At 37.6% G+C, this 60,948-nt stretch overlaps 3 protein-coding genes across 4 annotated transcripts; 2 read left to right on the top strand and 1 right to left on the bottom strand.

Annotated features, from left to right (window-relative positions):
- Nucleotides 1–6,381: 6,381 nt before the first annotated feature.
- LOC116128370 (zinc finger BED domain-containing protein RICESLEEPER 2-like) lies at nt 6,382–7,605 on the top strand. The gene has a single exon (XM_031414079.1). It carries the CDS (start codon nt 6,382–6,384, stop codon nt 7,603–7,605), a length of 1,224 nt encoding a protein of 407 aa, XP_031269939.1.
- A 2,119-nt stretch (nt 7,606–9,724) lies between these two features.
- On the bottom strand, nt 9,725–12,464 carry LOC116128348. The gene is made up of 2 exons (XM_031414062.1): nt 10,746–12,464; nt 9,725–10,636 (listed from the first exon to the last, which is right to left on the bottom strand). Exons 1-2 carry the CDS (start codon nt 11,224–11,226, stop codon nt 10,266–10,268), a joined length of 852 nt encoding a protein of 283 aa, XP_031269922.1. The 5' UTR covers nt 11,227–12,464; the 3' UTR covers nt 9,725–10,265.
- Nucleotides 12,465–16,879: 4,415 nt separating this feature from the next.
- Nucleotides 16,880–28,827, top strand: LOC116128404. 2 transcript variants are annotated; one of them, XM_031414118.1, is made up of 3 exons: nt 16,880–17,014; nt 17,624–17,674; nt 26,672–28,827. In XM_031414118.1, exon 3 carries the CDS (start codon nt 26,689–26,691, stop codon nt 28,738–28,740), a length of 2,052 nt encoding a protein of 683 aa, XP_031269978.1. In that variant the 5' UTR covers nt 16,880–17,014; nt 17,624–17,674; nt 26,672–26,688; the 3' UTR covers nt 28,741–28,827. The 2 variants fall into 2 exon arrangements, with proteins under 2 accessions (XP_031269978.1, XP_031269977.1); XM_031414117.1 differs by having other exon boundaries at nt 16,880–17,037; nt 17,627–17,674.
- Nucleotides 28,828–60,948: the final 32,121 nt, after the last annotated feature.

Genomic DNA, 60,948 nt, shown 5'->3' with positions numbered 1-60,948 from the left:
CATAACTAGCAATGAGGGATCCTACGGTAGTAATTTCAGCTACCCGTTGGTGAGAAGGGAGTTGACAGAGGAGTAGGGAGAAGCTTATTCGGCCGGCCATTGGGAAATCCCATCCGCGAGTTCGACTTCCCTTGTGGAGATTGTTGGTGGTGGAATGGTGGTGGAGTCGGAGAGGAGACAAACTAGTCAAGGTAAGCTACAAAAGCTACTAGTGGTGGCTGTATAGAATCAAAATGGGAGAGATCCAATCGGCCTTCATGAGATAAGAGCAACCCGTGGAGATCATCTCTGGTGAGTTGGGCAGTGCGGGTATGGACTAAGATCGCTGTCTCTAATTGAGAGAACTCGACACCGAGGCCGCGAAAAAGGTGAGTTTGATATTCATTTTCCGAAATTGGTTCACCAATTACGGACAATTGATCGGAGATGCTGGTGGCTTCTTGTAGGAACTTTGTAACTGATTGATTTTCCTTTTTCATAAACTATAATTGTAGTCGAAGTGAGGTAGCATAAGCTTTTGATTGGGCAGCATAGGCCATCGCAAGATATGTCCAAACTGATGCTGAAGTTGTGTGATTTGTGAGTTGGGTAACAATTTGGTTGGTTGATGTTGCTAGTATCCAGCCAAGGGCTATTTGGTCTCGGACAAGCCAAGAACTATATGCTGGGTTCAAAGTAAGGGGAGGGGCAGAAGAATTGGTGGTGTCATCGCTCGTTTGCTGCTGAAGGAGCTGCGGTGGTGAAGGTTCAAAGCCATCAACAATTGAGAGAAGGTGATTGGCTCGAAGAAAAGAAATAAGTCTGGTTTTCCACATGACATAGTTGGTGCCGTCAAGACGTTCTCCGATGGCTAGTAATGAAACAAAATTGGGGCTGGTGATGGTGGTGGTGGCCATCGGAGTTGGCATTGCTGAAGAAGGATTAGTAATGACAGGTGTTTCCATTGATTTTCAGGTGAGCTTTTGCTTATTGCTCTGATACCAAATTTGAACTAAGGATCGATTAAAGAAAATAAACAACTAAAAGGAAACACAAATTCAGAATGAAAGATGAAGGAAGGAAGAAGAGACAGAGGTTAGATTCAGAGAGAAATATGAATGTATTGATGATTTTCCCCTTTCATTTTACATGTTAATTATAAGTATGTTTATATACACTTTAGAATGTAATCTTGTATAATCAAAGTTTCAGATATTGTGGGATGCAGATTGCAGGTTTGAATTAATCTGCTGAACTGGTCTTCTGAAGATTCTGGGGAGAGAAATATGCACTTCCGTTTGAGGTAGTTTTGAGCTCAATCAACGAATGGATTATGGGAACATTACTTTTGGAGGACGAGGAAGTATGCATCTAAATGAGGCTCGAAACAAAGAATGTCGATTCGTGTATGGAGGCGTTTTGTTATAGAGGTGAGGAGGTCTTGGGGAAGACTGGTCCAATCGAGAGTGATTGTGTCCATGCTTGCAAATTACTAAAGAATAACAAGAGGAAGAAGAAGAGCAGCAAAATGAAAAGTCAATTGGGAGAATGGTGATTCACGTCGAAGCCACTAAATTGTCCTTTACTTTTGTCACATTAGATGAGATTTATTGGTCGATTATGCGTATTTTTATTTTTTAATTACAAAAAAAAAAAAAAATTCTTGTTAAGCAAGTCTCCAGAAAGACTAAAGATTCTTGGTGAAAAAAATTATTAAAGATAAAGATACAGAAAAGAAAAGTAGACGATTGTAATATAAACATAACAATAGTTTACTAAAACCCCATGCTGACAAAAGTATGTGTACTTTCAATGGAAAAAAAATAATAAAAAAGAAGCAAGTCCTAGAAAAGAACTCATATGTGAGTAGGGATGTATACGAGTTGAGCCAAGCCGAGTATCTCGATATTCAAGCTTGGTTCGTGATGAACAGTAACGAGCTTGAGTTCGAGCCAAGCTTGGTCGAGCTTCAATATCAGTGTTTGAGCTCGAGCTCGAGCTTGAAAACTGCTTGTGAACCAAAAAGAAGCTGTAGATCTGAAGGCAAAACTCGCCCATAATTCAACACAATCTTCAATTTCCAACACCAATGATCTTCTAAAACATAAAATGAAATGACAAGTTTAAAGTTGTTGGATGAAATATGCATTACAATTGTTTGATATATTTGTTGGATGTACATATGTAATATGCATTTCTTGCACAAACGCAAGTGTACAACTACGAAAGAGTAGACACTAGACACTTAGACAATACACTCCATGAAGCTCTGTACAAACACATGAAGCTATATACAAACCAAAAGTACACTCCATGAAGCTATGTGCCTATGTCCAAACACATGAAGCTATATACAAACACAAAAATACACTCCATGAAGCTATATACAAACACAAAAGTATACTGCATAAAGCTATATACAAAGACAAAGGAGCGAAAAACTAAAGCAAGAAATATAGACTTTGGGACAGCAAAATCCGAGAAGACCAGGAGAGAAAAACCCAAAGCCACCCAAAGCAGAAGAAAGGCACCAAAGCCACCCAAAGCCAGGCCTCCCACTTACAAAGTGTAAATACAAAGAAAGCAAATAGTTTGCAAGTCAAATTTCTGCAATTCACCATTCACCAAATAAAAATCAACACAACAATCACCATTCACCAAATAAAAATCAACACAACAATCACCGTTCACCAAATAAAAATCAACATAGCAATCACCATTCACCAAATCAAAATCAACACAACAACATCACAATATCCCCCTAATACAAACCCCAAGCTTCACTTGCAAAAGATCACTCACAAAAAACCACCCAGATCACTTTGAAATTCCAATAGTCAATAACCTAGAATTTCCAGTCACACCAGAACGAACTTGGGTCAAGTTCAGGAGCTTTAGCATATGGGGATGACGGTGACAGCGGAGAAGTTGTCAACTACGGTGGCATGAGTGACTGATTTACGAAAATGGTAGCGAATGGGATGTTTGTGTATTTTAGAGCTAAGGAAGTGATTGGAGAGTGGAGATGACTGTGACGGTGAATGGCAGTGGCTGAGTTGTCATCGGCGATGGCATGGGGGAGCAATGGGAATTAGAGTTAGGGTTCATTTCAGTTGAATGAAAAATCCCAAATTGATTTGGGTTTACCATTTATGTTTGAAGTGTGAATGGGTGTTGTTTGTCATTTTTACAACTTAAAAATAAAACAAAGTTTGAAATCTTGCAAATTGGCCCTCGGAGCTCGTTTAAACTTGGAAGCCTGACGAGCTGAGGTTAGCTCAGATCGAACTTAGTTCGATACTATTCACGAGCCACTCGAGTTCGAGTCGAATTCAAGCTTCCAATGAGCCGAGCTCGAGTAGCTCGCGTGTCTCACCGAGCTACTCGACTTGTGTCTCACCCCTACACATAATTAGGCAATATCATAACACTTTTTTATATGAGCATTTCTATGCGTTCTAAAGAAAGAGGATGAAAACAAAGAGTGTCGATTGGTGGGTGAAGGTGTTTTGCAATGGAGGCAAGTAGTTGTTCAAGAAGGTTGTGATGCAAGGCCCCATGGGTTGATGTCAAAATTGTCAGAATGCCATGAATGTTGATAGGGCACTTCGAAATGGCCAAACGAGCCAAACTCATGTTTTAGCCTTTTGGGGTCATTTTGACAGGTTTTTGGACAGTTTTATGATTTTTAGGGTTGTTTTTTCGAGTTCTTATATGTTTGGGTACTGTTTGGACAAGTGTTTAATTCTCTTTTCCTTTGTCTTTTCAGATTAGGATTTTTAGGGGAAACTGTTTAATGGTTGTTTCAGCCCTAAGAACGCAGTTTTGATAACTTTTAGTTTAATGAAATATTGAAAACCCTAGATGGTATTCCATATTATCTGGTATTAGAATCTTGATACAATTCGGTGGTGATTTATCATATCTTATTTCTTATGTTCAGTCATCTCTTTATTGTTTTGGCATCCGACTATTTAATTAGGATTCCTTAAGAATGATGAAGCAACTTTGGACTTCACAGAGGTGCATGCAAGGCAGCCAAGACTATCTGTAAAAACCACCAGGAGTAAACTGTAATACATGCCAGCCAGCTGAGCTCTCACAATATATTTTAGTTCAAACAGTAGCCCTGACCGAGAAAAACAGGGAAAATTCAAAATTAATAGGTTATTGAATTAGTTAAAGTCTGCCCTAGGGGTGCAGTCGAACCGAGCTACTCGTGAGCTGCTCAGATTCGACTCCTGATGAGCTCGAGCTCGACTCATCGGAAGACAAGTAGTTCACGAGTTCGAGCTTAACTACAAGCTCGTGAAAACTGTCGAGCTTCTCGGGCTCGATTCGAACTGTTTACGAACTGTACAAAGAACTCGCAACGTCATTCGAGTAGGCGAGCTCGTGAGATCGATCGACTAGGCAAAGCTCGCGTATTAAAATTTGCCCTAAAATCTGATATGAAGTCATTCATTCGACTGAAAACAGAGACATTCAGCTATTCACCTCCACCAAAACACACCGCAAGATCTGAGACACCACCATTGTCCAGCCTTCATCCAGCCTTCATTCAGCTACTACCGTCCACCATCGTCTTCCCTTCTTCACTTCCCTGCTGCCACAAGGTACATTTTCCTGCTTCTTGACACCCAAAGTTGTCTCTTGCCATGAGTCTCATTCTTTAAACTTGTTTACGTTGACTACAAATTTCTTTGTTTTCCTCTCATCGTTTGTTTATGTTGACTTTGCTGCGTATTTGGAAATTGGAAGCTGGCTGATATGAGTTGCGTTAATTTTTGGAAGTTTGTAGAGAAATTGTTATGTGTTTGACGAAATGCCTTTTAGAGAAGAATTTTGATGGTTATGTCGCTCAATTTCAGTGTCTTCTTCAGTAGTACATCAGATGTTAAAGATTGTATTAATGGGGACCTGAACATCACTATCTTCCCACCTGTATTTTCCCGGAAAAAAAAAGTATTAGTAAATCCAACACACCCTTCCAACGGAAATTTGGGTCTGAGTTCTATGCTAGGTTTTTCCCCTTGGTTTGCTTTTTATTTGTGCTTCCTCCATGTGGTCCATAACTCCTGCAAATAAAGCTTTTTAGCTTTCAGTATATAAGAGATTTCATTTTCAAGAGGCCCTTTTTTTTTAGTCTTAATTTATATACTAAGAGGAAGAGAGTAGAGAGTAAAGGTGATTCTAGTTGTAAAATATGCTTTGATTATATGTTGGTAAAGTGCTTTGCAACGGATGTGCAGGACCCAAATTGAAGAGAAATTTCTGTTAAATGAATGGACTATTAAGCACTGATGTATAGCTCCAGTTACGGTGTTCTTAAATAATTGACAACCCATTGTTGGTTTCTTTTCTGTAAAGTTGAAATGACGTATGGATAGATATGAATAATTTTCTCTCTTTGAGCTTCCACAAATATTTCTAACTTGTTTGGTTCTTTTTTAATTTATAATTTACTGAGAAATTAATGGCTATTGTAGTCCACTAATTCATTATAATTTATATTGGGTAGAACTGAAATTAATGTTGAAATTAATGTTTGCGTATGATAAATGATACATGACTTTAGTGAGTCTATTGATTGTCAATTCACATGGTTTTTATGGGCCATCTTGAGGCCAGTGTTAGGTGAAAATTGAACCAACACAGAAGGCTCTAGCCATGACTTATTGTGCTTTGTGCTTGCTCCATTTTCACTAAAGTAATCATTCCTGTTGTTAGATTTATTTAAGAACATCTTGAATCTTTGGTTATAAGAAGGAAATTTCTATGAAATTGACCTGCTTGTCAATTACTTGATAAAAGTAAAACATTTTATTTGTTCTTTCCTTGTTTGTTATTTATCTGATAGTTAATTGCTTTTTCATGACTATTTGTATTGTTAGGATGATTCTTGAGAACTTATGGCTAGCTTTTTTGGTTGCTTTTTTTATTTTTGTTATTTTTAGGCTTTCGTAGTTTATAGGGGCAGCAGTCATCTCGTATTAGTTGCATTCTGACTTTATATTCTTTTTGCAGAGGGATTTGTTTATTCCAATTGAGCATCCGTCATTCACCCCTAATCCAACACACCCTTCCACTTCACGAATGCAACTAGTAGATGATATCTTTGAAACCTGGTCTGATGACGATGCGACACCCACAGGCACACCCGGTGATGGTATTGATGCTTCTACCCCTCATACTGACAAGGAGGAAGTTAATCCTTTTCAGAAGAAAAAATGACCAAAGACATCAGTGGTTTGGAATGAATTTAAGAAGGTAGTTCTACCAGATGGTTCTACAAAGGGAGAGTGTATTCATTGTAAGGAAAAGCTTGCAATAACGGAGACCAAGAGCACAACTTAGTTTGCAAGACATTTGAAATCATGTTTGAAGCGAATAGGTAGTCAGATGCAAACACAGTTGTTTTTTCGGCCATCCAGTTCAACAGATGATATCTCAATGCGATCTACACTTGCATTTTCAGATGCCAAGTTTGATATGAATTTGATGCGGGAACTCGCTGCAAACTGGGTGCTCATGCACGAGCATCCATTTACAATTGTGGAGGAGGAAGGTTTTAACGTAATGCAAAAATGTGGTATGCCACAATGGGAGAAGATAACACGTACTGCTTTGAAACAACATTGTGTGACCGTTTATGAGGTAAAAAAGAAGAAGTTAGTTAATTTGTTTAAGAGTATTAACAAGATTAGTTTGACAACTGATCTATGGAATTCTTCTAATCAGAAGCTTGAGTACATGGTTGTCACCGAACATTTTATTGATAATGATTGGAAGTTGCAGAAGCGTGTGCTCAATTTCGTTCATATACCGGCTCCTCGACCTGGTGTTGAGATTGCTGCTACTATTCATAAGTGTTTAATGGAATGGGGAATTGAGAACAAAGTGTTCGGTATCTCGGTTGACAATGCTTCAAGTAATGACGTGGTAATCAAGATTTTGAGGGAGAATTTAGGAAGAAACAAGAAGCTAATGTGTGGTGGGAGGTTGTTTCATGTGCGGTACGCGGCACACATATTGAATCTCATGGTTCAGGATGGGCTTTCCCAAATTAAGCCCATCATTCAAGAAGTAAGTGACTGTATTTTGTATGTCAAGCAATCAGAGACCAGAGCAATTATGTTTATAGAGATTGTTCAGATGTTGCAATTGCCCAGAAGGAAACTCATACTTGATTGCAAAACGAGGTGGAATTCTACTTATCAACTGTTGACACTTGCAATTCAGTACAGAGATGTGTTTCCGATGTTAGCTCAATTGGATAATAACTTTACTTTTGCCCCAATAGATGAAGATTGGGAAAAACTTAAGAAAGTGTGGGAGATTTTGGAAGCCTTCAACTCGGCAACTAATGTCATATCAGGGAGTGAGTACCCCACTTCTAACTTATTTTTGAAAGAAATTGTTGACATAAAAGAGTTGCTAGATGAAAAATGTTCTGATGATGATGATTTTATTCGGGCAATGGTAGGAAAGATGAAAGAAAAGTTTGACAAGTATTGGGGAGAATGCAATTTCGTTATGGCAATTGTAGCTGTATTGGATCCAAGGATGAAAATGAGGATGCTGCAATTTGCCTACCCACAAATGTATCCTGCTGAAGAAGCATAAGACAAAATTGATGAAGTGCAAGCTGCCTTGTATGAGATTTATGAGCAATATGCAGCGGAAACTCAACCTGCCAACAGTGAACCACCTGTAGAAATCAGTCAAGTTCAGCTGGACAATATACAATGCCCTAAACGTACTAGTTCATGGTTCTGCCAGTTTGTTAGGACAACTGAAATGGTGCAACATGAGAAATCTGAGTTAGATCGTTATCTAGAGGAGAAATGTTTGTTATGGGACGAGGATGATACCTCATTTGATGCATTACTGTGGTGGAAGGTAAATCAAATGAACTATCACATTCTATCTAAGATGGCTCGAGAAATACTTGCCATTCCAATCACCACGGTCGCTTCAGAGGCAACTTTCAGTGCGGGGAGTCGAGTTATTGACACTTATCGATCATCGTTGTCTCTCGATACCGTGCAAATGCTACTATGTGGTGGTGATTGGTGTCGCAATCTCTATAGAGTCAAGAAAAGTTACAAAGTAAGTATGATCCATTTTATTAAAATTATGTATTAGTTTGGTCATTTATTAACATTATTTAAACTAAAACAATATGTTTTCCTTTTTGTTGTTTAGAAAGAGAAGATAAATGAGGAGTTTTGGCTTCCAATCCTATGAAGTCTTGGTGGAATCTTGACAGGTTAGTGATAGTAAAAGTAACACATATATACTCTACTTTTCCATTTAGTGTCTCTAAAGTTGAATGAAAGAACAAGAATTAATTTGATGTCTCTGAAGTTGAATGAATGGAATAAAAAAATTTATGGTGATGCTGGAGAGGAAGATGCTGAAATTTAATGGGAAAAGGTTCATGTCCTTGCTTGGCTTTGAATTTGCAGTGTAGGCAGATATTACAGTCATCTTTAGTAAGGAAAATTTGTAGTTTAGTTAAATGATTTTTGGGTTTGGTTTTGTTGTGATTGAAAGGTGTCTCATTTAGTGGATTGGTGCTCCATATTTTTGTAAACTTTTCACTGTCTTGTAGAAGAACTGGGGAAATTGGGTGGAGCAACTTCACCATTTCTTTGTTTAAATGCTCTATAACCAAGAGGCAATTAATATGTTGAGCAAGCTTTCCTGCGCTTGAAGCTTTCCTGTAACCTTTGAGTGGATTTTTTGCATTTAATATGGATTGCATCAGCTAAATTAGTCCTTTTTTGACAGCAAGATTTCCATATGTTGAGCAAGTTTTCCTGCGCTTGAAGATTTCTTGTAACCTTTCCTGTAACCTTTGAGTTGATGCAAGAGAAGAAAAGCTTCATGGGTCAGGTGGATGCAAAAGAAAAGAAGCTGCTGGTCTTCTTGTTGATATGATTTGGCAGAAGAAAATAGGATGCTTTTTGTTTCCCATGGACTGAATTCCATATGCTTAATGTTTGGTTTAGCTTATTTTTTACTTTTAATGGTGATTTTGTGATGAAGGTTTCATTTTTCCATGTTTGAATGTTAAAACAGTGTGGTTTATGTATCTGAAAGACAATTATTGAGCATAAAGAAAATATGAAAACATTGTATATATGTAGCATGCTTTCCAGCATATACAAACATTGTATATATATTAGCACTACAAAGCATCAAAGTATATAATCTACTGAGCTTTATTGAGATATGCATTAATTAATTATATATTGTTATGCTAGTTTAAGAATATTATGATGGGTTTGAAAGTGAGAATGAAAAAGAGTTGTGGAAGAAGGTGTAAATTGGAGTGGTAATTCACGTTGATGAGAAGAGGTAGATTTGGGCAAATGAAAGAAGAAGATTAAGAACATGAAGCTGTGCTGTGTTTTGCTGGGAAAAAGCTGCAAATGAGCTTGGCTCGAGCTCGAGCTCGGCTCGGAACTTGACGAATCGAGCTCGAGCCATGTAACTTAATTATCGAGCCGAGAGCTCACAAGCTGGAGCTCGACCTCGAGCTTTCACTTTTTCTCACTGAGCCGAGCTCGTAGCGGCTGGCTCGACTGCACCCCTAGACTACTCTGCCCCCTAATTTAAATGCAGAACTCAGCTTGCAAATTTCAACGGGAGTGGTTGTTTTCAAGGCTGCTATTTGGTAAAGAAGATGAGGAAGAAGAAGAGAAAAGAAGATGATTTTATATTTGGAAATGGAGGTAGCTTTTGATTTCACTGGCTGGCGCAAAGCCGACCAATTTGGCAAATTCCTGCAATATAATTCTTTTTTTTTCTTTAACAAACATACCAATTAATCACTGACAACCACTTTGGTCCGATACATATGCATCCGAACAGTCACGAAGTTATACGAATAAATGTATGATTAAGATTAATTCAACCAAAGTGGGGAGGCCAAAAAAATCAAGAATAGCCCGGAGAATCTGAGAGTTTCCTAACCTTATACCATCTTCGAACTCAAAGATCCAAGTATCATCTCCAGGGTGATGAAAGATATCGTTAAATTGGTCATCTATAAAGTAAATGCAATTCCTCAAACATCCTGAGAACTCTTTCGCGGAAACGGAATATGAACTCCCTTCAGGCTTCATCCACAAACAGCACTCTAACCTGAAACTCAAATCCATCCTCCACCATAACCCATTTGCATTTCTCTTCATCAAGCTTGGAAGCCTTGAAATCAAACTTGTGATTTTTGTCATCCTCGCACGCAGCAATCTAAAACAGAATGTCAAATGACTCTAATAAAAGTATAGCAGTGAACCATCCAGATCCTCTTGTGGCCTTTCTGCAATGTCAGTAATGGTTAAAGATTCAGAATCCACAGTTATTATATTTCCCGTGGTGATCAAAGCGTAGAACTTCTTGTTTGGATAAATAATATCTGTAAAAAACTCAGGATATGTAAGATCCATGTCTATATCAGTCCATTTCTTGCCGACATTTCTCCACAAACTTAGTTTTCTTCCTCTGTCATATCTTGTCATAGCAGCGTATCCTTCATTAGTCTCATCAAGATTCTTAGAGAAAATCAATTTTGCAGAAGGAGGAGGTTGCCATGTGTTTATGCCATAGCCATAAGGGTATTTTCCATCACCTTTAATGGTGGCAGCTGGTATAAGTATGTATGATTTAGTTATTTCCAGCAAGTTCAAGGACTGTTAAATTTGACAAGTATTTAAAGCGATATCCAGAGATGGGATCGTTGATCTGGACTTTACCTGATTCTGACTCTGATTCTTCAACTCTGATCAACCATGTCTGGCAGGTTTTCTTCTCGATGGGCTCCATGGCGTAAACAGTGGACTCGACGAGGAAAAACTGGTCATCATGGCTAAGATTTGGGCCTCGGAAGAAGTCAGAGGTGGTGAAAACAGAGGGTGGAAATATGAGTTCCGGAGGAGGAGGAATTGGAGATCGAAAAAAAACGGCAAACAGCACGAAAATGAAGAATGTCGAATCGGGTGCAATGGAGGCAAGTATGTGCTGAGGAAGACTTTTCCAATCGGGTGTGAACGTGACCGTGTCCATCGCCGGCTGGCAATAATTGGCAAAGAATAACAGGACAAACAAGAAAAAAGAGGAGAAAAAAAATATGTTGTCTATAAATAATGAAGCGGCTTTGGACATCACGGCGGTGCATGACGGCCAAAACTCTCTGTAACAACAGCCAAGATACACAAATTTGCTTGCTTGTTTCATTATTTGATTCAATTGAAATTTAAATGATCACAACAAAGAAATATTTACATTAATTGGGCTAAAACCGGCTGATGATGAGCTGGAACAGGGATCCTGCTTCAGCCACATTGGTGGAGGCCAGAAAAGGTTAGAATTTCATGGAAAATTTGAGAGTTTTCTAACGAGACTATCTTTCAATTCAAAAAATCCTGACGCCTTCTCCAGGGTAACTATATTTTGGGTTACGATAATCACCATTCTATCCTCCAACTCTAATTCATCCACCACCGAAGCCCACTGACATGTTTCTTGGTCAAGCTTGAAAACCTTAAAATGATCATGATTTTTCCCGGATTCTCTGTACTTCCCAATCAAAAGCAAATCCTTGAGTGACTCAACCAAGCATAGCAAGATTATCAACTGTGAATTCGAGTCCTCTGGCGAGCTTGGGACTTCATTAACAGTCAAGGATTTTGAATCCACACTTCTAGAGATCAAAACATAGAATTTGTGATTATGATAAATAATATCCAAAATATACTCCAATGACTCGAGGTACATTTCTATATGAGTCCATTTTTTGTCGAAGTTTCTCCACACGCTTCGGTTTCTTCGCCCGAATTTCGCCAGAACAGCGAACTCATCATCAGTCTCATCAAGATGAGAAGTGAAAAATCATTTTTGCAGACACAGAAAAATTCTTTGGATATACCTTGTATGGGTACTTGGCTACAAGGAAACCAGCAGATATAAGTCTATTTGATTTAGTTATTTCCTTAACTCGATAATCCAACAAGTTCAAAGACTTGGGTAACTTCTTGGACAAGTTATTAAAACGAATTCCGGAGAGCGGATCCTTGATCTGGACTCTACCTGGTTTTGACTCTTCGACTTTGATCAACCGTGTTTGAGAGGTTTCGTTGTTAAGGGCTCGATGGTGTAAATGGTGGACTCAGAGGGGAAAAAGAGGTCATTATCGTGAGGATTCGGGCCCCTGAGGAAGTCAGGGACGGTTAAAATTGAGAAGGGAAACAGGACTTTTGGAGGAGGAGGAAGTGTGCACCGAAACGAGCAACAAACGGCGCAAAAACGGAGGAGGTCGATTCGTGTGCGGAGGAGTTTTGCAATTGAGATGAGAAGGTGGTCAGGAAGACTGGTCCAGTCAGGACTGGTTGTTTCCATGGCTGCTATTTGGTAATTGTTTCCATGGCTGATTTTTGGTAAAGAAGAACACGAGGAAGAAGAAGATAAAAAGAAGATTATTTTATATCTGGATAGGGAGGTAGCTTTTGACTTTATAGGCTGCTTGGAGCCGACCATTTTGGCAGATTCCTGGAATTTTTTTTCCTTTTTTGACTTCAACAAACCGACCAGTTTGACTGAACACCTGGAATTGATTTTTCTAACACGGGTAATACATCGGAGTTCAGAGATATTTTCCATGAAAGTTCATTTGGACTGGTCTTAGCAAATTATTATTAGTCAAAAGCAACAACTTTTAAAGAATTTTGGCCATTGACACAAGCTTGCATTAGTATTACGTATTCAGGGCAGCGCGACATCGAAGTAAATGAGGGATTATAGATAGTAAAATCTATTATTAATTCCAAAGGGACATCGAAGTAAATGAGGGATTATAGATAGTAAAATCTATTATTAATTCCAAAGGGACTGATCTTATGAGAATACAACCACTAACAACCTGGTGGACCTGCACGGAGAAGAGAAGAGAATATGAAGGCTAGATAAGCATCGGTGTGGTTTCTACCATAGATCTGACGCTCAAGTTAATGAGGCTAGGGGTATTTAGTGAGGGCTGAGGACGGGAAGGATTACCGGAATAATGCAGAGGTTCTTGGGAGCAAAAACTTTGAAACCTAGGTGTTGCGGGTGATTTCTGCACGGATATTGAGAGGGTTTGCCCTGTTTATATAGTGAACCCAAGAGGTTGGAATCTCAGTAGAACTCTGAGTCCTACTTTGTAGAGGAGTTTCAATTAGAAAGGAAATATGATCTCTTGCCTTTATCAGATTAGGTTTAACACTTTGAATAATATTCGAGATCTTGACAGAAGTGGAAATAGAATAGGATTCTGATTCCAATTATAGATTGCTATGGGTTGATGGGCCATGACCCAATATAACTTAACTTGTAGGATAGCCCAACTCATAGAGTGGTCAGTTCACAAGGTAGATTTAAACAAGGCCTTAAGCCGTAACAATTTTATTTTGTTATTGGGTCAAGTCAAGCCCAATACAATTTTTGCACATAAAAAAAATACAAGTTAAAGGATATTTAACTTAGAGAGTAGATTCAATTAATCATAGGTGTAATATGCACGAGTCATTGTCGTTTCGAGAAGGGTTTGACTCGAACTACTTGTTATTGCCACAGAGGCATAAGCCGCTCAGCTTAGCTCATGTGGCCAAATAAAGATAAAGCCGAGCATAGTAGTGATGGAGCTTTGCAATAGCCTTGAATTGAGACACATATGCCAAGCTAGCAATAGCATAAAGAGATCACAAGGCAACTTTCATGGAGTAAACAATGGTGAGACCGATGGGTTCCATTCATTCGGATGACTTAGAGCCAGGTGCGTTAGTGTTGTATCCATATCCACTGGGAGAATATGGTAACATTGAGGTCAACTCTAGTCGTAGCCGAGTTGAGAGAATTGCAAAGCATGGTGTTCTCTTTAGGCATTTTGGTCGAGCAAGATGGAGTTCTAATACAATTGGAAACCTGCTCCGTTCCTCATAGTTGTTGAGGATTGACCCCATTTTAGGTTGTATGGTTATTGCTAAGTCGAATTGAAAAACCGTGAGGAGAATTCTTTAGGGCTTTGTAGGAGAGCCGTGCCAAGCACGAACCTAAATTGGGATGAGATCCTTCTGAGCGTGTCATGTGCCAAGGCTTTTGGCGAGCATGTAAGTGTTGTGCTTATGATCCTAAGTTGCATGGATGCTGCCACATGTATGGCCAGGATTTAGAGATGCCTTTTGGGCAGGAAAATGAAGAGTTTCATTTTCTAGAGACCCCCTAATTGCTAGCCATGTATTGGTCGAAATGTCGGACCTTTTTAAATGTAAATGGCTCTTCGATGTTTGCCATTTTACCTTCTCCAAAGATAGAAAAGAAACGAAGAAGCTTTGGCAATGGAAGATTTTACTTTGTTCGACTATTTTCAACGAGAATCACGATAACTCCTTCGTTTTTTCTTTAGCTTTTGTTTGTTTTTTGTGTTTCCTTCAAGTTTTCCTTGAATTTCGAGTAGTTTAGGCTTTGATTTGGCGATATTTTGAGAACAAAGGGAGATTTTTAAATTTTTTTTTTTTTTTTTTTTTTTTTGGGAAAAGCGGTATTTCAAGGGTCTTGGGTGGCTTACGGTTTTGATCTAGAGGGAGCGGGAGAAGGGCAATCTTTTCTTTGAGAGGTTTAGTCCGTGTTGTGTCAACTGATCTGAGCGGAAGACAAGAAGCTAAAGGTTTGAGTTTGTTAACACAGTGGTGCCAAACTTTGTGGGAAGTTGGTCATTTGCTGTAACTAGAGTGGGCTTGGAGGTAGAGCCGAGCAGTATCCTTTTTAATCGTATCTGGAGGTTGAGTTGAGTTATGATGTCTGGGGGTGACGAATACGAGAATGCACCTACCATCATAATGCACCCTGAAGGTGATGAGTCAACTCCAACTGAGGGAGTGAGTGTGGCTTTCCATGAAAGGCAAATGCTGACGGATCAAGGGGCAAAGCCGAGCAATGATGGCTTCAATAGTGGATATTTAGTTGATGATTTTTAGACTGAGAGTGGTCCTCAGGTAAAACGAGCCAGCAGGAGTAAGGTTCCATCTATTAGTGTTGCTATGGGGACAAGTAGAGCTGTCCTAGAGGTGGCATGCTTGTTGACAACCTGCCATCAAAATTTGTTCTGGAGGAGGTGCTGAAGCTCAAGTATCTCTACAAGATACCTGAGTCCATTGAGGTTAGAGTAGCCAGCATATATGAAAGGGTAGACTGTGTTAGAGTAGGTTCCCTAGAACTAATCCATTTTGTAAATGTTGACTCTTGAAGGGGTTTATTGACTCTTGAAGGGGTAAATGGCCAACACCTACTAGTTTAAGTTTTTTGGTAGAATGATAACACTATGATCAAAATTGTGGTGGTGACTTGGCTCTAAAGCCCACTTGCAATGGAATGACAACTTAACATCGATGATGGGAATTGCGGTGGTGACCCGACTCCAAATGTCCAACTTGCAAGGCCAATACTACAACAATAAGAATAAAATTACACATACAAAATGTTTACACAAATATATTCTTACAAGATGTTGTAGGTGAGATCACGATAATAGAGAGTTGTCTTCACTTTCCATCCATATAGAGATCCTTATTTTAGGGTTATTAGGACACAAAATTTATTCATGTCCATCTGGATAAACATTTGTCATAATAATTCTTACATTGTATGACACTCTTAACATTATAAATTTTAGAAAATTATAGATATCATCGTTCAGTTTGTATTCTCACAAATATGAATGAGACCTTAGACAATAATGATACGATTGATTCTCTAGTGGCTCCACATATTCTCCCTTTGCTACCTCCACAAGAAAAAGCAAAACGAAAATCACGTGATCGATCAGTACTCTTGCCTGACCTAATTAGTTTTGATTCTTATCTGATGTTCAAAATTTATTGGAAATGTTTTTCTGACATCTAGGAAAAAAATCTAGAATATGAAAGCATTTTAAATTTATACGGAAGCTTTTTTAATTTTAATTAAGTAAAGTTGTTTCATAAGATTTTTCTTGAAATTTGTCAAAAGTATTCTACATATATGTCTAGTATGAATGGACGGTTTGAGCTACGATTATAGACTATTAACAATGGAAATTTGTGATACTACCGTAAGTGTACGCTTGTGCTCATTTAGAACTTTTTGTCTAATACTTTGTGGATACATCTAAAGAACACCCTCAAAACCTTTTTAGAGTGAACTTAATATACCAAAGTGATACAAATGACAATAAAAACACTATAGCTAATAAGGAAACAACACCACAGTATAATACATAGACAATTTTATGTGATTTATCGAAAATGACTATGACTATAGAAGTCAATATTTCATTTCGCTAAATAAAGAGATAAACAAAATACAATAATCTTAGTCTCTCACCTTTTAGATCTTAATCATTCTATCTCAACTTATATATTAATTACAAGATTACAACAATACCTCTATACTAAAAACACGAATTATAAAATAGCCCCCATGAGAACCCTGTTTCTATAAGCCATACAACAATACGATCCACATTTTTCTTATACTAATTAAACCCTCATTTATGTTATTGAATAACCTAGAAATTAGATATTTTCCTATATTAGCTTCTTGATATATGATGAAATAACCTTTAAAAAACACTATTGTGTTGGACAATGGAAAATAGCTAGTGATGGGGTCATCTATTATTGGGAGGCAAGAAATCCAGGACTGTGATATACATTGGATACTTTTTATCTTTTATTTCTCTGTCCTACTCGTAAAGCTTACTCAATTATTTCGCTGGCCTCTTTCTGTCTCACTTTTCTTTGTCTGCTCTTTTTTCACGTGCATGCAAATACTAAAAGCCAAACCCTCAAGTCTCTTGTCATCAATTGTCAATCATTGAAGCCCATTCCAAAAATCTCTCAAATTTTCACTTGTAAAACACCAGAACTCTTACTCAACTTCTTCTAGCCAAATCTTCCTCCCCTGACGAACTGCTTAGCCTTTCTGTATCAAAATATATAAAGAAGAAAACCTAGTTTGTGTTTTCTGAACTTTTCTGTAAGTAATCTTTTATTTATAGTTAGGCTTTTTAACCTGCAGCTTTAATCTAATTATGATTCCATCTAAGAATTTTACATCTATTTGTTTAAGGTTTCAGTTTTTTATACTTCTTCTTAATGTCAACTATTAAAAAAAAAAAATCAATCGATTAAAGAATTTATCTAAGGCCTTAAATTATATATATATCTTAAATCAACTTCTCATATTATGATTCCAACCACTATATGCAGCTCCTAGATCTGTTTAAATTTCTCATGCTCGAGATATACTTTAAATTTTCTGAGTTATTGCTTCTCTGTTAATTGAAATTAAAGTAACAGATATCAAGAGAGTTTGAGAGAATGAAAGTTAATCAAGCCTTAATATTTATGTATTTTGAGACTTAAGCTTATATATACTTAACTCACTTAAATTAATCAACTCACTTAAATATTTTCTACTCTAATAAAAAACTGACTCAATAGCATACACTAACACAGACCCACTTAAATATTCTACAATGGTTTTATGTTTTTTTTATTTTTTATTGTTTTTATAATATATTATTGATTTTCACTATATTCTAATTAATCATACCGTAATGTAGCTCAAAGGTGGTTGCGTCAATCCGTCGAGTGCTTCTTAATTTTTCCAGGTAAGAAAATAATAAGAAATGATGTACAATCGCTACCTTAATTATGAAAATCTTTTTCTCTGTGACAATCTCCCTCCTCTCTTATAAAAACATCTCTCCTTTCATCTAAAAATTAGTTTGATCTTGAATCAACGTTTCTTTCACAACAGTTAATCTAGAATCAAACTTTGAATGATTCTAGATAAGGTTCTCAAGACAAAAAATTTCAATTCTAATTAAGATGTATTTATTGTTGTTGTGCCAAACTCAGGATCTAGTTTTGTGTAAAATTAATTAGAGAATAATTACTCTAATAAAGTAAAAATTCAGCATCAAACAATCATACAAAAAACATCAGAATTTACGTGGCAAATCCTTTAATACAAAGGGAAAAACCACGAGATCAAAATCCACTAAAAAATGTCCACTATCAACCAAGTAATATCTTATAATGATTCTTTTAGTTTACTAGACACATCTAACAAACACAAACATCAAGAACAACCAAATCTTAAAATATAATCACAATAAGAACATCATCATCATAGTGGAAACATGACCAACAAAAAGGGATGTTGGAAAGATCTCACCAAAATCCGAAGTTACTGTTTATGGATACAAAACACCAATTCCAGAAGTCAAAATCTGATCTTCAACATTCAAATTGTAGGTCCTTGCGTCGTGAGTCTTTCTTCCAAATTTGAGCTTGATCCAACCACAGATGAAGCGAAATCACAACTTTGATGGAAAACTATGCAGAGATGAAAAAAAAATTTCACTCTTTTTTATTATTTTTTTATCTTAACTACAAGCCCTATTGGGCTTTGAATGGGCCACCTCACATAGGAGGGACTCAGGCCCAACAAACTCCCCTTCCCGACTATGTGAAGGAGTTCACCATGCCTGCAACCTCACAACAAGGATCATGTTTTATCTTTGGCAAAGACTTAGTCATTATGTCTGAGCCATTCTCATCAATATGAATCTTTTCAAGTTCCAACAACTTGCTTTTTAAAGCATCACGAATCCAATGTTATTTCACATCAATGTGTTTGGAACGAGAATGAAATGTAGAGTTCTTGCTCAAGTGAATTGCACTTTGCCTATCAAAAAGCAATACATACCTCTCTTGTTTGACACCAAGTTCTTGTAAGAACCTCTTCATCCACAATACTTCTTTACAAGCCTTAGTATTTGCAATAAATTCAGCCTTAGTTGTGGACAAGGAAACACATTTTTGAAGCCTAGATTGCCATGATACAGCTCCCCCTGAGAATGTTACTAAATATCTTGATGTAGACTTTCTATTATCAACATCCCCAGCCATGTTTGCATCTGTGTAGCCAACAAGTACGGGTTTTTCATTTCCAAAACATATACACAACTTAGAGGTTCCACAAAGATACCTGAGATTCCATTTTACAATATTCCAGTGATCTTTACTTGGATTGGCTAGAAATCTGCTCACAACACCAACAACATGAGCTATATCAGGCTTGGTGCAAACCATAGAATACATCATGCTTCTCACTGCTAAAGCATATGGTATTCTCCTCATTTCTTCTTTCTCTTTTTCCATTGATGGACATTGCTTTGTGCTTAGCTTGAAGTGATTAGCGAGAGGCATACCAACTCGTTTAGCCGTTTTCATGTTGAATATTTGGAGCACTTTCTCAATGTATCTCTCTCGTGATGGCCATAACTTCTTAGCCTTTCTATCTCAATTAATTTCCATGCCAAGAATCTTCTTTGTTGTTCCCAAGTCTTTCATAGCAAAAGATTCACTTAGCTCATTTTTAAACTCGTCAATCTTAGCAAAATCATAGCCAATAATTAGCATATCATCAACATATAGAAGCAGTCTAAGGAAGTCACCATCAACAAAGAATTTGATGAAAACACAATGATCAAAGGTTGTCTTTTTGTAGCCATGCTCCCTCATAAAAGACTCAAACTTCTTGTACCACTGTCTAAGTGCTTGGTTGAGCTCATATAGGCTTTTCTTCAATTTACACACCAAGTTTTCCTTCCTTTCAACTTCAAACCCTTCTGGCTGCTCCATATAGATTTCTTCTTCAAGATCAACATGAAAAAGGCTGTTTTCACATTGATTTGCTCAATTTCCACATCCATACTAGCTGCCAAGGCAAGCACCACTCTGATAGATGACATCTTAACAATTGGAGAAAATATTTCTTCAAAATCAATCCCTTGCTTCTAATAGAAAACCAATACAACCAGTTTTGCTTTGTACCTCAGTTTTGAACCGCTTTCATCATTCTTCAACTTGTAAATCCACTTATTATGTAGAACTTTTCTACCTTCAGGCAATCTTACTAACTCATAAGTGTGATTCTCATGCAAGGATTTCATCTCTTCTTGCATAGCTTTCAACCATTCATCATTTTTCTCATCTTCGATGGCCTCCTAAAAGCATTCAGGTTCTCTCTCATCTGTCAATTATGCATACTTAGAAGGAGAATACTTCTTGGAAAGTACCTTTTGTCTTTCAGACCTTCTCACAGGATTTTGAACTGGATTTGGCAATGATTCTGCTACTTATGATGGTGGTTCTGATTCAAGTTTCTCATCAAGCCTTTCAACACCTCTGTACTCATTATCATTACCTATGTAGTCCTGATCATCTTTAATTCTGTCTTGATCAGAATCATCCTGATTGTAAGTTGGCTCTATGTCAAATTGGCCATCATCGCAAAGTTCATGCTTTTCAACAACTTTATCAATGTCTTCAATAATTTGATCCTCAGAGAAGACAACATCTCTACTTCTCACCAACTCCTATCTAGCCAGGTCATAAAGTCTATACCAAACTCATCATTCCCATAGCCCAACAAAATACATTCTCTAGTCTTCGAATCAAGCTTTGATCTTTCATCCTTGGGAATGTGCACAAATGCCCAACATCCAAACACTCTCAAGTGATTGTAGACAACATTTTTTCCACTCCAAGCTCTCTTTGGCACATCAAGCTGCAGAGGGATACAAGGTGAATAGTTGATAACATATATAGTTGTAGCTAATGCCTAACCCTCAAATTTCTTAGGCAGTTTCGCATGTGCTAACATACACTTTGCCCTCTCTACTAGTGTTCTGTTCATCTTTTCAGCCAAGCCATTTAGTTTTTCATTCCGGAAGTTACTACACTTCGCGCCTTCCTATAACTAGTCTGCTCTGCTCTCATCCAATAAGCTGTCTAAGACTAGTGGTGGCTAAAAGAAAATAATAAAGATTTTAGGTATCTATGTGAAGTGTGGACCCAAGTCCATCACTTCAGGATGCAGAGTGGTACATCAAAAGGATGATTGGCTGAATGGAATTACACGAGTCTTTGGAGGAGACCATTGATGCACCAAATTCCTCACACCTTGCAATAATTTTCAAAAGGCCCACGACATTCACCACCATTATCTGTTCGAATGCACTTCAACTTCTTCTCGGTTTCCTTCTCAACAATTGCCTAAAACTACTTAAAGAGTTCTAGCATCTGATCCTTGGACTTCATTATAAGTCCAACTTTTCTAGAATGCTCAACGATGAAAGTCACCAAATATACTGAATCTCCAAGTGTTCTAGTAGACGTAGGACCACAAACATCTAAGTGAATCAAGTCAAGAACCTTCAACCTTCTCATGGGGGGTTGGTCTGAAAACAACTCTATTTTGTTTCCCAACCAAGCAATGAACACAATGCTTCAAGTTTGCTGATTTCACTCCCTGTAGAAGTCCTTACTTGGCCAAGTGTTGTAGACCTTTTTTACCCATGTAACCTAATCTATTATGCCATAACTCTATAGAGGAATGTAACGGATAGCATGGTGGGCCCCCACTGCTACCCGACAGCTTCATGCCATGTGTCCTTCACGGCAGGTATTGTATTCCCCCCTCCCTTTAAGGGATTTCTAACGACTCCCACACCACTCAAACCCATGCTCTATCTTAGCCCAATGGTACACACCATGCTTCCTATTTGCCTATAGCCTATTGGGCATGAGTTCGAGTGATGTGGAAGGCGTTAGAAATCCCTTAAAAAAGGGGAGGACAATACCTACCGTGAAGGACGCGTGGCGTGAAGTGGTCTGGTAGAGTGGGACCCATCATGCTATCTGTTACAAGGAATCGTTGTCAACTGCATCAACAAGTTCTTTAGACACGTTAGCTTGCATCATACAAAGAGTAGATGTCTTCTTCCCTTGAGCCACAACCAAGGATCCTTTAGTGAGCCTTTATCGTCCTTCACTAAAGATGTTGCAATAACCCTCATCATCAAGCTTTCCAACTTAAATCAAATTTATCCTGATATCGGGAACATGTTTTACATCTTCAAAATCAGCTTACTACCATTGCTCATCTCTAAGCATACATCACCTCTACCAATAATCATAGACATATCATTATTTCCCATCTTCATTGTACCTAAAGATCCTGATGTGTATGATGAGAAGATATCCTTTCTGGAGGTAGCATGTATGGTGGCACCAATGCCAACAACCCAACTAGAGTCCTGGCAAGCAAGATTAATCATGTCACCCTTAAGAATAATGAGAAATTCTTTTGAGGATGCTGTCACTGTGTTGCTTTCATCTATTTTTTGCTCATTATCCCCTTGCTTCTTTCCCTGTTCCTTTATCCATTTCCAACATTGCCTTTTCATGTGACCTTTCTTTCCACAATAATAACATTCAATATCCTTCTTTGTTCTGGACTTGCTTCAGGATTTCCCATAATGATCGGAGCCTTTAAATTTTCTCCTCCCCCGATTTTCTGTTACAAAAGCCTCTAAATCACCTCATGAAGAGTTTGTATTCTTTCTCCTTGTTGCTTTAGTCATCAAATTGATTTTAATAAAGCAATGGATATTATTCCATTTGGACCAGAATTTATAATTGAGACTTTGTAAGTCTCCCAACTATTTGGCAAGGAACCTAGGAGCCATAAAGCTAGGACCCTATCTTCAAAAGAGATTTTCATAGTAGCCAATTGATCAAAAATACCCTCATATCATTCAAGTTGTCAGTAATAGGAGTACCATCTCTATACTTCAAGTTCCTAAACTTTTTCATCAAGTACAATTTGTTGCTACCCATTTTTCCAGCATATAACTCACCTAGCTTATTCCACAACACATAAGCATTTGTTTCATTCCTAATGAGATTGCGAACATTTTCATCCACCCATGTCTGTATATACCCACATACTTGCCTATTCAACAAAGTCCATTCATCATCCTTCATATTTTCAGGCCTAGCTAGTTGAATCACCTAAAATAGGAGTGTGATAGTTCTTATAATAAAGAAGATCTTCCATTTTACCTTTCCATGTGTGATAGTTTACCGCATCCAAATCGATCATTTTATTGGTGTTAACATCCATCCCTACACACACAAAAAAAAAACCACCAACTAGGCTCTGATACCACTGTTGTGCTGAACTAAGGATCCAGTTTTGTGTAAAATTAATTAGAGAATAATCACAATAACAAAGTAAAAACTCAGCATCATACAAAGAAACCGAAATTTACGTGAAAAACCCTTCAATACAAAGGGAAAAGCCATGGGATCGAAATCCACTCAAAAACCTCCACTATCAACCAAGTAATGTCTTACAATAATTCTTTTAGTTTATTAGATACATCCAGCAAACACAAACATCAATAACAACCCAATCTTGATATATAATCACAATAAGAACATCATCATCATAGTGGAAACATGATCAACAAAAAGGGATGTTGGAAAGATCTCACCAAAACCCGAACTTATTGTTTACGGATACAAAACACAAGTTCCAGAACTCAAAATTGATCTTCACCATTCAGATTGTAGGTCCTTGTGTCGTGATTCTCTCTTCCAAATTTGAGCTCGATCCAACCACTGACAAAGCAAAATCACAGCTTTGATGAAAACTGTGCATAGATGAAAAAAATTCACTCTCTTTTTCTTTTCTTTACTTCATCTACTGCAGCCATTTTTTTTTAACTACAAGCCTTATTGGGCTTTGAATGTGCCACCTCACATAGGAGGGACTCAGGCCTAACAATTGTATTGTTCAGTTGACTGTAACTTGTAAGGCGGTCTAATAAATATCGAAAATAGGGGGCAAGGATGTAGCCATGGGAAGGCCGTCAAGATGGCCACAATGTGGCCACCTTAGGCCGCTAGCATGTCGTGATGTGGCCATGCATGGAAACCAATGTGGTTGCATGGTGGCCACACTGCAGTAATGCTGGTGACATGGGCGTAGACATGAATTTTTTTAGACCGAGCTGAAAGTTGTTTTTATTTTTTGAATGAATTATAACGGTATTAGAAAATATCTTTAACAAAAAAATCACGAATTAAGAAGATATATTCAACAATATCAATAAATTTAAAAATTAAAATTCAGAAAATTAATTTCTTTAAAAAGAATCATAAAAATATTAAACCAATCATCATTTCAATTTTCTTTTGGATTAGAAGATTATCTTCTTAATCTAAGATATTTTGGTCTTTTGGATAGAAAAATAATAATACCACGAATTAAAGATAAATTTTACTATGAATAATTCTATACATCTCAAGTGTTTATTATGTTGTTCGGGTGGTTGTAAACTTGTAATTTTACTGTGAATAATTCGATTTTTGATAAGCTCCCATTATAAAATTTAGAAAAATTGTTCCCCCGGTTTGTAATTTCAAGTTTCCCGGATAACTGTTTTCAAGAACTTGCATGCATTAGTTAATTTTATGCTTATAAATGTAATTTTGGGATTAGTACTCTAAATATAATTTGAAGAAAAATCTTAATTATGAAAAAACAAGTTTTATATATCATATAAGAGAGATAGATTTCCAATAAATTTAGAACAACCAGATCCATTTTTAGAAGCTATTGAAAATAAATAAATTATGCTAGTTACAAAATTAGAATGGTAAAGTTCGGAAACAGTTCTATAAAAGTGGATAAATCCATAAATAAATATTATCAGTTTCACTCCTTATATTACCAGTCTGGAAACACTCGCTTTTAGCTTATGGCTCGCATTGGACCAGTCTTGGACCGGTGCAATAGTAATGAACCGTTGGTCTGACTGGCTTGGTAGCTAAACCAGGTCACCACATCCCTGATTCTGACAACTTCCTCCCTGATTTTGACAGCTTTCGACACCAACCATCTCATCTGACATCACCTTCATCTCCGTATCAAAACCCCATCATCTCAAATTCCTATGGGCCGCCAATCGTCATCGTCACCACTTGTCTGCATCGTAAAAACTGACTGTCTTTCTCACTGATTCCGGTAGCTTCCGATGCCAACCATCCCCCTGACACCACCTTTAGCATCATCTTCATCTCCATTCTCCACATTAAAAGCCCCATCATCTTGAACTCTGATTGACCATCAATCATCGTTGCCACACCTGGCTGCTTCACGATTTACTGCCCATATCATAGGGGTGTGTTTGTTGGATTTTAAACCTATAGGGACTGATGGAATTTTCTAGGAGTGTGTTTGCTGGATTTCAAACCTGTTGGACATGCTAATGTCACCAGTCCAACCGGTTGGACCCAGGTCAAGGGGTGGTTCGGTTTCAAAACATTGGAATCAACTTTTCTTTTATACATGATTCTATCAGCTATGCAAAAGTATTAAGAGAATCCATTCTATTTCACACTTCTTAAATCTATTTCAATCCTCATGCTCAAGTTATTATCCCTCACCTCCCTTGAGGTTTGTGTTTTAACCACTGACACCCCATAAATTTAAGATAATATCCCTAAACTCCCCTCAGATTTCAAAAATTCGCTCAAACCTCTCCTCTTCACAGTTTAAGCTTAAGTTGTTTCTCTTTTGTTTTTTAGTATATATTCTTACAGTGAGAAACGTAAGTCCAAATAAAAAAATAAAAAATAAAAAAACCAGGACATTAGTAAGAGAGAATAACTAAATATTATGTATATTTATAAGCAATCTTACGTAAATGGGGCAATTACGGAAAGCCCCATTTGAATTAGAGGGTACCTATAAAAAATTCGTGAAATATTTACTTTAAATTAAAAAAGAATCTATATTTTTTGGTTTTTTTCTTTAATTACGATAGTCTTTAGTCAATTAGATAATTCATATTCTTGAATTTGGTAAAATCATATCATATCATCTCTTTTTCTAGGACGGCCTCCATAATTGTTTATTGTAGTGCATCATATTATATCATCCAATATTAATAAGTTGTTGGATTGTTATGATATATATATTCGGTGTGAGTTCTTCATCTTTTAAGCTAATTTTTGGAAGTAAGTTTTGCGTAAAGCATTGCATCATATTAAACAGTACACTGTTTCTTTTGAATTTTTTAAAATGATCGAATCACCATATAAGATCAATATTAATGTTAATATCATTACTCTTAACCTTTGGTTATCTACTTATACATTTTAATGCTAGTTCATCTTTTGTTTTGTTATTTTCTTCGTTACAATCTAATGCGTTAATTTAATATGAAATCTGGTTAATGATTTTTTATGAGCCTGATCATACTGTTGGTAGTGATCACTTTCATTTTCTTTATTTTATTATTTATTATGCCCGTCTCTGTTTGGAATTCATTATTGACATCCTCATTAGTTACTAAAATATAACAAATTATATATACTCTGATTTTAGCTTATCTCTTCTCGATCTTCTCCAACACTCACAAGGTATATGTTTATCAGTTTTATCCTTATTTTCACCTGTAAAATCTAAAAAAAAAAAAAAAAAGATCAATCAGTAGTACTACACTTTATAATTCTCCCAAAAAACTTATGTTGCATTATTCTTCTATCGGCATATCATTCCTCAGTTATTGAGTTATTAGTTGTTGAGTTTTCAAATTTTCACTGAAACAAATTTCAGATTAAAATTTTCCGTATACATTTTATATGATAACATTATTCTTATTAATTTTTATGACTAATAAAATATACATGGTAAATAAATTAATCTTTTTTTTTTTCTTATAATTAAATTTTGGTTGCAGATAATTTTATCCTTAAGATGGGAAGTGACAAAGCATCATCTCTAAAGGAGTTAGAAAAAACTTGGTATAGATGGGAAGTCCGCGCATTCATTATAATTGGCCTTTGTTTACAAATCATCCTCACCTTATTTGGTTTTCGAAGAAAATATATAATAAGAAGCTGGATAAAACTCCTTGTCTGGTCGGCATATTTAGGAGCAAATTGGATGGCAACTGTTGCCCTAGGCAACCTCGGCAATTACGAATACGATACAGACTGTTCCTCTTATACATTTTCAGAAGAGCAATGTGGCTACTTCAAGGATTATTTAAGTGAAAACAGTTCACTCAAGGTATTGTGGTCAGCTTTTTTTCTCTTACACCTTGGTGGCCCAGACACTATCTCAGCTTACTCCTTAGAAGATAATGAGTTGTGGTCGAGAACCTTTTTTGCATTCATTGCTAATATTTGGGCAGTATTTTATCTCGTTATTGTGTCCTGGAGTAACATTGCTTTCCCCAAACATATATTAATTCCAATAACTATTTATGGAATTATTAAATATGGAGAGAGGGTTTTTGTTCTCTGGTCTTCAAGCACCGAGCGATTTAAAGAGTCTTTGCTCTCAAATCCTGATCCATTTCCAGATCTTGTTAAAATCACCAAACAAGATATGGAGAAAGAACTTGAGGAGGAAAACTTTGATATTGAGAGTGAAGCAACAAAAAAAGAATCACGTCAAATCTTTGAAGCTTTTTTTCTGTTCAAGAGATTTGCAAATATATTTGCAGACCTTATTCTTGATGAAAATGAACTGTTGGTAAGTTACAAGATTTGCCTAAAGTTAGCCGAAGATGCTTTCAATCTGGTAGCGATTGAGCTTGGAATCATGTATGATGTGCTCTACACCAAGGCGATTCTTGTTTATTCTCGATTGGGAATCTTTCTCCGTTGCTTCAGCTTCTTTTCCTCCATTTATATGTTAATTGCCTGGTCATTACCTGCCAAAAAGTTGCAGAATGAGTTTCCTTTGAGTGACTTTTTCGTAACTTTCTCACTGCTAATTGTGACTGTTGTTATTGAGGCTTTAGCAGTTATCGAACTCTGTTCGTCTGATTGGGCAACAGTTATTCGTTTAACCAGGCACAAGAAAGCGTGGCAAATTCCAGGTTTTGGCAATCGCAAGAGGTGGTCCATGGCCATGGGACAATTCAATCTTTTACGTTGTTGCATCAAAGACATGTCAGCCAAACATACGAGGGTTCAGAATATATTCTTCATCGGCAAACGGTTGAAGAATCATCTGTATTTAAGTTGGGAAAATGTGAATGTTGATTTGCAAAAGATGATCTTCAAGGAGCTCTCGGAGAAAATTGGTAATTATGAACTACAAGATCATTTTTGCGACACTCATTTACTTAAGAAAATATTGGGTCAAAGAGGTGATTATGTGCTTGAAGAAAGGTATAAACTTGTTGATTTTTATTGGTGCGTCGAAGAGGTAGACTTTGATCACAGCCTTCTCCTTTGGCACATCGCGACTGATCTTTGTTATTATGACGATTTCGATAAACATGAAGTTGCTAATAACGATCTTTATCAAAATAGCAAAATTGGCAAATGCTTGTCAGATTACATGTTATATATTCTAGTGGTGTGTCCTTCCATGATGCCTAAAGGAAATGGTGAGTTAAGGTTTAGGGAAACCTGTGTCATGGTCAGGAGGTTCATCGAATCATCGAAAACGAGATCGACATCAGTTGAAAGAGTAGAAGATTGCAAGTTCTTGCTTCGGAATAACATTGATAATCTGAAATCAGATGATATGTCAGTGCTGGTGGAAGGATGTAATCTTGCGAAACAATTGCAATCGCTTGAATCTGAGGATGGTTGGAATCGGAATAAAAAATGGAAAATGATAACAGAAGTGTGGGTGGAAATGTTGACTTATGCTGCAAACGAGTGTGACTGGAAAGTTCATGGTCACCACCTTAGGAAGGGTGGAGAGTTACTTACTCATGTTCGTCTTTTAATGACACATTGTGGTTTAAGTGTACAATATAACAAAAATGGGAGGAAAATTGATTAATCACTTCCTCCCTGGCTGTAGAAATGAGTGCATGCTTTGTAGTTGTTCAAAGTTTTGTTGCATTTGATAATTGAAATTTTTATAGTGCATGCTTCATTTGTTGTAAAAAAGCTTGTTGAAATTTTAATAATATATAAGAATATGTTCTCGTTTGTATTTCTCAAACTTACCCTTCTGTAATATATATTAATATAATATTAATTATATTTCATCTCTACTTCTCCTTTTACTTTCAATCAATCACTATATCACTTAATTTGTTATTAATCATGGTTGTTAGTATTCTATAATACACAATACGTATCTTATGATGCAATTAGATATGGGTTGCCAGCGATACATATCAAAGAGTGTATCCTAAACCTTTCGATACGTTAATATGTGTCCTATGATATGATACGTATCCGTTTGTATCCTTAAAAATATCGATACAAATCGGTACGACTTTATTAATTTGGGCCAAAGATCCAAAAGTTTTTTCAGGTCAAATCTAAGTCACCCAACTCGGTTCACTAAAACCTGCCCAAATTTACCCGATCTATTTAAGTGAACGAGGTTAGGTGACCCGAATTTAACCCGATCTATTTTTTGGGCCTTCGGCCCAAATTAATAAAATCGTATCAACTTGTATCGATATTTTTAAGAATACGAACCAATACATACCATATCATAAGATACATATCAACATATCGAAATGTTTAAGATATATTCTGTGATACGTATCATTGCCGACTCATATTAAATCGTTTTGTAAGATATTAATAACCATGTTTCTTATGCCAATTAATGGACCCTACCCCCCAATCGTTTGAGATTTTAGGAATAACACAAATTCTCTTATCGTTAGTGAGTTGTTAATATATTGTTAACACGATGGGTTAATGCCGTTTATTTTAAACAAAAAACTTAACAATAAAGAGATTTACGCTATTACTGTAACCACATGCGGATTATTGTTGTAAACACTAATATTTATTGTCAATAATTGAAGTTGCTTGAGATGTATAATTCTTAAAAATATTTTCCTATATTAACATCTCCATATATTATGAAATAACCTAATAAAAATATACTGTCGGTGGCTGGTGCAGCGTGGGACAGTATATGAGAACTAGTAACGGTAACTATTTCTCTATTATTGGCATCCAAGAAATCCAGGACTCCGATATATATTGGATAATTTGGGATTGTGTAGGATCCATTAAGAGACTCTTTGCAGATTTCACATTGAGAATTTGCAAATTGAAGCCTCTTTCAAATCTCTAAGTTTTTCACTTGCAAAACATCGAAACTCTTATTCTAATCATCTTCATCAAATGATCTAAATATATCGGGAAAAACCTCATATAAATAGTCCAAATTATGTATCCATACAATCCAGTATCAAGAAAGCATGTATTCAAGAGATTGAAAAATGCAAATTAAAGATTAATTTTCAATTGAAATTGTAACAACTGGAACCGAGAATCAATAACGTTTATTCAAGGACAACCAAGTGAGGAGGAATGCAGCTTCAACCAAGATGATGGAGGCCAAAAAGGGTTAGAATACTCTGGAAAACCTGAGAGTTTCCCACCCTTGCCATCTTTGAAATCAACAATCCAAACATTTTCACTGTATAGGTTCAGGTTAAAATAAATGCAATTTCCTCTACATACAGAGAATTCTTTAGCCGAAATAGAATATGAACGATTTTGTTCTATAAATAACGCTCTATCCTCCAATCCCGATCCATCCAGCACCGGAACTCACTACCTTTTTCTTCATCAAGCCTAAACACCTTGAAATAACGTCCACATCTGAAGTACACAGCAATCAAAAGCAAATGGAAAAAATGGAAGTAGAGAAGAACCAAACGAAAAGATCACATCAAGCATTAAGAAGGTATTAGGATGCAAGTAGAAAAGAACATGGAAAAAAAAAATAGAACACCCTATTCAAACAATAGATTATCAGGCTCTAATCAGCTCTAGAAACAGAGCACATGAGTTATAACACAAAAAAATTTACTTGAGAATTGACTGATTTCATTTCTTTTCAGAGCTATGAAGATAGAGCCACAAAGAGAAAGTGGTAATGAAGATACATCCAAAGAAACACTTCAACCAAGCTGGTGGAGGCCAGAAACAGTTTTAAGTAGCCTGGAAAGACTGAGATATGCCCAAATGCACCATTATTAAAGCCCTAAATCCAAGCATCCTGCCAAGGGTAATAATCATCTGACCTATCCCCATAACTGCAAATTCTTCATCACGCTCATCAAGATTCGAAGAAAAACCACTTTTGAAAAACCATATCCAACAGCAGCGTAAAGTTTGTATAATTTACCTATTTCTGTGACCCGATAATCCAATAAATATAAAGACGTTGGGAACTTCTCGGGGAAGAATTTACAATCTTTACCAGTCATTGGGTCAATGATTCGGACTCTACCTGAGTTTGACAACTGGACTTTGGCCACCCACGTTTGAGGAGTGTCTTCGTCCGGGGTATTGGAGATTCTGTTGAGGAGTTCAATGGCGTAAACAGCGGACGCCCTGAGTTTAAAGAAGTCGGTGGTAGTGAGGATGGACTGTGGGAATGGGTATAGTATTGGGGGAGGAGGAATTGAGGCTCGAAATGAGGGACAAACGGCGCGAAAACGAAGAATGTCGATTCGAGTGTGGAGACGTTTTGCTATTGAGGTGAGGAGGTGTCAAGGAAGACTGGTCCAATCGGGGAGTGATTGTGTCCATGGCTGCAAATTGCTAAAGAAGAAGAAGAGGAAGAAGAGGCGAAGCAAAATGCAAGCAGTGAATTGAGAGAATGGTGATTCAAGGGAGATAATACATAGTCATAATTCAACACTAATGGTAATACAAATAGTCACACAGTTAATGGAGACAATAATTGTTCTCGTGAAAGCCAAACAAACTACTCGAAATCACAAGTGCAAATACCATATACACCGAATCACTTCTTTTGGTCCAGCTGCAACTTGGAAAAACCATAACATAAAATTTGTGATTACGGTATATAAAATCACCAATACAAGAAGAAGAATGCGGAAGGCCCAGGTTTTTACATTAGTCCATTTCTGGTCTACATTTCTCCATACTCCCACCTTTTTTTCATCTAACCTCCCCATTACAGCTAACCCATCATCATTCTCATCAACACTAGTGAAAACCACTTTTGAAGAGAAAGAAGAAGTTGCCCTACGAGGAAACTTAAATGCATATAATGTACTTATTTCTTTGACCCGATAATCCCCCTCTTAGCACATATAATGTACAAAGAGGGGGCTCATGCCCCCACTGCCATTGGAAAATTCAATTAATCCCCTTCAATTTTTCACTTTAAAAAAATGCCCCTTTCTTCTAGGAAAATAGAAAAGATTGAAAATTCATCTTTTAGTTACATGTATGAGGGTATTTGAGGCTTTTCATTAATTTTAACAGAGTTTAATAATGTATATATAGTGTAAGTGACAATTAGATTCCAATGTTTAAATAAGTGATATTAAATACTCAATTGTTATCATATAGTGACATTTTCATCCAAAAGATTAGTGCCAGTAGCCTAATCCATTCGACGGAAGGGTAAAGTTAGAAATCAAATGAAAATTAATAAGATATAAAAACAAAAGAGTTTATCTTTTTGTGTCACATAATAGCACAACTAATCATGGGTAACAAATGGATAAAGTACCCAAATTATTATTTTTAACTACTATATCATTAAATAATTTTATAATAAAACTTTATTTCCTTGATTTAAACACTTATTATCATAATTTTAGTGGAAAGAAATAATTTTTCTTTTATGAAAAACATTTTTTAGATTTTTTATATTTATTGTATCTAATTTTTTTTTTTTTCTCTTCGGAAATAGGAATGACACAAAATTCAAACCCCAAAACCTCTACAGAAAAATTACAAGAACACAAAATTTTACTAGTCATATATTGCTTTTGGCTTTTCAAGCAAATGTGAGAGTATCTAATATACTCTTCTCTTTCAGGCAAAGAAGAAACTCTATAGATAAATCAAGCATTATTGGCAACTCATCATAAAGTAACAACACTAAGTAGAATATTTCTAAAATATGCAAGCGGAGAAACAGAACACGAGTTGGAACACAAAAAAATTTACTTGAGAATTGACTGATTTCATTTCATTTCAACTCTTATAGAAGATTGAGCAACACACAGAAACTGGAAATCGAGATGCATATACATATAGATATAAATCGAATGGAAACGACTAGAAAAACAAACGTTTACTTCAACCAAGCTGGAGGCGGCCAGAAAAGTTTCAAATAGCGTGGAAAAACAGAGAGTTCCTTGTACCCCCAACTACATGATTTTTGCGGTCACAAATCCAAGTACCTTGTCCAGGGTAATTGGCAATCGAGCTAAAATCTTCATAGTACACACAACCCGCGACCTCCTTAATCGGAAACGAATATGCACTACTACTTTCACCCATAAACAACACTCATCTTCCAACTCTAATCTATCCACAGCTGGAACCCACTTTTGGTTCTCTTCATTAAGCTTAAAAAGCGCGATATTATACTCATCATCATCATCATCACCGTTGTTGTCGTCGTCGAACTGAACAATCAAAAACAAATCATTATTGCCGATCCAATTGTAGCTCTTCTGCAACTTGAGTAACAACCAAAGATTTAGGATCCACAGTTACAGTACGGCCCACGGTGAGCACTGCATAAAACTTGTGATCATAATAAATAATATCCACAACTGAGAACTTGGGAAATTTAAGTTCCATGTCGATTATACTCCATTTCTTGTCTAAATTTCTCCAGATTCCTAGTTCTTTCATATCATTATCTCTCGCCATAACAGCAAACTCATCATCATTCTCATCAAGAGAAGATGAAAATATCAATTTCACAACAATATGCTGTTTATCAGTTGATACAAGTTGGTATGATTTAGTTATTTCAGTAACCCGATAATCCAACAAATTTAAAAACTTTGGTAAGTGATCGGACAAGTCTTTACATTCTGAACCAGAAACTGGATCAATGATTCGGACTCTACCTGGGTTTGGCTCTTGGACTCTGACCACCCACGTTTGACGAGTTTCTTCTTCGTGGGTATGGGAGGTTTTGTTGAGGGGCTCGATGGCGTAAACAGTTGAGACGGTGAAGTCAAAGAGGTCTTCTTCATTTGAGTATGGGCCTTTGAGGAAGTCGGTGGTGGCTAGAATAGAGTGTGGGAATGGGTATTGTTCTGAAGGAAGAGGAATTGTGGCGCGAAATGAACGACAGACGGCGCGCAAACGGAGGATATCGATTCCTGTAGGGAGAAGTTTTACGATGGAGAAGAGGATTTCTTCAGGAAGTGTGCTCCAATCGGGTTCGATTCTGGCCATGGCAAAGAAGAAGCAGGAGGAAGACGAAGACTGAAGGCAAGCTAAATGTTTAGCTTTTTCTTGAATCTTGATGGAGGAAGACGAAGACTGAAGGCAAGATAAATGTTTAGCCTTTCTTGAACCTTGATGGAGGAAGACGAAGACTGAAGGCAAGATAAATATTCAGCTTTTCTTGAATCTTGATAGAGGAAGACGAAGACTGAAGACAAGATAAATGTTCAGCTTTTCTTGAATCTTGATGGGATGGGGTTTTAAGTTTTGAGAAACTCTTGCAAATTTGTCACTAAGGGGTTTTAAGAAGATTTTTTTCTTTTTCGAAAACTTAGTATGTACAAACTTTTTTAAGTAATACTACACGTACAATATGATATGATAAAAGATGATTGGGTGAAAGTTTATTTTTAATTTAAAATTAGTCAATCATCTTTTGTCACGTTATGTTATATAAGAAATATTGTACAAAAATGAACAAAATAAAATATGGTATTAAGCCTGAAAAAGTTACAAAGATGCATATAGAGATGATAACGAAAAACAAAGAAGTACACCATGTTAAAAAATGTTAAACTATGGGACTTAATCGGCTCTTGAGGTTTGTAACAAGTATTCAATTTCTAAAATCTGCAACCAAAAGAATTTCGGAAACAGAGCACCTTGATACACAAAATTTATCAAGCTGGTGGAGGACAGAAAACGCTTAAATAGCTTGGAAATTTGGGGAGGCGCCTGACCATACTATTCTTTAAGTCAGAAATCCAAGTACCTTGTCCGGATTGTTGGAATATTTGTGGCTCGCTTTCCTGTTCTAGGTACTGGGTTGAGTGTGGTTAGAAACTAAGATTGTTTTCGTTCTGTTTTATATACTGGATTTATGGTGTTGTGTATTCTTGTATATCGTATTCATAAAGCTATAGTGAATTTCTCTCATCCGTGAATGTAGACAGATTATATCGAACTACATAAATATCATGTTTCTTTATATGGTGTAATATATCTTATTTTTATGTTGTTCATCTCTGAACGTATTTTTTTGCTGCACGATCTTCTAGCATGGATAACCATCATCTGTACTATCACCTACATAATAATTAATAAACACAGCCCTCTTTAAAGCTCGGGAACTCCTTGACCGAAGAGAATATGGACAACAAATTTCTCCCACAAACAACATTCTATCTTCCATTTGTGTATTCAACATTACTGTCTCCTCAAAATGTTGCATCTTTCTGGTGCGTTTTCTGTTTGCAAAATAAAATCATCTTGTCCAAGATCTTACGACTCAAACAATCTTTTGACTATATAATATATGATTTACTGAATTTTCTAAAGTACACATACATCATGAACTTTCTTTGAACTCCATGAGCTTGTGCCAATTTTTGCCAAGAATTTGGCGTTATGGTGCATATCCATATCCATTCTGAGCAAATTAAGTTGTCTTTACAAATGCATATTAAGTTGTCTTTTAACAAAAACCTGAAACATCAAACCCCCAAGATTTTTATACAAACTAACAACCAATTGTTGCTTATAAGTAGGAAGAGAAAGTCAAGCATTCATTTCACCATTCTCTGCTTGATTGGCGGCATTCGCTTCACACTTCCATGGTTGTCGACTGACAATCAAACCATATCCGCAAATGTTCACTATGCTTCCTTCTTTAACCATCATAGCATCAAGCTTGGGATGTTTCCTCACTATCATCTCCGCTGCCTCTTCTCTGTTTCTCCCCAGCACTGGCAGTAAGCTCTTGCCTGTTTTTGAAGTTAACAACCATATATACAAACATACACACAACAGCCATTTTCTCTTCGGAAATCAGAACGACACAAAATTCAGACCGCAAAACCTCTACAGATAAAAATTACAGGAGCACAAAATTTTACTAATCATATATTGCTTTTAGCTTTTAAAGCAAATGTCTCCACATTAGAGAATATCTAATATACTCTTCTTTTTCAGAGTTTCAGGCAAAGATGAAACTCTATAGATAAATCAAGCATTATTGGCAAGTGATCATACAAAATAAGCTCTTGACATTTGCAACAAATATTCATATTTCTAAAATACACAAGCGGAGAAAACACATGAGTTGGAACACAAAAAAATATACTTGAGAATTGACTGAGTTCATTTCATTTTATTTCAACACCTATAGAAGATTGAGCACCACACAGAAAGTGGAACTCGAGATGCATATACATATAGATATAAATGGAATGGAAATTGGAAACGACTATAAAAAAGAAATGTTTACCTCAACCAAGCTGGAGGAGGCCAGAAAAGGTTCAAATGGCTTGGAAAAACAGAGAGTTCCCTAAAACCTGCATAGTACATACAACCCGCGACCTCTTTAATCGAAAACGAATATGCACAACTACTTCTACCCACAAATAACACTCTATCTTCTAACTCTAATCCATCCACAACTCGAACCCATTTTTGGTTCTCTTCATTAAGCTTAAAAATTGCGATATTACACTCATCATAATCATCATCGTCGTCCTGGAACTGAACAATAAAAAACAAATAATTATTCAGCCCGATCAAGAACTCCAGTAATTCTTTATTTAACATCTTGTAATTCTTGTAAATTATAAGGATGAAGTAGGGAGAGAGCTTCCAGAACTCCAGTAATTCAACTTTAAGGTCCATAGACTCCAATGTACAAAAACAAAAGAACCAAATGAAAGTCATATTGAGCCTGAATAAAGCATCGGGATGCAAATGAGAAGATAATGTAAAATAATGAACACCGTGTTCAATCAATATATTATTAATGTTAAGACTTTGTCCTGAGTTATCACAGATTATAGTTCTAAGGCTAACTAACCAACTGTATAACAAGATGATAATCACAGAATAAGTTCTCTGGTTAACAACCAATCCCCAAACAACCAAGTAATCACAGATTAAAACAGTGAATCATCAAGCATTAACTAATAGCAGATCAAGTAAAGAGATAAAGATCAACACAAGGAATTATAGTGGTTTGGCTGGGTAGCCTACATCCACTCTTCAAGGCGCAAATAGGATGTCATTACTATCACAGTCAAGTAGACAATTTACAGAGTATCGAACAAAGAAAGAAACAGAAAGAGCAAGGAAGAATACAACCCGAAGAAACCTTAGCTTTCTTCTCTTTTCCCCTTGCTGCCAATCCATATCAAATGGAATCAATTTATACATCAGTCATCTCCAAGATTAGCCTCCACTTGGAACCCTAAGGATTTCCAACCGTAGATGAGTAACAGATTTTGTCTTCCATTAGTACATTATGGAACAAATGAAGTTTGAGAAGAGAAATGAGGGCTGGATCAAATGAGATGAAAAACCCTTTTTAGCTCTTCATAAAACGACGTCGCTGCATTCTTTGACTCGCCCAATTTTTAATTAACTCCACCGTGGCATAAACACAAGCCGCATCACCACAATTCTCCACCTTGGCTTTTTTTTTGACACCCTATTTGGCCTTGGAAATAGGCTTTGCTCAAGTAACATTAAGAAGGCTCATACAGAGCCTTTATTTGTCAGCAATAATAGGTTTTGTAAGCATATCTGCTGGATTATGAGAACCATTGACCTTTTCAACCTTTATTTCACCTCTATCAATCATCTCTCTAATGAAGTGGAGTCGAACATCAATGTGTTTAGTCCGTTCGTGAAATACTTGATTTTTACAAAGATGTATGACACTTTGACTATCGCTGTAAACTGTTACTGCCCTCTGTTCTAAACCTAGCTCAGTCACAAAACCCTTCAGCCACTTTGCTTTTTTTGTTACCTCTGTTAATGCCACATACTCAGATTCAGTTGAAGATAATGTAACCAAGTGTTGGAGTTTAGACTTCTAACTAACAATGTTTCCCTATACTGTAAAAACAAAACCTGAAGTTGATTTCCTTCTATCAACATCACCAGCATAGTCTGCATCAACAAATCCTTCAACACATTAGTTTTCTTTCTGATTCCTCTTATACACTATACCTACTAAACTGGTCCCCTTTATGTACCTCAAGATCCATTTCAATGCAGTCCAATGGATCTTCCTTGGATTACTCATGAACCTGCTCACAATACTTACTGAACAGGCCAAGTCGGGTCTTGAACATATCATCAAATACATTAAACTGCCTAGCACATTAGCATAAGGGACTGATGACATTTCAAGTTTTCCCTCTTCAGTTTGGGGACTCTGATCTTGAGACAGCTTAAAATGCTGACCAAGGGGAGTTTGGACAACCTTTGCATCCTTCATGTTGAACTTCTACAGAATCTTTTCAGCATAATCTTGCTGAACCAGCTTCAAACTTTCATGAACTCTGTCTCTAATGATTGATATCCCAAGAATCTTTTGAGCCTGACCCAACTCTTTCATCTCAAATTTGGTGTTAAGAATCTTTTTCAACCGAGACAACTCAGATTGTTCATGACAAGCCACAAGCATATCATCCACATACACAAGCAGGAAAATGTAAGTCAGTTCAGAAACTCTTTTAAAATAGAAACAACTATCATAATTGCATCTGTTAAAACCTATTTCCATCATGAATGAATCAAACTTTTTATATCACTGTCGTGGTGACTATTTCAGACCATACAAGGATTTTTTAAGTAGACAAACTTTACCTGCAACATCTCTGTGTGCTTTTGGCTGCTCCATCAGAATGGTTTCTTCCAAATCTCCATGTAAGAAAGTTGTCTTCACGTCCAATTGTTCCAGTTCTAGATTAAATTGGACAACAAGTGATAGCAGAATTCTAATGGAGGAATGCTTGACAACGGGGGAAAAATTATCATTGTAATCTATGCCCTCCACTTGTGTAAACCCCTTTGCGGCCAGCTTTGCCTTATACCTTGGTGGTTCAGTTGGGTTTAAACCTGATTTTCTTTAAAAAAATCCATTTGCACTTGACCACTCTACAATTTCTTAGCTTATCTACTAAAATCCAGGTTTCATTCTTTATCAGGGAAGAAAACTCTTCTTCAATTGCTTTAAGTCATTGTAATTTTTCTGGTCCTGACATAGCCTCTTGAAAAGACTTGGGTTCATCACTCATATCATCTTCAACTTGTAAAGCATAAGCCACCAGATCAGCATACTCTAATCTGCTTGGAGGTTTGATTACCCTTCTAACTCTATCTCTAGATAGTTGGTAATTAGAAGCCCTAATTCATCACCATGGTTCAACTGCTCACCTTTAAGTTCACCAGTTTGATCACCCATAGAATTTTCAGAATTATTTTCTTCAGCTTGAAACTCATCAGCTCCACCTTGATTCACAGTTTGATCATCTTTTGGGTTTTGAAGTTCTAGTTCTAAGTAATCTGATCCTGATGGGCCGCCCTCTAAATTTTCAGAATCATTTCCAAGGCCAGGTATGATTTCTTCTCTAAAAACAACATCTCTGCTGATGATACATTTCTTAGACTCTAAGTTCTAGAGTTTATAGCCTTTTACCCCATCTCAATAACCTAAGAAGATACATTTAATGGCTCTAGGTTTTAATTTGTCTTCTCTAACATGGACATAAGCTAGACACCCAAAAACTCTAAGATTTTCTAGTTTTATAGGATGACTAGTCCACTTCTCCAGAGGGACCCTAAAACCTATTACTGAAGATGGAGTTCTGTTGATTACGTAGACTGATGTGTATGCTACCTCTGCCCAGAATTTAATTGGCAGTCTAGAGCTAGACATAATGCTCCTAACCCTTTCTAAAATGGTTCTATTCATCCTCTCACACAGACCATTTTGTTGTGAGGTATTCCATACTGTTTTGTGTCTCACAATTCCATGTATCCTACAGAAACTGTTAAATTCTTCATTTACAAACTCTAGACCATTATCAGTCCTAAGTTTCTTTAACTTATTTCCAGTTTGTGTTTCTACCATAACTTTCCATTCCTTATACCTAGAGAATGCCTCATCCTTGGTTTTAAGGAAATAGATCCACACATACCTAGAATAATCATCAACAAAACAAATGAAGTATCTACATCCTCCTAGTGAGTAGTGCCTAGATGGCCCCCAAACATCTAAGTGAACATACTCAAGTGGTGAACTTGAGTAGTGTTGACCAGATCCAAATTTAACTCTACTCATTTTTCTAAAGACACAATGTTCACAGAAAGTTAGACTTCCAATCGTATCCCTACACAGCAGGTTTTGCTTGCCTAGCTCTACTAAGCCCTTCTCACTAACATGTGCAAGTCTTTAATGCCACAATGAAGTTCTATCTTGAACTTCTGTTGACCCAACAGCAGCAATCCCACTCTCCACTCTACCTTTTCAACACATATAACCCATTTCTCTTCTCAGCTTTTATAACAACTAAAGATCTTTTCATGACACTAAGGCTGCCATTTGCTGCCTTATAGCTAAACCCATTAGAATCTAAGGTTCCTAGTGAGATTAAATTCCTTTTCAGGTTAGGGATATATCTAACATTTGTGAGAGTTTTAGTTACACCACTTTGAAGATTTAGTTTAATTGTACCTATACCTTTTATAAGACATACAACATTATTCCCCATCATAACTTCCCCACCATCTAAAGGTTGAAATGAACTGAACCATTCTCTATTTGGTGTCATGTGGTAGGTACACCCTGAGTCTAAGATCCACTCCTCACTGGTTTTACCCTCGGAAATAACTAAGACTTCAGAACTTTCATATCCCTCAGATGCTACACCAATACTGCCTCTCTCACTATCTCTTTCAGGTTTCTGCTTGGTTTTTCTTTCAAGACAATCTCTCCTAAAATGACCCTCCTTATGGCACAAGAAACATTTTCTATTTCCTAACCTAGATTTAGACCTGTTCCTATTTTGCCCTCCCTTTTTTCCAATTCTTCCTATATGATCTCCCTCTAACATTAAGGCCTTTACCATCACCACTATATTTATCTCTCATCCTATTCTCACTATCCTTGGTAGAAATAGGCTCCACTACCTCTCCTAACTTCAGTGTTTGCCTACCATATTTAAGGGTTTCCACAAAATTAGAATATGATTTAGGTAATGCATTCAACATGATTAATGCCTGATCCTCATCATTAGTTTACAGAAATACTTTCTAGATCCTGAATCACTTTCAAAAAATCATCTTTATTATCTTTTAAAGATTTATGCTCATCCATCTTAAAGCCAAACAACCTCTGCTTTAAAAATAATCTATTTGGGACAGTTTTAGATTGATAGAGAGAATTTAACCTGCTCCAGATTTCAGCAGCTGTCTTCTCCTTTTTGACCTTCCGAAGGACTTTGTCACCCAATCCAAGGATCAAGGAGCTTTTGGATTTGTCTAGCATTTCTTGCTTCTTGGAAGCTGTCATAGTCTCTGGAAGTTCAGTCTCTTCCTTTAGGGCTAGGGCTAGCCCTTCCTTGATCAGTACTGCTTTCATCTTCATTTTCCACAGACCAAAATCATTCTCACCTATAAACTTTTCAAGTTCAAATTTAGTGAACATGATGAGAGTTTAGCCTTTGAAACTGGTCACAGAATACTCAAAAAAAAAAAAAAAAAAAAAAGGAACACTTACGAAGCCCTGAACCGCTCGATCTTACTATCTTAGAGTTGTCCTGAGTTATCATAGACACAGTTCTAAGGACTAACTAACCAAATATATAATAAGATATAATCCCATATTTAAGTTCTTAGTTAAAAAACAAGTACATCACATATTTAAAACGTGAACATCAAGCATAACTAACAGAAGATCAAGGAAAGCGATAATGATCAACACAAGGTATTATAATGGTTCGGTTGGGTAGCCTACATCCACTCTTCAAGGCGCAAATAGGATGTCATAACTATCACAGTCAAGTAGACAATTTACAGAGTATTTAACAGAGAAAGAAACTAAAAAAGCAAGGAAGAATACAACCCGAAGAAACCCTAGCTTTCTTATCTTTTCCCCTTGTTGCCAATCCATATCAGATGGAATCAATTTATACATCAGTCATCTCCAGGATCAGCCTCCACTTAGAACCCCAAGGATTTCCAACCCTAGTGGGTCTTGTGCAAGAGATTCTGCCGATAACTACTCGAGATGAAATACAAGAGGCAATAGACCAATACGCAATTAGCGTAGATGTCTACTGGTACTGGAGGCATATAGCTCGGAATCCACCAGAGGGAATGGTTGCAATCTCTGAAGGCATATTTAAGTGCGGAGCATTGATCCCCTTTCACCCTTTCATTAGGTCGATCCCTGATCACTTCAAGGTCGCACCTTTACAGGTGACGCCTAACGTGTATATGATAGTCATGGCTATGTATTGTGTGCGTCGAGTGCGGCCTAGGCTAGCTGATGGTGTTGGAGCTCACTTACTCGTATTACCTAAAGAAAAGCAAAGACAAAGACTCCTATTATCTCTCGAAGCGACTGATGATTGAGGGAGGCATTTATAATTATACTAGCAATGTCGGGGCATATGAGACAAAATTTTTCTTTTTTCATTATGATGACATCTGCCACTTCAGGTAACCAAGTAGGTCTTCCCATTTTGTACTTAGCGAATTTTTTATTTCTTTTTGGCTTTGCTTTCTAACAAACTTTCTTGTCTCTTTGCAGTAAACAAGTCGACCAGGCTGAGAGACCTTTTTGACCATAGTCGAATAGTTTCATTCGATACCCTGCCATATCACTGTTGCAACGTAAAGTAGCTCGTGACAACTGCGAACTTGAGGAAGTATGACTTCTTCAGCCTTGAAGCGACCGTAGAACCCCTACTTCGTAAGTGTTCGTAATCTCTTCAAGTTTTTGCCTTTTACATGTAGCGAAATTTTTTACTAACAGTACCTGCACGTAGCGAACATACCACCCAGAGTGCCAAAGAGAGCTTTCATCTTTCCTCGGGTTGGTGCCATGAGACCAGTTGAGGCAGGCCCTAGCAACCCTTCTTCCGAAGAAGCGCAGTTGTGGGCACAACCACCCACCCACCCAACCAACCGAAGCTCCTCAGCCTACAACTACTCACTTAAAGCGGAAAATTATAGGTTAGAAGACCAAGAAGAGAAGGGTGCTACAGCCCAAAGAGTCGAAGTCGGAGTCGGAGTCAGAGTCGGAGTCGGAGTCGGAGTCGGAGTCCGAGCCGGAGGGCTTGGGGGTGCAACCTGAGAGGTTGTAGCCTTATCAGGCTCTTCATGCAAGAAGGAGCTCGAGGCGCACGATTGGGGTTACAATTCTCCCGAGCCATTCACGTAGAAGAAAAATTGCGACTCCTGGGAAGAGAGAAGGCAAAGGACCAGCTAGAGAGGTGCCTTCTGTTGACACCCTAGTACGAGACTCCATGGGTCAACTCCCGAAGCACCTGCAATCGGTGGTGCACACCCTTTTGGAGTGCTAGCTCACCAAAGTGTTTGAAGAGCTCATGGCCTCCAACCCTGCAGACCTAATGATCAAGGTGATCCAACAGCAAAATCAGGTAAAGTGGTTTGTCCTCGTCGAGGACTTTTCAATACTCTATTCTTTTCAAGGAAACTCTTAACACTTGCTTATTTCTCATGCAGTCTTTGCTCGCTCTGCACCTAGCCTAACAAAAGACCCAACTAGAATCTGCTGGAGGACTCTTGGAGCTGAATGAAAAGAATAGTTTCCTAGGTGACTTCACTGGACTGTTGCTCGGGTTCCTGAATTGGTTGATATGAATGTAACACCTACTGAAAACTAGTACAATGCATGCAATTAACAATGGAAAATTGGGCCCAAAATGTTTCTTTTCATTACAATTCACATGTCTTTTATACACAAAGGTTACTGTTTACAAAAGTGCATTTTAAAAGACAAAATAGGGGAACAGTGTAGCTATTGCTCCTCGCGCGCCGACGCCCCTCCAACCGCATCAACACCTAGAACCTGCATCCACAAAGGAAAATAACGGGGTGAGCACAAATAATGCTCAGTAAGTAAAACTCTCTAACTGTCTGTCCCCGTGTGTGACTCTTAATTCTTTCCTTTTCTAATTCTGTTTCTATTTCTGTTTCTAATAACATCATGGCCTCATCTTACCGGAGGTACGGCCGAATGGCGTTCACACAGCACCATCTCACTCTCTATGGCTATCGGGTGGAATTCACACAGTACCAACCCGTTCTTAGTGACTACCGAGTGAGGATCACAAAGCACCAACTCGGTTCCTCCTAACTATCGGGTGGAGATCACCTAGCACCTACCCGTTCCTCATGAATTTTGGGTAATGATCACCAAGCATTTACCCGTCTCTAGTCACTATCGGGTGATGATCACAAAGCATCAACCCGCTTCTACTAGCCGTTGGATGATGATCACAAAGCATCAACCTACATATCTCTTAACTAATCGGGTAGTGGTCACAAAGCATCTACCCATTCCTATTACTCATTGGGTGACGATCACTAAGCATCGACCCATCTCTCCAAGGCTATTCGGATGATGATCACAAAGCATCAATCCGATTCCCATAACGGTCGGGTGATGATCACAAAGCATCATCCCAACTATACTACTCTTCTAATTCATTCTATTGTAGCATTTTTCAATGCTCTCTACCCTTAGAGTAATTTTACCCACTAAGCTCTCTACTCATAGGGTATTTCTATACACAAAGTTTCCTACTCTTTCTTAGGTCACTTGTCAATGCATATAACAATGCACATGGATGATTCATCTCTACTAATGCACTTGTGAAATGCCAACATGCAAAGTTGCAAGAATTAAGGTTCATTACTCACACTCAATTCTCTATTAGGCATTTCATCAAACAACTCATGTGCACTATAAAACTCTATCATAGCCATGAATCTAAAACTTTTCCTAACCATCCAAAATGGGGAAAAACCCCTTCACAAAGCCATAATAACCTGTCAAATAAAACACTTCCAAAAAGGGTTCCATAACACCCCTTCAAATCCATCTCAACTACCTTGCCAAACCAACAACCCATTTCTCATATTTGCAAAGTAATAACATTCACAAAGCATAGAAATCTCTATTTAATCCTTCATACATGCCATATTACATGTATATCACATACATACATCAAGTCTATCAAAACCCTAATCAAGAAATTTCATAAATCTCAACTTGGGTTGGGTTTTACTTACTTGCTATGGAGAGACTTCACCAAATCTTCTTTCCACTTGGTTTTCTTGACTATTCTCTCTACTCTTAACCAAAAGAATGAAAACCCTCAAAATCCAAATGAGCTAAAATCTACAAATCACACAACTTAAGGAGAAATCCTTACCTTAGGAAGCCTTAGGTTGCTTTCTATACCCCAAATCACTTCAAAATCCCTTGGAAATCCTTGATCAAAAGAAAAGAGAAGTTGAGAGGAGTAGAATGAAGAGTTGCGTTTGAGAAGAAGAGAAATGAGGGGTTTCTTTGATTCTAATTCCTTTTAAAGAGATATAAACACACTCATTCCCATTTTGCCCTTATTCTTCTATGGAAATTCCATCCATATCCTTTGATTCATTACAAACTCACCCCCATATCAACATATTCTCCATGAAAAATCCTTACAATTAACTCCCCACTTTTCCTGCTAATTAGGGGTAGAATGGTCAAATTGCCCTTAGGGAAGAAAATGTCTAAAACTCAACCAACATGAAAATCGGCCCGTCGCCGCGGCGAAGAAACTTATGTCGCCGCGGCGAAACCGTCCAGAGAGTTTCCGGTGGTTTCAACACATCTTCGCCGCCGCCGCGGCGAAACCGTCCAGAGAGTTTCCGGTGGTTTCAACACATCTTCGCCGCGGCGAAGATTCTTCTTCGCCCCGGCGAAGCTTGGTTCACTAAGATTCTTCTATTTTCAACCAATTTCAGGGCAACAATCAACATAACACTCAAACAAACAATAAAAACAAAAACCAACTCGATTAAGGGCAAAAGAGGAAACAATAACAACGTACCTCAAGCGGGGCGTTACAATGAAAATTCTAAAATGAAATTGGCAATAGCTTGTCTCTTAATGGTTGCTTTCGATTTGTATTGCAGATTGAATTGACTTAGTTCCATTGCCCACTTGAGCAACTTACCTGAAACCCCTGGATTCTAGAGGACCTGCTTGAGCTGGTAGTTGGTTAATACATGGATAGTGTGGGCATGAAAATAAGGTTGCAACTTCCTGGAGGCGATCAGTAGGACATAAGCTAATCGCTCTATCTCCGGATACCGTATTTTGACGACTAGCAGATGCTTGCTCGTGTAATATACGGGCCATTGGACTCTATTTTCTTCCTGAATCAGAGCTACGCTGACCGCATGCTGAGAGACGGATAGATACAGGAGAAGAATTTCTTAAGAGAGCAGCTTGGATAGGAGATGCGGCTTTCCAAGGTGCTCTTTAATGCTCTGGAAAGCCTGTTCACAGTCTAGAGTCCACTCGAACTTTTTATTAGCCTTAAGTATACTGAAAAATGGCAAGCAGCGATCTGTTGCCCTTGATATGAAGTGACTAAGAGCCGTTATTCTCCCATTGAGACTCTGAACTTGTTTTTGGTTGGTTAGGCTACTCATATCAAGAAGAGCTTGGATCTTTTCGGGGTTGATTTCTATTCCCCCCTGGTTATCCATAAACCCCAAGATTTTCCCGAGGGTACCTCGAATGAACACTTGAGAGGATTGAGCTTCATTCTGTACCTTCGGAGTATGCAGAACATCTCAACGAGATGTGCTATGTGATCTGAAATGGCATGCGACTTGACCAACATATCATCAACATAGACTTCCATTGACTTTTCAATCTGCTCAGAAAACATTCGATTAACCAGCCGTTGGTAAGTTGCCCTAACATTTTTCAGGTCGAAGGCCATAACCTTATAGCAATACAGCCTCCAATCTATAACAAAGAAGGTATGCTCTTCATCCAGTGTGTACATCAGAATCTGATTGTATCCCGAGTAAGCATCCATAAAACTCAACAGCTCGTGCCCGAAGGTGGCATTGACGAGCTAGTCGATTCTTGGCAAGGGAAAGTCGTCATTATGACAGGCTTTATTGAGATCGGTGAAGTCAACGTAGGTTTGCCATTTGTCGTTGGGCTTCTTTACCAAAACTGTGTTGGCAACTTAACTTGGGTAAAGTGCCTTCCGGATGGACCAGTTCAAGAAGAGGTTATCTACCTCAACTTTCAAGGTGGCATATCGCTCGAAGTCCATTGCTCTCCTCTTTTAGTGAACCAGCCTTACCTCACTGTCAATATTCAAGGCATGGCATATGACATTTGGGCTGATCCTAACCATGTCAGCATGAGTCCATGTGAACACATCGATATTTTACCTAAGGACGCTTGTCAGGTCGTTAGCGATTTGGGGATTGAGATTACTCCTGATCCTTAACACTTGGGTCAGCTCGTTTTGATCAACCGACACCTCAGATAGTTCCTCGACCAGCCCACTATGAGGGCATTCCTAGATACGAGGATCCATGTCATCCTCAATCGGGCCAGGCCGTGGCTCAATCCTGCTGATCATCATTGCCAGCTTGGGGATGCCAAACAAAACTCCATTTTCCTTGCATGTCATCTACACTGCCTTTACATAGCAGTCGCGAGATACGCGTTGAGATCCACTTTCTTCCCCTATCCCCATCGGGGTGGGAAACTTCATCTTCAGATGGTATATCGAGGTGACTGCCTTGAAGTTTCGTAGTAGAGGTCGCCCCAATATGCCATTGAAAGCGGAATGACAGTCTACCACTAGAAACTCAGTTATTTTGGTCATCTCGTTGGTTTCTCCTAACGTGACCGGGAGCGAGATCATCCCCTCGAGGATCAAATGATCTCCAGTGAAACCATACAAAGGGATAGAGGCAGGCTTCAGATCTGCCTCGTCCAGTTTCATCTTCTCGAAGGCTTGCTGAAATAAGATATTCACAGTGCTTCCATTGTCCACCAACATCCTATGGACTTCACACCAACCTAGTTTAGGTATGATGACGAGAGTATCATGGTGGGGATGATGCAGTCGCACCATGTCTTTCTCAAAGAAGGTGATTTCCTCCTCTTTGTGAACCTTAGCGGGTCGTAGTATTGTGCTCATGACACTTATAGGGTCATGATAAGCTTCCTGAGCGTACCTTTCTTGTGCACCTCGAGAGTTCTCTGCGAGGTGCGGTCCTTCAAAGATGATCCCCACACTGTAAAGACCTTTGCGACACGATGCTTCTTCCCTAGTACCTCCTGATTTTTCTCCTCAATGGGAGCTGAGTCACCAAAAAATTCTTTGAAGTGCCTCTGTTTAATAAGGTCCACAATTGCCTGCATGAGGGATTGACACTCATTGGTGTGGTGCCCATTATCTTGATGATAATGGTAGTACTTTTTATTGTTTTTGGCTGAGGGGGGATTCTTCATGGGCTCGGGCTCTTTGAGAAAACCGGTCTCCTCTGATTTATCCAGAATAGCCGATACTGAGGTATTTAGAGGAGTGTATTAACTCTTGTCGTGATCGCGACGAGGGACTAGGGCATAAGATTTCTTGGGCTCGTACCGCTGCTTCTTTTCTTTTAACTGATCATCATTAGCCCAGCTGCAATCAACCCTCCTATTCTCCCCCCGGTTGGGAGCAATACCCGAAGGGCCAGGGTCATGGCGATTGAGAGTGGCCATAAAATTTTCAATGTGGAGGTTGTTAGAGTCATGAAAGTGACTCTACTTTGGTGATAAAAATACTCTATATGTAATTGAATTGAAGTTATATTGAGACAATTAAGAGAAATTATGAATTTATGTTTAAAAATCATATTTTGAGTTTTTCTTACTAATTTGGCATGTTTGGATTGAAATTTGAGATTGTGTAAGTTGATATTAGGATGTGATTTATTTTCTAGGGTTGATGTTATCTCATTTATGCCATTCAGGGGTCAAATTGTCATAATCTTGGGGTTGATTTTGTCACTTTCAAACGTGTAGGGACTAAATGATAATTTTCCAAATTTTATATAAAACTACAGTTCATGGTCGCAAACTGGGGGGTTGCCGCCCACCAAAACTCTTCACCTTCTCCGATCAAGCTCCGGCGACCCTTCATCTCCTTTTTCGATGACCCTTCGGCTTCCCCTTGCTCCGGTTACCATCATCCTGTCATCACCACCGTGAAACACGCATTCCACCACGACGCTTCATCTTCCCACTGTGACTTTTCGCATTCTAGCCAAGATTTCACCATTTTTCGACGATGATTGGACTCCCCAGGACTTGATCTCCCTTCCCTAAGGCCGGATCTACCCTTTACAAGCTTCAGCCGCCATAAAAATCGTCGAAATCCGCCAAATTGTCGTCGCGCCTTTTCATATTCTAGCCCAGATCCTGGTCATTTTTGATGACTTCTCACCTCCCCAGGACCACCGCCGAAAAATTAACGTTTTCCGGCGAGTGTGGCTATTTGTATTCCGAGCCATCCGTTGGTCATTTTTGCCCCTTCTTTGCATCATATCGTTGTCGGTTACCTCCTCTTCGCCATGATCAGCTTCGTTTCCACCGTTTCAATCTCCGTCATCACCACCATGAGCGGCTGAGTTCCCGGTTGTCTGTTATGACATAGGCAAGATCGGGATTGACTCCATGACTCTGCTCATCAGCTCTCGACTAGTTAGATGAGCCTGATTGTAGGAAATTTGGTAGTATTGTGTTTTGAATTATATTTGATTTCGATACTTTAATATGATTTGAGCATAATTGTTATGAATATTGTTGTCCATTGTGATTTAATGTTTTCATAGAACTTGCTAAATGATAAACGTTGGTTTGAAATAATTGAATGACGGATATTTCTTTTCATTACTTCGCATCGATTGTAATTGAGTTGTATTCAGATTTAATTTCATTTCTATTGTTGTTGCGTTTATTGTGAAGTTGGTTGATTGGAAGATACAAGTTGATAGGTTGTACTTGTTAACATTGTACCAGCTAGTGGTGTTTAAGGGTTTAGCGTTTTTCGGTTAGTCTATGATAGTCTTTAACCAATCGATCTGTAACTAAGACGACGGGGAGACAGGATAGATTATACCTAGCTTGTCAGAAGCCATTTTATTGATTTGTCTAGCCTTGTAGGATTAGGAAATTGAAGAGCGAGGAGAGGAATTGTGAGAGTTGGTCTTGAGTCAAATCGAACCCGTAGCGACAACGCTTTTAATACTGTGTTTTAGTTAACAATTTATTTAATGCTTTTAATTTCCTGTAAGTAATTAGTTTCCTTAGTTTTAATCAATCATTTTGCCAATTTCTCTTTCGTTAACTCAAATATACATTAGGTCGTTAGTCTTGCTCTCTATGGATTCGACCTTGCTTACCGCTAACTACAGCATTTAGGTTTAATTTTGTGACCGTGATGACCGGTTTGACAAAATTTTGGCGGCGTTGCTGGAGAGCAACGTGCTTTTGACTTTGTGTGTATTTGGGTTTGTAAATACTTTAAATCTAATTTTTCTACGTTCTTTAGTTTTCATTAGGACAATTTCATTCGTGTTTGTTTTTATTTTGCAGGAAGATCATAATTGGGGAAACGTTGCAGTGTGTCATGTGCATCAAAGTTTAAGTGTGACCCGATTGTGATATTTTCTAATCTTTTTAGCTTTAGTTCTTTTTAGTTCTTGTAAAATCGTGTGTGTGATGTTTGCATGTTTTGTGTTCATTTAGTTTGCATGTTTGTATTAGTTTTGCATATTTTGTTTTTATTCATAGGATTTAGTTTTTGATTTAGAAATAATTTCTTTTTGTTTGACTGTTGGTTAGTTTGTTGATTGTGTGGATTCTTTTTTTTTTTTTTTTTTTTTTTTTAGGGTGTTATCATATTTAGCTTTATTTTTCTTTATGTGTGGTTTTTGAATTTGCTTTTAGTTCCTTTTCTTTTTCTTTTAATTTTGATGTTGTGGTTGTTGTTGGAACCTTTGGTACACTGATTGATGAATGGTTGGTAGATAGTCGTATCAACCAATTTTAGTACCCTGGGATTTGAAAATAGAAAGCACATAGGATGAATGATAATCTGTATCCCATGCACAACCATCTAGCTTCTAGGATTCCTATCATAGGACAGCCACTAGGAATGGTGGCATTTATGAGGTTTCTCCCTTGGACGATATAGACTCCAAGTTGGAGTCTTTAGCCTATCAATTTGACACGTTCATATCTATACAAAGGCAAACTTCTAGGAAACCACCTCCCGGTAGGCCAAGTCAGGATATCTTTTCTATGAATTCAAACTTTTTAGCTGTTGAGTACACATTTGAGGAACTAGCTCCCTACACTTTTGAGGAGCAAGTGCAAGATGCATAAGGTTTCCAGAGATGGAATGATCCGTATTCGAACACATTTGATAGTGAGTGGTATAACCATCCTCATTTTGCATGGAAGCAGGAACAATCTCAGAATGTCTCCCATAATATGCCATATAGTTCTTCCAATTAACAGGGCAATTATTGGGACATTTATTCGGTCCAACCACCCGCCCAACCTAGGATCCCACATCACATCCAACAACCCACTCTAGAGCCCAATCCACTGGAATCAATGATGGCTCAAATGCTCCAGACCAGCAGGAACACAAATATGACATGAATGCTAGGTTCAATGACTTAGAGCAGCATTATCAGATATTACATTCACATTCCCAGAGACCCAAATAGGTCAAATAGCTGAAGCGGTTTATAAGAGAGAGGAATGTCATTTGCTGAGTCAAGTTGTAGATAATCCCAATGGTGCACCTCACCAGATGGGGTGTCATGAACAAGCTAGGCTTGAGAGGGAATTATATGATGAGTTTGGGAAGAAAGAGAGCTTAGAGGGAAACCAAGCCGAAAGGAGTGAAAGAGAACCAACCATAGAGTTAGGTGTGCCGAGACATGAAAACGAGGAAGTTGGGGAGAAAGAACCATCCCCTGCATTTGACATGCCAATAGAACCTTGTCCTCAATACCTAGAGTCGAATAATGCATCCAACTTTAAGAAAACTACTAGGATGGAGGAAATGGTTGAGTTGTTTAGACAAGGGCTGATTGGTATTCCACTTCTTGATGCCATTAAGCTCATACCTGCCTATGCTAAGTTCTTAAAAGACTTGTGTACATGGAAATGGCATATTAAATTCAAATATGCCTTCTGGGACCTCGTGATACCCTATTTGTTGCTGAATGGCGAGGGTCATGTAAGGCACCGCCAACGTTTCAACCACCTTGAACTTGATGTTTGCATTTAGTCTGGCTGAAGACTTTAAACTTAGCGCTTATGGGAGGCAACCCACCTTTTTAAATATGTTTTTATTGCTTTTATGTTTTTGTTGTTTTTGTCTTTGCAGAAATTGCCATGTTTGGAAACTCATTAACTAGTCCAAGGCTACGCTTACGCATGCTCCACAAACTCCGTTGGCGACAACCCCACCATTGTTCCTCAGGTTGTATCTCTCCACCTTATATGATGTTACTGTTAGATTTCTTGTTTCTCACATATGTTGGACAATTTTAATGTTATTGATCATATTGCCATTTGAGATCATTTGATGCTAAGTTAGGGAGGATGTTTGTAGTTGTGGGTCATTGAGGACAATGACATTTTAAGTTGGGGAGTGTTGATTTTTATTTTATTTTTGTGGAGTATGTTGTTGATCATATTTTTGGGAAGTGTTGTTGATGATGCTTTTGTGGAGATTGTGATATTTTTGTGAAGTGTTGTTGATGATGCTTTTGTGGAGATTGTGTGTTGAATGGATTGTGCATCATATTTTTGTGGCATGATGATATTTTTTGTTGAAAATATGTTGAATCTTACTCTTGTAAGTCCAAAAGTGGTAAAAGTAAACTAAATTGAGTTATTTAAAAAAAAAAAAATTCATGAATTCATGCATAATCACCATTTTAGAAGTAATTGAGGTGCTAGTTGAAAGGTTTTGTGAGGTTTTTGAAAATGGTTTATTACAACATGGTTTTAAACATTGAACTATTGGTTCTGTTTTGTGCTGGGTATATCCATAATTATGATTAGACACTATTTTATGTAAATGTCATGTGTTTTAATGGTTATGCAAGTCTCCCACATACTTTACATGCCCATGCAACCTTATTTGAGGCCATAAGCCGACTAATCCTGCTGGGAGCGACCTAAAGCAGTGCTTGGCATGGGCGATAAGGGTTACTGTCAAGCAATGACATTTTGCCAAGTTAGAGACTTGGTGGAGTTCCATGAGGTTGTTGAACTCGTATAAATGATCATGCGAATCAAAATTCCCGTCGAATGCTCACATGTCAGGCATTCTAAATCTCGATGGGAGAGGGGCAACTAAAATTGTCAGAGAAAAGGGAGACGCCTCTGCGACCTGCCTTTCGCTCATTCTGTTGAGCTTTAAGCTGATCCAAAGCTTGTTGTAACTCCTCAATCTGAGGTAGCAGACCTACCTGGCGATCACTTTTTGTAATGTGGGTTTGACCTTCACGGTTGCGGTTGAGAAAAGACCACAAGTCAAACTCTTCCTCACCTCGGCCGGGAGCCTCGGCTAATCTCGACACACATTGATTGGAGCCATGTGATGGCATTAAGCGATTTGGAGAGTCTTCCTGACCTCCGCGATGGTATAAAACGACCCTCTGACGATGGGAATTGGCTCGCCTTACACCTTTAGGGGCATGCCCGTGCGACGTGGCATGGGATGGCTCATGCTACGACATATCACCAAGTCACAATGCCACAAGTATTCTACTCGGGGCGTGATCGGTGTTCGCTATTCCCTCAGACCCCTTGGGTCCGCTATGCGCCACTTGCTTTCCCTTTCTCTGATGTGCTGCAGTGCGCACGACGTGGGTTTTCGCCCTTTTCCACGCTTTCACACAACCTGCAAGCGTTTTTGGTGGTGGCACCGCCTTATTAGATTTGGGTGGCAAGACCCAATCCAATCGATCTAGCCTTCGACTGACTGTTTGAAGAGTATTATTGACCTCTCTAGTAACTCATGATGGTTAGGTCGGGCTGTGAGCTTGAAGGAATATCCCCCACGATAGTTTGCTAGACTCTTGGCACTTCGAGAGAAGTGTCCTTCTATACCTGGGGGATTACTTCATTACCATGACTGGTTCGCTCAGATTTGAAACCGCAAGCTATTTGCTGTTATGGGACCGATTAGTCAAAGATTCCTCTAATAAAGAGAAGGTACTAAATCAGACCCTCCTTCTAGCGCCAAACTGTTGATACTTGATTTTGACATCAACTACGAGAATGTGTAAAATGCTAAAAGGACCTAGAAATCACACGTGATATGAGGGAGTTGAATTAAGCAAAGGGTGAAGAATAGTATTTAAAGTGGTTCGGATGCTCGAAGGTGAATCTTATGTTCACTGCTATTGTATTAATAAGAGAGAGATCAGGTCAGCGAGCTGGGTTACAATTTGAGTGAGAATACAAGAGAGAGAGAGAGTTGTTTAAGTGTGAAATTGACTAATCCCCCAAAACGAGAGGGAAGTCCTCTATTTATAGTATAAGAGTTCAAGGTAATGATTATGAAAGTTGCAAGTGGGTAGGTGCTGTGCAAATCCTTCTTTGTGTCCCATTGGTCACCTACTCGAGGGATTTCCTTGACTGGTTTTGACACGTGGCCGATTTCCAACCCCTTGCCGGTCTGGCACCCACCTACTATACTGATAAGAGCCATGACACTTGCACTAGGCGCGATGTGGCCGCACTTGGATGGTACAAAAGCCTTCTGAGTCCTGACCATACTTTACTGACAAGGCTCCACATCAACCCTACCTTTTTAGGCATAACAAAACTCAAGGTCTATCTTAGTCCATTTCTTGTCTACATTTCTCCACACACTCAGCTCTTTGTCTCTAAATTTTGCCATGACAGCAAACCCATCATCAATCTCATCAAGCAAAGAAGAAAAAACCACTTTTGCAACAATAGGAGATATCATTGAGTACATCTCCCAACTGATAGCAGTCGATTCAAAAACGTATGATTAACTTATTTCCTTGACCCGATAATCCAACAAGTTCAAAGACTTGTTTTCCAAGCTTTTAAAACAAAATTCGGAGAGGGGTTCTTCCATTCGGACTTTACATGAAGTTGATTTTTTTACTTGGACCAACCATGGTTGAGACGTTTCATCGTAAAAGGGATGGATAGCATAAATAGTAGACTCAATGAGGTCAAAGGGGCCTTCATTGTCAGGATAGGGACCTTTGAGAAAGTTAGTAGTTCTTAAAATGGATTATGGGAACATGAGTTTTGGAAGAAAAGGAAGTATGCATCGAAATGAGCAACAAATTGCGCAAAAACGAAGAATGTCAATTCGTATGTGGAGACGTTTTGCTATTGAGGTGAGGAGCTCTTGAGGATGTCTAGTCCAATCAGGAGTGATTGTAACCATGGCTGCAAATTGCAAGCAGTCAATTGAGAGAATGGTGATTCAAGGAAGATAATATATAATCATAATTGAACACTAATGGTAATACAAATAGTCACACAATTTATGGTGACAATAATTGTTCTCGTGAAACCCAAACAAACTCCTCCAAATTATAATATTATGTAAAAGAAATGCAAATTGACTTATAAAGTTGGTAATACAAATAGTCACAATTAATGGAGAGTAATTATTCTAGTGAAGTCTAGCAGGCTCTTAGACATTAAATATTCTGATAAGACTCGGCCATCTATATATACAGCTGAATACCCATGCGGGTTATTCGTCATGTGACACATTTAGGAAGCTCTAGAATTGCTCCATTTTGACACATTGGATTGACAAACTAGTCAAACTGCTTTATCTTGACACGTTAGATTGGTATTTATTGCTCCATCTATAATTATTAATTAAAAAATAGAATATGTATTAATAATTAATAATAACAATAATGCATGTGTTTTGCATTACCATTCTAAAGGTTTAATCATAATGACACCTTGGATTTATGATTACCATGTGGTTGAATTTTATTGGTGATGATGTGGACAATATTAATTACTACATTGGTATTCCAAAGTCTGAATAAATAGAAATAAAGATTGGATTACATAGGTGCATTGCATTGGTTGTATTAATAATTAATAATAAGACTAATTATATAGGTGTATTGCATTGACATTCTAAAGGTCTAACCATAATGACACCTTGGATTTGTGATTGCATGTGGTTGAATTTTATTGGTGATGATGTAGACAATATTAATTGCTACATTGGTATTCCAAAGTCTAAATAAATAGACATAAAGATTTGATTAGACAGGTGCACTACATTGGTAGTAAAAACATACATGTTTATTAATAATTACAGAGTTGCATTGTATTGACATTGCAAACCTTTCTTCGTATTCAATTCGTATTTAATTGTGTTGGTATTTGAAAGGTCTAAATAAGGGGTTATAAAAGGGGCGTATGTTCGGTTGTGTATTATCGCAATATGTTAGTTGATGTCAACAATACATCTGGTCTTTTGTTAATTGTTTATAGGTGATGTTAGTTTATGTCAATAATATGTCTATTCTTCATGATTTTGTTAATCGGTGAATTTTTTGTTTATTTATGTTTTTGTTGTTGTTTACAAGTCAAAGATTCATGAATTGGCATGAAATAAAGAAAAGATGTCCGATTGACATTGTCAAATGAGTTGTTATTTTGATTCGTTCTTCTGAACTATAAGTATATCTTCTAACTATTTTAATCAGAAATTGTAAGTATATCTCCTAATTTTTTTAACGGTTATTATTTGATTGAATGATTGTTTTTGTTCAATCAATCTATTTGAATGATTAATTGTGTTAGTCCTGCCAAACGGTAAGTGTATTCCTTAACAATTTTAATATGAAGATTAATTAACTTTTGTTGATTTCGTTTTCAGGTAATAGTTGTTATACGAATGAATAATTGTTCTTTAACAATCTTAACATAAAGATCGATTCGATTTTGTTATGTTTGTATTCAAGGAAATGTTCATGTACTTTACTAAGATCAAATCAAGGATGATCTTATTGTCAGTCGAACTGTGAGTGTGTGTCATATTTATATTAGTAGAAACAATTCATTTGTGTTAAATATGTTTTCTGTAAAAACATTTGTGTATTTTAATTTGTGATATGAATGATTAATTGTTTATGTCTTACGATGTGCGAGTATATATGTTAAATGAATTAATTTTGGCTGATTTCGTTTTCTAATTAATTGGTGCTATTTGAAATATTTCTTATCAGTTCTAATATGATAATCCCTTAAATTTAGGTCAAGTAAACCATTCATTTTCTCATCACACGCATTTTGGTTTTCACTGAACAATCAGTAGTAAATTAATCATAACTTGCTTAATAAAAATCCAATTGATGGGAGGATTAAATCTTTAGAAACTAAATAGACAATTTAATTTGATATATTATACGCTTAATTTGGATAACTGTAGCCTCACTGTCGAACCATTTCTTTCATCATCACATACATTTCAGCTTCCACTGAACAGTTAGTAGTAAATTGACCATAACTTACTCAATACAAATTCAATTGATGAGAGGTTTTCATCTTTAGAAACTAGACAGACAGACATTTAAATTGATATATTATACGCTTAATTTGGACAACTGTAGCCCCACTGTCAAACCATTCTTTTTATCATCACACACATATCGAATTTCCCCTATTTCTTGATTTCTACTAAATAATCAGTAGTAAATTAGCTATAACTTGCTCAATAAAAATCCAATTGATGAGCAGTTTAAATCTTTGAAAACTGGATAGATAGGGCTTTAATTTGATATATTATACAATGAATTAGGATAACTATAGACCTGTTGTCAAACCATTCATTTTATCATCACGCACATAAAACAAATTCAATTTTAGTGATGACAAAGGTATTTGTTTTATCTCTTTTTGTTGATTTTTAGATTGATTTTGTTGTTTGATTTGTGGGTTTTACAATTACCGTCTTTCTTTAGGATGCTATCATCAAATGCATTTTTGTTATAGGTGGTGGTCAATTCTAATTGCAACAAATAGATTTGTGTCACAGGACCTTTATCTTCATGGCTTCTTCAATGCTTTAATTAAGTTGCATTCAGATTATACTATTGGAGTTGTTGTGGCTTTCCATGTGAGTTTTCTTCTCAACATTCTTAATTTTTTTAATTTCTAAAATAATAATAATAAAAGTAATTAATTTTCTCTTCTCAACAATCAAAATCAGTTTTTTCTTTGGCTCTGCAAGTCTCTTGCTTAAAAGTTCACATTTTTTAAAAAGGTTTTTTTTTCTTTGATTAATTTATAGACTTATCAATAATACCCAGTGGGTTATCTTGCAAATTTTTTTGCTTTTCTTGACAAAGTTTTAAACTTTGGTTGCAAATTTCAAATGGTGACATATTTGAGAAGAACCATGATGATATATAGACTTGAGTTCAATTTGGGGATATTTTATTTATTGATTTTTTAATTATTAATTCAATATAAAATAAACTTCAATATAGAAAATATATATTTAAAAGACAAAAAAACCAATAATAATGTAAAAAAATTATAATAAACATACCCACGCAACGTAACTTGAAAATGAATATAAATNAAAAAAAAAAAAAAAAAAAAAAACTAACTTCCCATTTCGTTCTCATGCAGTCTTTGCTCGCCTTGAACGTGTCCCAATAGAAGATGGATATGGAATTTGTTGGCAAACTTCACGAACTAAATGAATGTCAAACTAAAGCAAGATCTCACGACTTTAGATGCGGAGGCCAAAGCTGCCCAAGTTTAGGTGAATCTATACATGACACTGAAAGGAACTCTGCTTTGCGAGCATCAGACTTCAACAAGGTCGAGCTCAAGAAGAAGAATGATGAAAATAAAGAGTTCCAACGAACAATAGTAACGCTCACTAAGGAGTTGAGCTAGAGAGAAAAGGAACTGCAAACGAGCTTAGAGCGTGAAAAGGCAACATAAAAGACCCGAGCTAAGTTGTAGGAAAACTCAAAGAAGCAAAAGAGGGCACATAGACAGATCTCAAGCTAGTCCAAGGGTGAGTCATTTTGCTAAACGAACAAATGAGGCGCTAGAACCTTGAGATCAAGAGGAAGGCTGCTCACTGGGCAATACAAGCTACATATAGCTTGCGACCGAGAAATCCAGAAATGGATATCTTCGACTTCCCTGATGATTACCAAGCGATTCTTGTTTCTATACTTGAGGCTGAAGAGGCTGAACAGCGAGAGGAACAAGAACTTCCTCCGGAGGATGATCAGCCAAAAATAGATATTCTTGAAGATCGTGCAATCAACTCGGAGGTTGGTGATTAGCCAAACGACCAAGAGGTCGCACCTAGAGGGCCTGAAAATGAAGACCAGTGATCGCTCCCTTTTCTGCTGAAGCGGAGTCTTTTTGCTTACTCTTTTGTTAATGTAGCTCCTTGTAACTTATGTATACATTTTTTGAATATATAAAAAAGACTTTTTATTAGAGTCATGAAAGTGACTCTATTTTGGTGATAAAAATACCCCATGTGTGATTAAATTGAAGTATATTGAGATAATTAAAGAATTTATGAATTTATTTACGGAAATCGCTTCCTAATATTTTTCTTATGAATTTAACGTGTTTGGAATGATTTTGGAAAGTATATGAGTTGATATTAGGTTGTGGTTTATGGATTAAGGGTGATTTTGTCTCATTTATGTTGTTTAGGGGGTAAAATGTCATGTTTTAAGGGGCTGATTTTGTCACTTTTCAATTATGTAGGGACTAAACTGATATTTTACAAATTATTCTATAAAAGAAAAGTGCAGATCGCGTTTTCCAGGAGGCTGTTCACCCAGTTTTCCGGCGACCCTTCGTCTCCCTCTGGCGACGTTTTGTCTCCCTCGTGCACAGCTCATCATCATCCCGTCAAAACCACGGCAAACCACCACGCCGCGACACTTCGCCTTCCACCACCGCGTCGTTTCGTCTTCCCGGCCAGTTTTGGCCGTTTTCCGGTGACGTTCCAGCTCCCCAAGGGTAGATCTTCATTCCCCATAGCTGGATCTAGCATTTCCAAGCTTCAGCCGCCGCAAAAACCGCCGGAATCCGCGGTTGTAACAGCCGCTTTCCACTCAAATACTCATAAAACATGTACATAATAAAATACATATAAAATAGCAAAAAAAGGTTGGGCCCAAATTTTTCTTTTATTAAATATATACATTCTTTAAATACAAAAAGTTGTATCATGTACAAAACATCAAAACAGGGTGGACAGTGTAGCCATTTCCCTCCGCTTGCCCGTGCCCATCCGACCGTGTCCTCACCTAGATCCTGCAAAACATGAAAAACAACGGGGGTGAGCACAACTAATACTCAGTAAGTAAATCCTCTACGCATCTATCCCCGTAACTATCTCTCTCTAATTATCTCCTTACGATTCTCATTTACTCTCTATTTATACTTCTCACTACTCTCTCTTTCTCATAACTCTTTTACTAACTCTCTTTAGTAGTCACGGCCTCATCTTACCGGAGGCACGGCCGGGACTCGCTCCCACTCTACGTGACTTCTACTCAATTTAGCTGATCGGACTTGGTTATGCATGGATTCGGAACCCTTGGCCATGTGAGTGTATAATCTCTCTCTCGGGTACTCGGGTATAGCCCTCATCCGCATGCACTCTCACGGGCTACACCACTTTTCTGTCTCTCATACTCATGCCGCTCTCTCAATGCGGCGTACATGCGGGAAACTCTACCCATTACTCACGGGTTCCCCATCGCATAACCTACTCTATTCTCTTTTCTCTTCGTTCTCTAGTGCTCATACTCTCTTTCTCTCTCTTTACTCTTAAAGTAGCTTATACTTACATTCTATACTATGTCTCAAGCTACTTCTTAAGTGCATAAGAAAAATGTG

This window comes from Pistacia vera, unplaced genomic scaffold (assembly GCF_008641045.1).
Source record: "Pistacia vera cultivar Batoury unplaced genomic scaffold, PisVer_v2 Contig2, whole genome shotgun sequence".
In the NCBI taxonomy this organism is placed as follows: Eukaryota; Viridiplantae; Streptophyta; class Magnoliopsida; order Sapindales; family Anacardiaceae; genus Pistacia; species Pistacia vera.
Note: the sequence above shows the minus strand (reverse complement) of the source record. Positions and strands in the feature narration are given on the sequence as shown.

What these genes read in the sequence shown, in the direction of transcription:
- LOC116128404 (XM_031414118.1), top strand. Translation starts at nt 26,689, where the DNA reads ATGGGAAGTGACAAAGCATCATCTCTAAAGGAGTTAGAAAAAACTTGG.
- LOC116128370 (XM_031414079.1), top strand. Translation starts at nt 6,382, where the DNA reads ATGCAAACACAGTTGTTTTTTCGGCCATCCAGTTCAACAGATGATATC.
- LOC116128348 (XM_031414062.1), bottom strand. Translation starts at nt 11,226, where the DNA reads ATGAAACAAGCAAGCAAATTTGTGTATCTTGGCTGTTGTTACAGAGAG. An exon ending in AGAATCAGAGTCAGAATCAG is followed by an intron (nt 10,637 to 10,745) that starts GTAAAGTCCAGA and finishes TACTTATACCAG; the next exon opens with CTGCCACCATTAAAGGTGAT.